The sequence below is a fragment of the Mauremys mutica genome, chromosome 1 (genome assembly GCF_020497125.1).
Source record: "Mauremys mutica isolate MM-2020 ecotype Southern chromosome 1, ASM2049712v1, whole genome shotgun sequence".
Taxonomy (NCBI): Eukaryota; Metazoa; Chordata; order Testudines; family Geoemydidae; genus Mauremys; species Mauremys mutica.
The window spans coordinates 354839089-354910299 of record NC_059072.1 but is presented as its reverse complement, the minus strand read 5'-3'; the positions used below and the strand labels follow the sequence as shown (position 1 = coordinate 354910299).

General features: G+C 51.7%; 1 protein-coding gene across 1 annotated transcript; it reads left to right on the top strand.

Moving 5' to 3' along the window:
* The first annotated feature begins 48167 nt into the window (after positions 1 to 48167).
* Positions 48168 to 53278, top strand: TPBGL (trophoblast glycoprotein like). Its single transcript, XM_045022696.1, has one exon. The coding sequence runs from the start codon at positions 48337 to 48339 to the stop codon at positions 49426 to 49428; it is 1092 nt and encodes a 363-aa protein (XP_044878631.1). The 5' UTR covers positions 48168 to 48336; the 3' UTR covers positions 49429 to 53278.
* Positions 53279 to 71211: the final 17933 nt, after the last annotated feature.

Here is a 71211-nt window from a genome sequence, read left to right as displayed (position 1 = left end):
CACACGCTCCCTGTCACACACTCCCCCCTACACACACTTCAGTTGAAAACGGTTGGCAATCTAGTAGGAGGCCCATGGAACAATGGGATTGAGAAACCTGCCCCATGAGGCATTGCAAATCATTTCCAAAGCTACCCACAGTGCACTGCTCTCTGTCGTTGCAAGAGCTGCTAGTGTGGATGTGCTCCAGTGACACAAGGAGCACGGTGTGGACGTGCAACAGCAGTTTAATTAAAGCGCTTTAATAAAAGCGGTCTAACTTTTGGCAAAAAAAACTTGGCAGTGTAGACACAGCCATAATGTTAACACCACAGTTATAAGGGGGCCCAGAACTTGAAGGCACTGCGATGAGACTCAGGAGATTTCTGGGTCTGCCCTAAAATCCCAACATGACCCTGGCCAAATCAATTAATCTCTTTGTGCCTCAGTTCCCAGGCTGTAAAATGAGGCTAATGCATCTCTCCCACCCTGGGGGTGGAGGGTAAACTCATTGTGAGGGGTTCTGATCGCCAGCGACATACCATGTGTGACAGGATACCTCATAAGGCTTTATGGGGGGTGCTTATAAATGTATGTATGATATAACTGGAATAGGGTTTTGCTACATATGCCATGTAACACATCTATGTAAAGGTTATGGTCTACTCTATCTATTCATCCTATTTGTACACATATATCATTTTGTACTTGAGGTTAAGAATATTGGCTGTATACTTGCTTGATTTCTAAGTAAGCTTTGTGAGGCATTTGGTCAGCTTCTTTAGGAAGGAATTCGCAAGGTTAAGTACCCAATCAGGAAGCACTTGGGGAACAATGCATCTTGGAATGCTCCAATCCACATAAGAAGTCTTCCTGGAGGCATACAAGATACAATGTGGACAATGGCTTCTGCCTGCAAAGACTGTGAGTCATGCATGGACATGTGACTCGCCCAGGTGACTCCAGAACTCCATCTTGGAGCTGGACTTTGCATAGGAGTGAGGAGGGGGGGTCTCCACCCACAAGAGAAAGTCTATTTAAACCCCTGGGAGACGCCTCCATGGTGGTCTTCAGCTGGCTAAAGAGGGAGCCTCTCCACCCCCCAGAATACTTGGAAGAAACTGGAACAAAGGGGTGTGAGTGATTGCTGGACCCAAGCTAAAAGGAGATTAGTCTGTAAAAGGGACCGTTCTGGAACTGGCGAGGATCTTATCTGTATTCGGTTTGATTAGACATAGATTTGCGCATTTTATTTTATTTTTCTTGGTGACTTACTTTGTTCTATCTGTTACTACTTGGAACCACTTAAATCCTACTTTCTGTATTTAATAAAATCACTGTTTACTTATTAATTAACTCAGAGTATGTATTAATACCTGGGGGGAGCAAACAGCCATGCATATCTCTCTATCAGTGTTATAGAGGGCGAACAATTTGAGTTTACCCTGCATAAGCTTTATACAGGGTAAAATGAATTTATTTGGGTTTAGACCCCATTGGGAGTTAGGCGTCTGAGTGCTAAAGACAAGCATGCTTCTGTGAGCTGTTTTCAGATAAACCTGCAGCTTTGGAGCAAGTAATTCAGACTTTGGGTCTTTGTTGGAGCAGACCGGGAGTGTCTGGCTCACCAAAACAGGGTGCTGGAGTCCTGAGCTGGCAGAGAAGACAGGAGCAGAGGTAGTCTTGGCACATCAGTTGGCAGCTCCCAGGGGGGTTTCTGTGATCCAACCCGTCACACCATGTAAGTGCCTACGTATATAACATCAGAGGGGTAGCCGTATTAGTCTGTATCTTCAAAAACAACCAAGAGTCCGGTGGCACCTTAAAGACTAATGGATTTATTTGGGCATAAGCTTTCATGGGTAAAAAGCCCCCACTTCTTCAGATGCATGGAGTGAAAATTACAGATGCAGATTTAAATATACTGACCCATGAAAAGAAGGGAGTTACCTCACAAGTGGAGAACCAGTGTTAACAAGGCCAATTCAGTCAGAGTGGATGCGGTGCACTCCCAATAATTGATGAGGTGTCAATACCAAGAGAGGGAAAATTGCTTTTGTAGTGAGACGTAGATAAGATGGTCTCTTGTGCCAACAGGGGAAATGACTCTTAGCAGAAGATGGCAGCATTTAAATCTCTTTGGTTTGTAAGATTGGCATTTTCCTTGTCTGAATAGCCTGAGAAAAGAAGATGTTTCAAGAGGGTCAGTTTTTCTATGACCAGCTAGTGATTCCCATGTCCAAGACATCACTTGGATTTTTGGTGTCTTTTGGTGTTATGCTGCTATTCATTGTTGCTTTTTTTAGTGATTAGAGTGGATAGATGTACAACTAACAAATAACCATAAACAACTCTGGGTGTTTAGAATGTCATGCTCTGACTCAGTAAAGCACTTAAGCATGTACTTACATTCCATGGATTTCTATGGGATTTAAATATGCACAAAGTTAACGTACTTGAGTGCTATAAACTCCACAGCACATGGGCCTTGGCCTTAACCACTAAGCCATTATGTCCTCTGTGACAGCACTGATTGCTGTAACATTCTTGCAAGTACCATCTTCAGGAAGAGGGAATGCTGGGAATGACTTAGGCAGAACAAGGAAACCTCCATTGGCTCCAGAAGTGGGATCGTGTTTGAACAAGTCCCATGTGGAATGCATTTCCCCAGCTCAGTCTTGGCCCATTGCTAATTCACATTAGGGACATGAAATATGAGTTCATAGCCTAGGTGATTAAATAATTAAGCTTCAGAGGAGATGAGGTATTTCCCAGAGAAGGTGAAGAGATATGAAACAGACACACTCTGGTCTAGACCCAACTCCCACACTAATTGAATCTCTATTTCAATCTCAAGGACTGATGGCACATGTGATGTCCATAATGTTATGATGATACTATTCCATTACCTTTGTACAGTTTATTAAGGGATGAGAATAGGCAGCCTTCCAAAAATGAGCCTAGGATACCAAATGTGCTGCTGACAGCTTGGTGAGGACAACATGATTCCGGGTGTTCTCTTGATCTCATTGTTCGCCCCCAAAAGCCTGCACATATGCTAGCCCCTTCGTGTTCCTCTATGTCAGGCAGAAATGCTCATCGATCCCCTTTTTCCATGAGTCACTGTCACTGCTGTAGCTTCAACTGCTCTGAAATGACACGGGTGCCACATCTCAAATACTGCTCCTTGGTTACACCTGTGCAGCTCTATTATTTGTCTTACCATAGCCACTAGGAGCCCTAATAATGGACCAGGACCAGGGCTGGCTCCAGGGTTTTTGCCGCCCCAAGCTGCGAAAAAAAAAAAGCCGTGATCGCGATTGGCAGCAGCTCCACCGCGCTGCTTTCTTCTTCGGCAGCAATTCGGCAGCAGGTCCTTCCCTCCAAGAAGGACCCGCCACCAAACTGCCGCCAAAGAGCCCAACGTGCCGCCCCAAGCACCTGCTTGCTGAGCTGGTGCCTGGAGCTGGCCCTGACCAGGACTCCATTGAGCTAGGTATTGTACCAGTATAAGTTTCTGCAGTCAATCTCTTTCTGCATGGGGCTGCTGCACAGGTGTAACTGAGGACAGAGTGTGGTCCTGCTACTGAAACATATCAACTCTATTGATAATATGCAAGCCAGTCGAGATTCCATCTCCCTCTCTCAGCCAAGCCGGCTCCGCAGCACTAGCAGGAATGCAATAGTTCTTGTAGTTCAGAAAGAGCAGATCCTGAGCTACCAGCAGATTTGTTCAATCAGAAGGGGCCATTTTTATGTAGTCACTTCTCAGAGCAGACACGCACTAGAATGGAATGAGAAAAGGCATCAAGGGAGGTGCCTATCGCTGAGTGGCTGGAGATGAAGAGGAGAAGGATCACACCATCAGTGGTGAAGTTCTCTGGGCAGAGAGGAAGGTGGTGCTTGGTAGCACCAATGAGAGGAGAGTGGCACAAAGTTGGAGGCAGACTGGAGCAAATCCAGCCCCTGGAGAGCTTTAAAACAAGGAGGGGTGGATTCTGGAGCCAGTGGAGGTGCCTGAGCAGGGAGATGACATGGTCCTGCTGTCGTGTGTAGTCTGTGTGAGAAGCATCCTGCTTGTGCTGGGACTCAGGGAGGCCACAGAGGGTGGAGCTGTGCTTAGGGCTGAGCTAAGCTTCTAGGTTCTGTAGCAATATGAAACTCGAGCCAGACTAATCAGAGGATTCTCTGAGCAAGTCTGGGACCATTCATGACAGAAGCCAAGAGAAACTCGGTGGCTTCTCATGACCTGCCACCCAGCAAAAGGTGTTGGGTTTTGCTTTGAGTTTTGGGATTTGCTCTTTCAAGAAGTTCGAGTGGGGAGGAAACCCTTGTGAGAGGAGCCCTTCTGATAACAGTCGAGGCTCGAGGAGATGAAGTGAGGGATGAGGCTTCCAGCAAGGCTGGAATGAGGGGCAGTGGCCCACATGGGTGATGTTGCAGAGGGGATGAGGGTTCTAGAGTCACAGCTGCTCCTGCAGAGAGAGGCAGTGGAGGCAGTAGAAGAAGGGAAGCTGTGCATAAGAGTCCCCCCCACCCTCCTGCCCAGCAGAGTTATGTGGCCTACAATCTCCTGGTGATGACTGGCTGGTTTTTGCACTCCCCTCTTAACACTCTGCTAGTTGCATTTGCTGTGCTAACGATGGTAGCGTTTATAGTGGCAGATCCAGCCCCAGAGATTATGGATGAGACAGGAGCAGTCAGAGTGAGCAGAAATCCATTTCCCAGCATTTCCACCTGCCCCCATCCTGGGAGGCTGCACACAGGCCGCTAGAGCACAGCTTTACACGTGTGGGGTTGGGTCTGTCACAGACCTGCTAAATTGCAGTTAGTGGCTGATCCCAGGGGGCGCCGGTGAGCCATGCATGCACAGGAGGTTAAATCTCAGTAGGCCATATCAGTCTGTCTAACTCTGGCCCTCCACGCACTGCAAGCAGGCCAACCCTCCTCTTGCCAACAAGAGGGTCTGGTGGGTTTCTGAAGGATTCAGGCCATGGGTTGGGTTTATCCAACCTCAGTACAGAACTGCCTAGTGGGATATACTCTGCTGTGGTCATTAAGAGCCCAGAGCCCTGTTAGGCAGCTGACGTCTCTGCATCCCAGAGGGGATGAATTCACACTGCATGGGCAGACATGCTTTCCATTCGAGTTGCCACCCATCCAAAATCCTGCAGCAGGATGCTGAGTGACAAGCCACTTGGCACGCTCCCATGGGCTGCCCACACCCGATTCCAGACAGTCGTCTTCCAACTTCTCAGAGCAGATCCCCCTGCCTGTGACCCTGCTTCCTGTACAGTTGGGTTTCATCCCTTTTCAAATGGCGCCTGTGGGCTGGTAGCTGTTACGGAGGAGCAGAAATGCGGTGAGCTCTCTCCACCCCCAGTCAGGTGAGTGTTTCTAATCAAACAAAACTGAACATCCCTGCCCGCCCCTTACCCAAGGCCCTGCCCCCGCCCGTGCCCCTTCTCTGAGACCCCACCCCTGCTCGCTCCATCCCCCTCCCTCCGTCACTCGCTCTCCCCTACCCTCACTCACTTTCACTGGGCTGGGGCAGGGGGGCGAGGTGTGGGAGGGGGGTGAGGGCTATGGGTGTGGGTGCAGGCTCTGGGGTGGGGCCGGAGATGAGTTTAGGGTGCACGAGAGAGCTCTGGGGGCAGGGGGTGGTGGAGTGAGGACTCCAGCTGGGGATGCAGGCTCTGGGGTGGGGCTGGGGCCGAGGGGTTCAGCGTGTGGGCTCTGGCTGGTGGTGCAGGCTCTGGGGTGGAGCCAGGGATGAGGGGTCTGGGGTAGGGGTTGGGGTGTGTGGGGGGGGTTGTGGAGTACAGGCTCCAGGAGGGAATTTGGGAGTGGGACGGGACTCCAGACTGGGCAGGGGGTTGGGGTGCAGGAGAGGGTCCCCAGAGCTGTGCCAAGAGAATTATTTGGGTGACTCAGTGTGTTGTATGCGTTTGTGCATGTGCACAATAACTAGGATCAATCTGAGCCAAGGAAATCATAAACCAGCATTTCTCAAATGTGGCCACGGGGGGATTTTTCTGCAGCCACAACAGCCTCCTGGGTGGAGATGGGGGGGAGGGGCAAAGGGCCCCTCCCTGCAGCACCCAGCTCCTGGCTGCCTTGCTGTTTGGGGGCACTGCCAGCCTGCACCACGCAGCCTCCTGGGGGCTCCGGGCAGCACCTCTGCAGACACATGGGGCCAGTCTGTGTGCTCATCAGGCTTCGGACTTCAGGCCCTGGGCTCCGTCTCTGGGCTTCAGCCCCGGGCGGCGGGGCTCGGATTTGGAAACATTTTCAGAGCGGCCAGCAGTGAGGGTTGGTGGCCACTCTCTTAAGCCACCAAAAAATTTGTTCTGCGAACCCCTGCCTTAGACTGACGAGTTTGTTAGCATACAGATACCCACTTCAGTGGCCTCCATCATTGCACTGTGAGAGCTTCACAAGGAGTTTAGCCTCATGTTACCCCTGTGAGGCAGAGGAGTTATTTTAAAGGCCTTAGGCTGCGGAATTGAACCTGAGTTCCAGACCATTGAGCAGATTCCTCCCTTCTGTGCTTGACATGTTTATGTTGCTGGACAGGCGCTGATGAACTTTCACATAGTCCTAGGTACCATCCCCATTTCACAGAAGGGAAAACTGAGGTAGCATAAAGTGCCCTTTGGACAAGGCCCCACAGCAAGTCAGTCGGTGAGATTAGAACTCAGGAGGAATTGCTAAATCCAGCCCTGAAATAATTGCTCCACATTACCTCCTCTGGAGAGAAAAGGAACAGGATAGCATTGTGCACACACAGTTTGAGACGAGGAACACTTTAGGCCTGATTCACCACTGCCTTGTTCCTGTGTAATTACCTATGCCCGTGCAAATTGGATAGCCTTTCACGCTCACCTGACACAGGTGCAAGAGACACAAAGTGCAAGGGCGTGTAGCACCGGGCCCCTGCTCTGACACTTTTTCCTCTCTGGACTCAGGTAAGGGCACTTGATCGGTGCGCCTGGCTTCTCCCCGTATAAAACAGGGATATTGGCCTAGCTGTGAGGATGAGTTAGTGTCTCTAAAATGCTCTGGATGGGATAAATGTTACATAAATACCAAGTATTACTAGCCTGGGGAATAGGTTCTTTAGGGGACTAAGAAAATGTCATGTTCTAAGAGTCCAGCCACAGTTCCGAGAGGAATTCCCCAAGCCATCACTACTTACAGGCCCAGTGCCAGTTAGTGTGAAACCCAACACAACTGGAATAATGCTGCTCCTGCTTGAGCTGTTTCATTTAAATGCACCTGAATAAATTGGAGTTGTTTTTCTCTGGACCCAACACTTGAGTCACTGGATTTTGTTCTCTAGGGCTGGACTGCACCCCTACACTTCTGCCCAGTGCAGGGGAATTCTTGTCGCTTGCCAGTGCCAGGAGTGACTCACTCATAATCTGGTTCCTGCTTCCCCTTCTCTGCTGGCTCTGGTGTGCAGAGCATCATGTTGAGTGAGGTGGCAGAGCCAGAAGTTCACTCCTCACCCACCTGTCTATGTGACCTCTGGCCATGCGACCAACCCTGCAGGGGTGCAAGGAGGCTCATTCCATCTGTTACTCTGCTGCCTGGGTGCTCTGTATTGCCTATGATTTTCACAGAATCATAGATTATTAGAGTTGGAAGGGACCTCAACTCCCTGCTCAAAGCAGGACCAATCCCCAACTAAATCCCCAAATGGCCCACTCAGGGATTGAATTCACAGCTCTGGGTTTAGCAGACCAACGTGCAAACCACTGAGCTATCCCTGCCCCCTCTTTGAACCCATATTGAGCAGAGTCCTTCTTTGCTGCAGCATCGCAGATATCCAAGAGGTGGTATTGATTCCCTGCCGGTCTAGTACTGGGGAAAGTACTACGCAAATCTTTTTTTTCCTCCATTCTTCAAGCAGAGACCCCGTGAATAACTGAGCTGGGGCACTCGCTACTCGGCTTTCCAATGCAGATTGCATAAACTTTTCTAGTGGTTTGGCCTCACAGGGAGGGTCACGTGTTTTCATCCTCTACAGTAAATGGAACCTTAATCTAAGCTTTTAAGTCTGTCTAGATTTCTAAATAATTACATGCAGCCTCTAACTTGAATGAAGTTTGATTTAAACCTTAATTTAATGGTTTCTGCAGAAAACAGGAAGTAAGCCGGGGCGGCCAATTAAGAGCCATCTGTTTTCAACTAATCTTTTGCCGGCTTCTGAATAGTCAACATAGGAACCACTGTACTGGAACAAACCATGGGTACAGCTACCCCCATATTTCCCATCCTACTCCTGTGTCAGCCCAAAGGAGCACTCTGAATTACTCCTGTGCCTTGTCCCAGCTTTGGAGATCCCCTCGGAGTGAAGATTTCCATCGCCAGGGCCTCTCTGGTGAGGCGGTCCGCAAGGGAAGCCAAATATGGTGATGGAGCCGGCTGTCACCCAGTCCGTAGCATAGTCTGGTCTATACTGGAAGCTGCAGAGGGAGGCAAAGAACAATCCAACAGAGCTTAGCGCAGCGGTGAATGGTACAGTCCATTCTGCGGGTGGGGCGGGAGAGGGCATTGCTTCCTGATCGCGCCCGGTGACCAGTTTGTGCCCTGCTGGGCGGGGATTGCAGAGCTTCGTCAGTGACTAACCCTTTATTTAAAAAAAAATTTTTTTTTGCTCTACCTCCTTTGCCTTGGTAACATTCTGGGGCTGGGAGTTCCCCTAGCTTACTGTACTGCACTGTAACAAATCCATAGCCGGCTGGGACTCCGCTTGTCACGGTGCGGCACACCACGGCCGCTTCGGAGCACCACGCTGCCAGTTCAGAGCTTCCTCTCGCAGTTGCTAAGGTCTGTGATACAGCTGAGCCATTCTAGCAGGGTTACACTAGCACCAGCTAAAGCGTTACGGTTCCATTCACCTGAATGGGTTATTGCCCAGCAGGGGATTAGGGCCATGTGCCAGAGTGGGAATTTTCTGTAATATTGTGTGTGACTGTTGTGTGTGCCTCAGTTTCCCCTATATGCTACATTATTAACTAGGTGGTGGGAAAATATTGTTTACTCTCTGCAGGTACCCAGCTGTGACTGATACCTGGGCCCCATGTCCATGGAGAATCAGCAAAGACAATGGCCACTCCAATTGCCTGGACATTTGGTACCTGGCAACTCATGACCATGGATGGCCCACCCCTCCACAGGAAGCCAGCTGGGTGTGACCGGCTGGAGAACAAAGGGCTAAGGAGGAGAGCCAGGTGACAATGTTTGCCAAGGAACAAGAACAAAGGACTGAGGAGGGGCCAGGTTGGGTTTAGTGTGGGGCTGCTGGACGGAGGAGGCTCTCCTGAGTGCTGGGACAAAAGAGAGGCCAGAGCAGAGTGCTCTGGGCTGACCAAGATGGACCCTGCTGTAACCTTCTGTTCTCTGTGCTAACCAAGGACTTTCTATGCTGTGTTCCAGACACCGAATAAACCCAGCTGCTTTTACACCGCTGGCTGAGAGTCTCTGCAGATGCTGAAGGTGGGGGTGTATTGCTCCCTTTAGGGGTACGAGTCTCTCTCAGGAGCCCAGCTCAGGTGGGCTCACTGAGGGGGGGCACTGTGAGAAGCAGGGGTGCTGGAGGCTGCAAGGTTCAGGCCCAAGAGGCGGTGAAGCCAAGAGGCTTCCCCTGGTGAGAATGTAGCCCTGAAGGGGTCTCCCAGGGACTGTTCCAGAGCTGTCCAAGAGCACCAGACCTGTGGGTCGGTGACACAGGGGCGTGGGGGTGGTGAGTCTAGAGCCAGTCTTTCTGCCCTTCCCACGCTGAGCCAGGCTGCATGGGCTGTGGGGAGAGTGCAGCTATCAACCGCCGAGTAATTCTTCCTGCAGTGAGCAAGGGGGCTTGGAGAAACAGAGGGGCGTAGCATAGCTGCTGCTGAAAGCAGTACTGCCCTGCCCCCCAGTCTCCTCCCTTGCCCCCCATTTCTGGATATCAGCAGATGCAGGGCGTGGGGGAAAACAGGACCTGGCCCCGCTTCTACCCAGCTACTCACAACCCCTTGATGGATTAGGAGATCCCCTGCCTAGCACTGAAGAGGTTATCATGTTAACAGCTCAGGACACCAGAATTGTAAGCACTGTGTTAGCGCTCTGCTGCAGCAAGAGTGGGCGATCCTGCTGCTAACCTAAGCTGTGTGCCAGTGCCCTGACGCACCAGCTTGTCTGCCAGGGCAGCAAATGCCTCTGGACTCTGCCAGTCCAAACCTTGCCTTGCAGGTACCAAGCAGTGAACCCCAATTCCCACGTTCCCCAGAGCTGTCTCCCTGCAGTGTCCAGTCTGTCCCACCGGACCTGCCCAGAAGTTAAGTTTGCTGCCCCCAAAGAGACAGGGCAGACAACCACCTCTGTTGGGTTAGCTGAAGACTCGCACTTCACGTCAGTGTAACAGCACAGAGTTGGTTCTGTAATCAAACTAGAATAAGTTTATTAGCAAAGAATAGAGTAAAAGAGAGAGATGACAGGCTATGAGCAAAACATGCTTTCTAGTGACCAAACTTAACTTCAGCATGTTGCAATCTTCGTCTTAGCAGCTTTCTCACCTATAGTCAGTTCCCAGAGATTTCAACCCCGATGGGTGAAGGATCCACCTTTCTCAGACTTCAAGAGCTCTGGCCCCTTGTGGTCCACAGGTGATGGAGGCTAAAATGACTTTCTGCTTCTTCCTGTGCTTCCCAAAGGCCTCAGTTTCAAGAAGCAGGAAGGCTTCCTGGAGATACAGCCTCCAGCCCTCCTGCATTGTGGTCATCTTCCCCATTTTCTAGTTTGATGGCTTTGTTTACCTTCTATGTAAATGTACTTCCATTGTTTCTGGCCTCTCCTTGACTGTGTCGCCACTGCAAACTGAGCAAGTGGGCAAAACAACATTCCTTTGTCTAGGGCAGGCTGGGCTTATGCACGGCTTGCCGAAAACATCTTTCCAGCACACATCTGTAATTCTTTATACAGATGCATCACACAATAATATTAAGGACCAGCATGTTGCCAGTTCACATATGACACCTTTGCTGTCACTGTCAGTCTCTAAAAGGTGTCAAGAGTGAGTTGGGGCAATGATTGTCTCAGGCATGATTGAGTGCCCTCTGCCAGCTGGCACTGAGGGGCTCCCTGGGCTCTACCTCATCCTCAGTACCCAGGGGATTAATTGCAGCTTCCTCTTTCCTTCCTATGTCCGTGTGCTCCAGGGATGGGCTGTAAGAGAGGCTGGTGCTGGCATAACCGGAGGGGAGGATGGCAGGGACATAGCACAACCCCAGGCTCTGGAATCTGTGGGTTCTGATTGCTTTGCTTGGGATAAATAGCTTTGATTTACCTGGATTGTAAGCTGGCGAGTTGGGGCTCAACCCTCCTGCAGACCCGGAGGGGAGCCACACCGACTCGCTCCTTGTCCCCTCTAAATGGTGGGCGACAAGAATCAGGGGTTAGCTCAACCCTACGCCTCGGGCCCTCTGGATCCAGGGGCCGGGTGGCAATCAGTCCCCTGAAGGTTTCAGAGGTTCAGCCCCTCAGGCAGGGGCTGACCTCAAGGCACACAGTCAATAAGTATACGCCCCGGCCGTCAGTCAGGGCGGGCAGCAGGACAGCAGTCCTTCGGCCCAGACCCTTCTAGCAGGAGCTGGGCACCGGCAAAGTCAATTCGGCCCAGGCCCTCCGGAGCAGGGGCTGGGCAACAGCACAGTCAATATAGGCCCAGGCCTCTGGAGCAGGGGCTGGGCAACAGCAAAGGCAACATAAGCCCAGGCCTCTGGAGCAGGGGCTGGGCAACAGCAAAGGCAACATAAGCCCAGGCCTCTGGAGCAGGGGCTGGGCAACAGCAAAGGCAATATAGCAGGCTTCTGTGCCTGAGCGCTGATGTGAGGGGGAAACTGCCACCCCCGAGTAGGGTGGAACTGCCACCCCCGAGTAGGGTGGCAGGGGGAACACAGGCCCGCCCACTCCACTGTGTTCCAGCCCGGGGCCCTATTAGCGGCTCTCATGGCCGCTGGTCAGTGGGGTCCTGACCGCAACACACTGACATGGGGACCTCAGTGTCCGTAGCCTGACAGGGGTCGGCTATCCCCGGGCTACACTCCATATCCCCCTCGGGGCCTACCTGCACACTTGTACCAGGTTCGGGCCAGTCAAAGGTCCTCGGCTCCTCCGGGTCCGGGCTTGGTGGGAGGTCTGGTAGCACCTCCGGGAAGTCCGGCCCGGTCTGCTCCGGGGGCTCCTCCGGGTAGCAGGCCCGGGGAGGCCCCGGTGGCTCCTCTTCGGGGGGGCGCAGGGGCGATCCGGCGGCTCGTCCCAGTACCGGTCCCGGGGTAGTCCTGGTGGTTCCTCCTCGTAGTGGGCGCGGGGAAGCGGGGCCAGTCGGGACAGCTGCCTTGGTTCCTAGGGGGCTCCCAGGCAGGAGCTCCCGCCGGCACGTCTGCTCCCGGCGGCTGCTGGCTCCTGAGTGAGCTCTGGCCTCTTCCTTTTATACTTCCTGTCCCGCCCCTTGACTTCCGGGGGGCGGGAACAGGAAGTGGTGTCTCAGCCCACTTGGGCGTCTGGCAGGGAGCTCCCTCTGCTGGACCGGAGGGAAGCCACACCGACTCGCTACACACACCCCCCCTCAAGTCTGGCTCCCGCTGATCGGGGCCAGGCCCTTCCATTCCCCCAATGCGAGACATGAAGTCGGCGTTCGCATGGTCCTTGCCAGCCCGATGCAGAATAGTAAAAGCATATGGCTGCAAGGCCAAGTACCACCTCATGATGCGGGCATTCTTGTCTTTCATCCGCGTCAGCCAGGTGAGGGGGGCATGGTCTGTGACCAGGGTGAAGGGCGCCCCCAAGAGGTAGAAACGGAGGGCTTCGCAGGCCCATTTTATGGCCAGCGCCTCCTTCTCCACCACTGCGTAATTTCGCTCATGGGGGAACAGCTTACGGCTTAAATACAGCACGGGGTGGTCCTGTCCCTCCACCTCCTGGGACAGGACGGCCCCCAGTCCTACCTCGGAGGCGTCGGTCTGTAGGATGAACCCTCGATCGAAGTCCGGGCTATACAGGACCGGTTCCCGACAGAGGCATTCCTGGAGGCGCCGGAAGGCTGACTCGCATTCGGGGGTCCACTTCAGTTGCCGGGGACTGTCCTTTGTTAGTAGGCCGGTGAGGGGTGCCACTATGGAGGCAAACTGGGGAACAAACCTCCTGTAATACCCGACCAGGCCTAAGAACTGCCGGAGATGCCGTTTGGTGGTTGGGGTCGGGCACTCCATTAGGGCCTGGACCTTTCCCACCAGGGGTTTTACCTGCCCCCTGCCAACAGTGTACCCTAGGTATGTAGTCTCCTGCCAGGCGATCCGGCACTTCTTGGGGTTAGCCGTCAACCCCGCCTGTCTTAGGGACCTCAGGACGGCCGCGACCCAGGGCAGATGGTCTTCCCACCGACGACTATAGACGACCACGTCGTCCAGGTACGCGGCAGCATAGTCGTGATGGGTTTGAAGCAGGCGATCCATCAGCCTCTGGAAGGTCGCGGGGGCCCCGTGGAGACCGAAGGGCATCCTGGTGAACTGGTACAGTCCCGTCGGGGTGGCAAAGGCTGTCTTCTCTTTAGAGGTCTCCTCAAGGGGGATTTGCCAATACCCCTTGCTGAGGTCCAGGGTGGTAATAAATCGGGCCTCTCCCAGTCGGTCCAAAAGCTCGTCCACTCGGGGCATCGGGTAGGCATCGAAACGGGAGATGGCATTCACCCCCCGGAAGTCGATGCAGAACCGACGGGTGCCATCGGGCTTGGGCACCAGGACTATGGGGCTACGCCACTCGCTTAGGGAGGGCTCAATGACCCCCAGAGCCAGCATCGCTTGTACCTCTTCCTCAACGGCCGTCCGCATCCTGTAGGGCAGCGGACGGGTTGTCTCTCGGACCACCTTTCCGGGCTCCGTTTGAATTGAGTGGCAGACCAACGTAGTGTACCCCGGAACGGCGGTAAAGGTCTTTTGGAAGGCCTGTAGGAGACACTTGGCTTGTTTGTGCTGGTCCTCGGAGAGTGACTCCCCAAGCAGGGGGGTCGGGGGGTCGTCTGTTTCGGGCACTCGGGGGCCCAATTCTGGCTCCGGCGGGTACGGGTTGATTAAGAGGCCCTCCCGGTCGTGCCATGGTTTTAGCAGATTTACGTGGTACCGCTGAGTCCCTTTGCGGCTATCGGGCCGGCGTACCTCGTAATTGACCGCTCCCACCTTCCGGACGACCTCATATGGTCCCTGCCAGCGAGCCAATAACTTGGACTCGCTGGACGGTAGGAGGAGTAGGACTCGGTCCCCCGGCTTAAACTCCCGGTCTCGAGCCCCTTGGTTATAGGCCCGCTCTTGTTGTTCCTGGGCCTTTTTCAGGTTCTCCCGCGCTAGGGTCCCGGCTTGGGACAAGTACCCCTGTAACTGTAGGACATATTCCAGGAGGCCCTGGGCTGGGGAGGCCGACTGCTCCCAGGTCTCCCGCATTAGGTCTAGGAGGCCCCGCGGCCGGCGTCCATACAGCAGCTCAAATGGGGAGAATCTCGTCGAAGACTGGGGGACTTCCCGGATGGCCAACAGCAGGGCCGGTAGGAACTGGTCCCAGTAGCGGAGCTCCTCTGGTGGGAACTTTTGCATCATCCCTTTGAGGGTGCGATTGAAACGCTCCACCAGCCCGTCCGTTTGCGGATGGTATACGGACGTGCGGAGCTGTTTTACCCCCAAGATGGTGCACACTTGTCTCAACAGCCGGGAGGTGAAATTAGTTCCTTGGTCTGTCAAGATCTCCCGGGGGAGTCCGACTCTTGCGAATATTTTTACCAGCTCTTTGGCAATAGCCCGGGCGGTCGTACTTCGTAGCGGGACGGCCTCCGGAAACCCGCTCAAAGGGTGTTTCCATGAGTGGCATAGGGACTAGGGGCGCTCGAGGTACCCCTGGTGGAGCGGCGAGTTGGCATTGCGGGCATGAGCTGCAGTACTTCTGGACGTCGGGATGGATCCCTGGCCAGAAGAACCGCCCCAGGATCCTTGCCAAAGTCTTCTCCTGCCCCAGATGCCCGGCAGCCGGCACATCGTGGGCCAACTTCAGTACGGCCCGCCGGTGGCACTGGGGAACTAATAGCTGAACCTGGGGTTCGCGAGTGCGGGAGTCTCGGTCTATCCGATAGAGTCGGTCTTGGCGGAGCTCGAAGTGGGGCCATTGGGCCGCCCGTTGGGGGTCCAGGATGGCCCCATCCACCGCCGCGAGCTGTTTATAACAGTGGCCGAGCGTGGGGTCGGCTCGTTGGTCGCGGCAGAAGTCGGTGTAGAGGCGGGGGTCCCGGGAGGGTCCCGTTGGCCTCTCCGCGTCATCTGCGGCTGCGGGTTCCCCCTCGATGGTGTCCCCGGTGGACTCGGGTAGGGGCTCCCGGGATTCCGCTTCCAGAGTTGGCGTAGCTCGAAGGACTTCTTCGAAGGCGGGCCAGTCCCGACCGAGGACAACAGGATACGCCAAGTGGGGGGCAAGGCCGACGGTTAAGCTCCGGGTGACTCCCGCAACCGTCAGGGAGACTCGGGCGCTGGGATACGGGCGGACATCCCCGTGGATGCACTGCAAGTGTATTGGTTGCAAGCTGGGGTCTGCTCGGGGTCCCAAGCCCTGGCGGACTAGTGTCTGGCCACAGCCGGAGTCGATCAGGGCCTCCACGCTCCGGCCCCCAACGACCGCGGCGACGGTGAGTTTGGGATGCAGGGCCGGCCGGGCCCGGTTGTGTCCAGCCCAAACTTGTCCGTAGCTGCAGTCCATGTCGGGGCAATCCCTCTGGAGGTGCCCCAACTTCCCGCAACGAAAACACGGACCGAGCTCAGGCCGGTTACTCCGAGCGGTCCCTCGGCTTGGGCTTCGGGGCGGGCTTCGCCGGACTCCCGGGGTTCCGGGGCTGGGGCCGGCAGGTCTTGTTCGGGGTTCGGCTTCCCGCGACCGGGTTCGAGACTCTGGGTGCGAGGCAAGCCCGCGGCCGGGACGTCGCACGGCGCTCGCGGGGCTCCCCCTTTTCTCCGGGTGGGCGGCTTCGGGCCTGGTGCTGGGTCGCGGAAGGGTTGGCCCCGTCGCTGTCTCGGCGGCCAGGAAGTCTTCCATAAGCGACACCGCCGCCCCGAGCGTCGCCGGGCGATGGCGAAGCACCCAGGCCCTTCCTCGGGAGGGCAGGATGTTAACAAACTGTTCTAAAATGACTTGTTCGATCACTTGTTCTGCGGTCCGGAGCTCGGGGAGGAGCCAGCGGCGGCCGGCCTCCTTTAACATCTGTGCCACCGCCCGCGGCCGGGCGCCCGGTGGATACGCCTGGCATCTGAATCTTTGCCGGAACGTCTCGGGGCTGATGTCCAGTGCGTCTAGGATAGCCGCTTTTACCTGGTCATAGTCGCGCGCGTCCTCAGTCGCTAGGTCTCGGTAAGCCGTCTGGGCCGCCCCGGTCAGGTACGGGGCCAGCAGTGTGGCCCAATGCTCCCGGGCCCACCCTGCGACTAGGGCCACGCGCTCGAAAGTGACCAGGAAAGCTTCGGGGTCATCATCCGGGCCCATCTTAGTCAAGCGGAGGGGAGCCGCCATCCGGGGGGCTCCTGGCCCCTCGCCAGCCGGTCCTCCCGTGGGGCGAGGGGGGGTAACCAGGAGCTGTTGGAGCTGGGTCCCCAGCTGTTGTAGCAACTGCTGCTGCTGCTCCATCTGGGCCGCGTGTAGCTCCTGGGTGAGCCGGAGGTGGGCGGCATCCCGTTGCTGCTGTTGCTCATGCTGAGCGGCCTGCTGGTGCTGTTGCTGTTGCAGCTGAGCAGCCTGCTGCCGCTCTTGGCTTTCCACAAGGCGCTGAATCAGGCGCTCCATGTCCATTCTTGGTCCTCGGAGGGGTAGGTATACCCCTCCCCTCTGCTTTATTACCCTTACTCACAGGGTAGGAGGTCGTCGGGCCTCAGAGAAGGCACCAGTGTAAGCTGGCGAGTCGGGGCTCAACCCTCCTGCAGACCCGGAGGGGAGCCACACCGACTCGCTCCTTGTCCCCTCTAAATGGTGGGCGACAAGAATCAGGGGTTAGCTCAACCCTACGCCTCGGGCCCTCTGGATCCAGGGGCCGGGTGGCAATCAGTCTCCTGAAGGTTTCAGGGGTTCAGCCCCTCAGGCAGGGGCTGACCTCAAGGCACACAGTCAATAAGTATACGCCCCGGCCGTCAGTCAGGGCGGGCAGCAGGACAGCAGTCCTTGGGCCCAGACCCTTCTAGCAGGAGCTGGGCACCGGCAAAGTCAATTCGGCCCAGGCCCTCCGGAGCAGGGGCTGGGCAACAACAAAGGCAATATAAGCCCAGGCCTCTGGAGCAGGGGCTGGGCAACAGCAAAGTCAATATAGGCCCAGGCCTCTGGAGCAGGGGCTGGGCAACAGAAAAGTCAATATAAGCCCAGGCCTCTGGAGCAGGGGCTGGGCAACAGCACAGTCAATATAAGCCCAGGCCTCTGGAGCAGGGGCTGGGCAACAGCAAAGGCAACATAAGCCCAGGCCTCTGGAGCAGGGGCTGGGCAACAGCAAAGGCAATATAGCAGGCTTCTGTGCCTGAGCGCTGATGTGAGGGGGAAACTGCCACCCCCGAGTAGGGTGGCAGGGGGAACACAGGCCCGCCCACTCCACTGTGTTCCAGCCCGGGGCCCTATTAGCGGCTCTCACGGCCGCTGGTCAGTGGGGTCCTGACCGCAACACACTGACATGGGGACCTCAGTGTCCGTAGCCTGACAGGGGTCGGCTATCCCCGGGCTACACTCCATATCCCCCTCGGGGCCTACCTGCACACTTGTACCAGGTTCGGGCCAGTCAAAGGTCCTCGGCTCCTCCGGGTCCGGGCTTGGTGGGAGGTATGGTAGCACCTCCGGGAAGTCCGGCCCGGTCTGCTCCGGGGGCTCCTCCGGGTAGCAGGCCCGGGGAGGCCCCGGTGGCTCCTCTTCGGGGGGGGCGCAGGGGCGATCCGGCGGCTCGTCCCAGTACCGGTCCCGGGGTAGTCCTGGTGGTTCCTCCTCGTAGTGGGCGCGGGGAAGCGGGGGCCAGTCGGGACAGCTGCCTTGGTTCCTAGGGGGCTCCCAGGCAGGAGCTCCCGCCGGCACGTCTGCTCCCGGCGGCTGCTGGCTCCTGAGTGAGCTCTGGCCTCTTCCTTTTATACTTCCTGTCCCGCCCCTTGACTTCCGGGGGGCGGGAACAGGAAGTGGTGTCTCAGCCCACTTGGGCGTCTGGCAGGGAGCTCCCTCTGCTGGACCGGAGGGAAGCCACACCGACTCGCTACATGGATAAAGATTTGTTCCTGCTGAAAAATCCTGTTGATTTATTTCTGCTGAGTCACCCCAGCACCTTGCACAGCAAAGTCCATTTTCCTGCCCTGCAAGGGTTGGGAATCGCAGGCCGCGGGGGTCATTACTGGGCAGTAACGCGTTCCCCGACTGGAGGGACCATTCTTCCCCCAGGGCATCTAGCCTTTTGCCAGCGGGCTGAGGGTTACAAAAGTGAGATCATGAGCAGAAGGCACGATAATAGTATATGTTCACCCACAGGGTGGTGGGACTAGGATCCTGGACCTCCAGCTCCAAAATACACAGGTCTCTGCCCCTTGAGTCAAAAGGGGGAGCGTGTGAAACTGCTGGTGGAAATATGTCCCTTAACCTCTCAGGCAGGGCGTTCCGTGCCAAGAGTGACATGTCTCTCAGGCAGCTCCTTCAGGGAATGTTTTTCTTTGCGCTGGGACGCTGGCCAGAGGTCAGCGGTGGAAGGCTGAGCCAGACAAAGGCGAGGTGTGAAGATGAAGCCTGCAGGTGTATAGAGTCAGCGAGAAAGGGAGCCACAGGCAGGCCCGGGGCAGACACACAGCCCCTTACAACAGAGGGGAGGGATCAGTCTCGTTTGACAAATGAGGGGAAAAGGTTCAGGGCCCCAGGTCACAGCACCTCTGACTAGAATCCTAAACCACACCCTGTTCTCGCGCCACTAGCCCCGGGTGCTTTGCTGAAAGAGGCCTGTGAGGCCGAGGCGTCTGAACATGATACAAATGTATGGAAGCTAATGGCTGGGCTCAAGGATGCAAATAACAGGCCAAATCCTGAGATCCTTCCTCTGGCAAATTCTTGTTCATTTAAATAGGAGCTTGCCTGAGCCAGTCCCCAGAAGGACCTCAAAAGGTATTGAGGTGCCTAACCCCTATTAAAATCAATGGAAATTAGGAGCCTATATGCTTTGAGTATCCAGGCACTCCAGTGTCTGTCTATGCAGCAGGATGCTCAATAACCACGTAATGTACAACTCTTACCCGCTTGGTTTTTAAGTCAAGGCTGGATGTCTTTCTAAAGCTCTGCTCTAGGAATTACTGTGCTGCAGGTCTCTGGTCTGTGTTATACGGGGGGGCCAGTCTAGATGAGCACAATGGTCCCTTCTGACCATGGAATCTACAGTCTTTCCCCCTAATGCTTTAGCTATATTAACAGGTTTCTTTCCAAGGTAGGAAGCAAATGTAGCCGGAAGTTGGGGGCGAGTCAATTGGAGGGGTTGTTTGGGGATGATTGAGTTGGGATAAATGCCCAGGTGGGCCAGGCCCCTGTTCGAAGTGCAGCTATTGCTTCTCCAAAAATTCATTTGTAAATATTTTATTTTGGTTCACGTAAAAAAAAAAAATCACTTTCTCCCTGTGTTTTTGTTTGGTTGGCTTTTTGCTGGCAACACTAACAAGTCTGGGCATTTAGAGACCTCCCTAATACAATGGTGCCTTCTGCAGCAAGCGAGCTGTGAACATGTCACAGAAGGAAAGGACACCCCCACTGGAAGTTAGTTATATTCCTGCTGTTCTTCGGCCTCTGCTTTCCTGTGGTGCATCTTCCTCCCAAAAGCTGAACTGAGGAGCTTTCATTCGCTTTGGTCTTCATTTCCTTGCTCTGATATTATCCTAAAATCCCCATTGCAAGCACTTGCCTGAAACCTCGCCTGTCAAGCCCAGATTCCTCTCAAATGAATCATTGACAGCAACATGGAAACTGTTCTAAATCCAGGCTACTCAGGACTACATGAACCTTTCCTTGCTCCAGTGATCTGCAGAATAAACCCAGCACTCCTCAATTGCTTGCACCAACGTGGGTTAGCTGTCTAGCCTGGAATTTGCAGGGTCATCGTGGCTCTAAGTGGGAAAGCCAAGCCCTGCTATTGGACCAACCAACAGGAGGTTCATAGACCTGAAAGTCACACTGCTGATGTTGTGGGTGGAGAACATGATGCTGCATCACTGTGATAGGTGGAGATCTGGATAAATTCACAAAAATGTTTCTCCTCCCTTGGTGTTCACACCTCAACTGCTAGAACAGGGCCTCATCCTCCCTGATTGAACTGACCTCGTTATCTCTAGCCTGATTCTTGTGTGCATATTTATACCTGCCTCTGGAAATTTCCACTACGTGCATCCGACGAAGTGGATATTCACCCACGAAAACTCATGCTCCAATACGTCTGTTAGTCTATAAGGTGCCACAGACTCTCTGCGGGTTTTACAGGGTAAGTCTGCAGATAGCTGATTGTAGGACTAACACCTCCTTACTCAGCAGATCTGCTCCACCGATGATGTTCTCATCCTGCAGAGGTCCTGCACAAGACTGCAACCAGTTAGGTCTTCTAAATAGGTGCCAAAGTGATGCTTTGTTAATTTTATTCCCTTTGCTTATGCTGATCATGTTTGCACATTTCCTTTTTGGAGTAGAGACTGGCTGGAACAGCAAGTTAATCAGTTTCACTCTATAAAATCCAGGGTCGGAAAGGGCAGTGGTGGCTTACATTTTGCCCAGGCTTTTTTAATGTCTCGGGATGCCATTTATGGAGGCTAAACAATGTGAAGTCTTTGCACAGTAACTCAATTCCTGGATGGTGGAAATACACAGAGGAGACCCTTAATCCAATCCCATAAATAATTCAGAATTCAACTTCCATTAAAACAAAATAGGCCATGAGGAAAAAAAGCCAAACACATACTAATCCCAGATATTTGTGCTTGTGGTTTATCTGAAAACTGAGCTATTTGGGGTTATTGGGTCTCTTGCAGCGGTGAATGCACAGCTGTAATAAGAACATACCTGGGGGGGGGGTGTCTGATCCAAAGAGACTGTCCGAGTGGCATCGTAGCAAGCATATGTCTCCCAGTCTCCAGGTCCAACGCACTCTGTTCACAACTGCCAAGATCAGATCTGAGAGTCAAGCTGGGTTCTCTCATTGAAACAGATTCTGCAGCTAGACCTCAGTGAGCAATTCTGTTCATGCTTGGGCCAGAATAGCCTTCAGCCTCTTCTAGTGTGGGGGTTCTGCAAAGTTAACAGACACACACAGCTATCTTGGTCAGTGAAGCCAGCAGTTCGGACTCAGGTACACTCAGGCAACAGATCTACTGAGACAGAAGGGAGCCAAAAAATCCCTCCTCATCTTTAAGATGCATTACAGTTAGCTCTCATGACCCGCTCTGTGCAGACTTATCCCTGTTTTACCAATGGGGGACCTGAGGTACAGGCAGGTTAGGTAACTTGCCCAAGACAGCCACAGGGAGTCAGTGTCAGGATTAGAACTCAGGATGTGCTCAGACAGCTCAGCTCTCCCTCACACTGTGCTTCTTGTCATGTGTATTATTCAGTGACACAGCGTAAGAATAGCTCATCATTATGTTATCAGCCCTAGAGGCGTCTTTTGCAAGCGCAGCTGTATATTTCCATTGCATTACAGAGACCTTTCCATAGTTGGGTTTGTTCATGGAGCACCTTCTGTGATAGCTTTGCTGGAGCAGGAGGTGCTGATACAAGCACTCAGATGCCGTATGCAAGGAGCCTAAAGAATGGCTCTCCTACATCCATCACACTTGGGTCGGGCAGCAGCGAAGACTGATCTGAACACAATCTGCTACCAGCTCCCTCTGAGCTAAGCTGAGGGGCTGTGAATCATGTTGCACCCTTTCCAAGGGTACCACTGCCATGTGTGCATCCCAGGTAGGCCCCTGCAGGAATTCCGGCTCTGGCTCCAGCAGCAGAGTTCGCTTTCTGCACCCTTTACGCAGCTGGCAGGGCAGAATTGTCCCTGAGATACAGGGGATTGGGAGGAGAGGGGACAGCAGGAGGTCAGGCAGAGCTGGGAGGGATGGGGAGGGGGACAGTGGAATCTCTTCTTTCCAAGTTATTTTTTAAGTTTACATGAACCGAACTAAATGGATTAGCAGCTGCAGCCAGCCCACGTCACTCATGGCGCTGAGTCTGAATTTAATTGGCCCCAGTCAATCAATCAATCACAATTGTAAACATGCAGATTAATTTAGTGCTTGGTGGGAGGTGCCAATCCAGTGGCACAGGAGACAGGATCATTGATTTACCCAGAGAGCAGGCAGCACAGTCTCTTGTTGACCCGTGCCCACATGCCTCAGCCATACCTGGGGCAAGAGTTTCAGTCATGCTCATTCAGTGCTTAGCCTCTTTAGTGAGATTACCAGGAAGCAGGGCTCCCTGGGCCAACAGCATTGCTGGTTTCTATCCAAGAGATGGGCTGACGCCACCCATGCCCTTCCTCTGCAATGCTGTGACCAAAAGGGCTAATGCGATCCTTGGGTGGATAAATGGGAATCTCAAGTAGGAGTAGAGAGATTTATTTTACTGCTGTTGGAATCCCGTGTCCAGTTCTGGTGACCGCAATTCAAGACGGATGTTGATAAGTTGGAGAGGTTGACAGAAGAGCCATGAGAATGATTAAAGGATTGGAAAATATGCCTTATAGTGATAGACTCAAAGAGCGCAATCTATTGAGTGTAACAAAGAGAAGATTAAGGGGTGACTTGATTACAGTCTATCAGTATCTACATGGGGAACAAATCATAGAATCATAGAATATCACGGTTGGAAGGGACCTCAGGAGGTCATCTAGTCCAACCCCCTGCTCAAAGCAGGACCAACCCCAACTAAATCATCCCAGCCAGGACTTTGTCAAGCCGGGCCTTAAAAACCATAGAATATTTACTAATGGGCTCTCCAATCTAGCAGAGAGAGGTATAACACGGTCTAATGGCTGGAAGCTGAAGCTAGACAAATTAGACTCTTAACTGTGAGGGTAATTACCCACTGGGACAATGTACCAAGTGTCATCATGGATTCTCCATCACTGACAATATTTAAATCAAGACTGGATGTGTTTCTAAAATATCTGCTCTAGGAATTATTGTGGGGAAGTTCTCTGGCCTGCAGGATGCAGCTCCTCCCCCTACCTTCTGCTCCAGACCCAGTGTCATGCTGGAATGGTGCAGAGCCGTGATACCCACCAGGGAATTCCACAGAGAGGCTGGATGCATGGCCGCTTCCTGCCACGGGAGCCAGTTCACAGGGATCAAAGGGCAGCAGTGCCCAGGCCTCAGGACCCAGTCATGTGCTGGTGAAGCTGGGTAAGTTGGAGCACTCTGTTTTCGAGTGATCAGAAATAATGGGAGGGGTGATTTCCCTCAGGCACCATGCAGATGTCCATCTCTGCAGACAGCGTGTACTGCTGACACATTCCCTGATGTAATACTGAGGGATGCCGTGGGACCTCACAGACCACCCTTCTGAAGAGGACGCGTCAGCTTGGCAGGGGTCCCCTGGGACACTCCAGGCTTGCTCCTGTGAGCTGCAATATTTGGACCCTGACTGCTGTGCTGGCAGGGAGATCCTTCTGTGCGACTCTCGGCATGTGCTGGTTTTGTTCAAGGCTCCAGGGGCAGGGGAACAGGGAGGCCCATGTTTTACTTCAGTGGCCAAACAAGCTACTTTGCCTGGGACCAGGTAAGGAACGGATCCAAGGAGGCTGTATCAACAAGGCCTTCAGCCCGCATCTCCCTGTCCACACGCACAGCAGTAACGACAGCCTCTGCTCTCTAGAGAACTAGCCGGCGTGTTGGGCTGAAAGCTAGGAGCACTGAATGCCAGTAGCTCCCATTCAGGTCCATGGGGCCAATCCCCTCCAGCAAAGGAGCTCAGGACCCCTGATTCCTATTGACGTCAATGGGCAGCGTGGGTGCACAGCACCTCTCAAGAGACAGCCCTGCCATTTTACCCCATCCAGTGGAAGAGCAGGGCTGAGAGACTGACTTTAACTGAACTCCACCTCCCAGTAGGCTCCTAAGGGTTTTACTTAGTGACCACACTTCAGATCTAGCTGGGACCCCAGGCTAATGAAACCCCTTCCAGGCCTTTACGCTCATTTGATGTCACCCTCATGTTCCTTTTGCTTAGAGTTTTGTTGGAAGATTTCCTCTGGCAAGTTTCATAGAGTTTAAGGCTAAAAAGAACAATTAGATTGCCAAGGCTGATCTCCTGTATAACACAGGGCATTCAAGTTTCACCCAGATACCCCTGTGCTAAAGTATTTCACTCTTCAAGAGACTAAATTGATCAGTTCCAACTTGATGTCATCCGCAAGGGGAAAAATGAACCCAGCTTTGTAACCATCCTGCCAGCCCCTCCCCGAACACGCAAACAATATTCCCACTGACATCACCAGTGGTAGCCGTTACATCAGACATCAAAGCCAACCTGGTACTTTTTATCGGCATGAAAGTCACTTCAATCCGGGGCCGGGTGGAGACCAGAACTCTGGGCAACCCCTTCTGTCACCCCCTTTTCCCCAAATGAAGACAGCTCCTGTCAAGCATCCTGTCATCAAACATCTGCACCCCAGGCTCACGCAGCTGAGCGAGGGCCAGCAGCACAGCTCATCCTCTGCCAGATGTTTGCATGGAGAAGGTGCGGAGGGTGATTCATTAAAGGGCAAATGGTCATGTGCATTTAGAACAAATTATTTCTACGCAGAAGTTGAGTCCTGACCTCGTGCCCAGGCAGTCAGAGTGTGAGTGCCCAGCCTGGGGTGGTTCTTTTATTGGCTATCTGAAAAAATGCCATTGTACGGGATAAAACCTCCAAGCTGGGGTTTCCCAGCGGGACCTCACTGTGCTGAACCCTAGAATCCTAATGAGCTGCACTCACTTAACTGAATCAGCAATTTCCACGCGGGGGACCCAGCACCTGCTAACAGGGGGAGTCAGCCTGAGTGAAGCCCCTGTCCCAAGTTGTGTGTGTGTGTGTGACTTAGGTGCCTAAATACCTTGGTGGATCAGTGCCTAACTCCCAATGGTAGTTAGGTGCCTAAATATCCTTGAGGACCTGGGTATTACTGCTTAGTTATTTCCTGCTTTCGGTTCCACCACTGACTGACTAAACTCCATGCACTAACCCCACAGATGCACTAGTGTGACGAGTTTGCTGGCCCTTTCAGCAGGGAGCTTTCACAGCATTACCTCTCCCAGTGGCTTGGGGTTCAAGAGGCCCCGGAGCCGCAGATCCAGGTTTTAATTAAACATTCTCCAGGTGCTTTACATTATTCCAGGCGAGAGCGTCATTTGTCATGTGTCCGTTATTAATTGTCAGCTCTGATATGAGTAATCTCAGCCCCCCAGTCCCAGGCGTTGGGAAATTTATAGCTTTTGGTTTGCTTGGTTCAGCAGAAGCAGCTCAGATTGCCCTGGATGAAAAATGTCTAGGGGAGGCGCATGTCAGAGTTATTTAGTGAGCGTGTGTGGCACGCTGTTAGCTGTTTACCTTCTAATTGCACAGCTCACTCTGCTCACGCTTGAGCTGACAATTTGCACTGGGTTGCTACAAGCAGTGCCATAAAGCATATGCCTGGGTGTAGAGCTCAGCGTAAAATTACACATGCAGGGTAGCATGAGAGCAGCTCCAAATCCTCTAGATGCAAATCAGTGTTCAGGGCATTATTTGCCCTCGCTGGGATCATGGCATGAGCTTGTTTTTCAACCCACTTGTTAAATGTAGGACATGGAGTTGCATGAAATATTTTGTTTCCAAACGCAGGTACAAAACAATAAACAGACCCCAAAGGCTAGTTTCTAGAAACAGCAAAACTGCAACATTACAGTGGGGAGATTGTTACAGAACCTAATTACAACTTGCCGGCTGCATTTTAAAAGTATCTAACCCAGGGGTGACCAACCTGAGCCTGAGAAGGAGCCAGAGTTTACCAATGTACATTGCCGAAGAGCCACAGTAATACGTCAGCAACCCCCAATCCTCTCTCCCCTCCCCCTGCTCCCAGCACCTCCCACCCAGGGAGGGGGAAGAAGTGAGGACACAGTAGGCTTAAGGGAGGGGGCAGGAAGGGGTGGAGTGGGGGCAGGGCCTGTGGGAGAGCCGGGGGTTGAGCAGTGAGCACCCCCCGGCACACAGGAAACTTGGTACCTGTAGCTCCAGCCCAAGAGTCGGTGTCTGTACAAGGAGCCGCATATTAACTTCTGAAGAGCCGCATGTGGCTCCGGAGCCACGGGTTGGCCACCCCTGATCTAATCTATAATGAAAAAGAATCACTTGTTGCCCCTTTTAGCTTGAGCCGTTAGCCAGTATTTGGGTCCTTGCTGGGTTGGTTCTGTTAGTGGGAGAACTGAACGATAGGAGTCAGGTATGTTCTTTGGTGCAATCCTGTTGTTTCCAGAGGATGCGCACAAAGCGCCGTTCCCCTGAACACAGTAGGAACAACAACAGGAGGTCGTTTTCTTGTTCAGAAATCCAAGTTAGTCTTTCCAGTAAGTACTGGCCCAAACAGAACTCTGTCTCTTGGCTTTCTCCTAGGGACCACACTCCCTGCTGCTTCTCCCACTGTGCCCCTGCTTTCTCCTTGCTTTCCAGTTCCTCTCTTGCAAAATCAAGCAATGTCCCAGCCCCTGCATTTGCATTCAGTCTCCAGGGAAACCCTTCAGACCACATCACTGAGGCTAGATCTACACTAGCACTTTTGTTGGGATAACTTATGTCGCTCACCCCGGAACGACAAAAGTGACACCGACAGAAGCACTGGTGTGGACAGTGCTATGTTGGCGGGAGAGTGTCTCCCGCCGACATAGCTACTGCTGCTTGTTGGGGTGGCTTAATTATGCTAACAGGAGACCTCTCTCCCAGCATAGCATGGCTACATGGGAGATCTTGCGCAGCACAGCTGCATTGGTACTAGGGTGACCAGACAGCAAGTGTGAAAAATCGTGACAGGGTGGTGGGTTATAGGAGCTTATATAAGAAAAAGACCCAAAAATTGGGACTCTCTCTATAAAATCGGGACATCTGGTCATCCTAATTGGTACAGCTGTGCTGCTGTAAGGTCTCCAGTGTAGACATAGCCTTAGCTTCTTCTCTGGCCTCTCTATGCTGGTCCCTGACCTGGGGTGGTGGCTTCTATTGTTTCTATTGTTTCAGCTATCACTAAACAAAGGGGGATTTAATTGCTCCCTTATTTTCTGAATATACTGTGCTTACCCCCATTGACTTTTACCAAACTTGTGATTGATGGCTGCCTGCCACTAACACTTTTTGGCATAAAACTATCAATTAAATGGGAAGCTGCTCTACAGACAATGTAAAGACAGGACACAAAGAATTCTGCTGTCACTGGAGTGCATGGAAAACGGGGGCTTTCGAGGTAAATGATATTACTGGCATTTAGGTGGAACTTGAGTTAGATCCTCAGCTGGCGTGTATCAGTGGAACTATATTGCTGTACGCTAGCTGGGGATTTAGTGCCTTGTGCATAAGGTGATCTGGGCTTTCTTCCCAGCTTTGCCACAAACATCCTGTGTGGCCTGGGATAAGTCACCACGACCAAGAGGGAGTCTTAAGTTAAGCATCTAAATCCCTATTGAGGCATTAAATAAATGCCCTGATATTCAGAGGTGCTGAGCTCTCACAATGACTTCAGTTAGTGCTCAGCACCTCTGAATATCAGGCTCGCAAGTTGAGCATCTCTAAATCAGAGGACGCTTTTGGAAATCTGGGCCTGAATTTCTCTGTGTCTGCGTCCCCTCCTAGGTAGCGCAGATGCTAATATTGAGCAGTCAAGCGGCTCCACCTTGCAGGAAGTTCCAATGTTCTGAAATTTGTTTGTGTCAGAATTGGGATGAAATGTTACATTTTTCATTTAAGGTGAAGACTGGAAAATTCCAAAAAAATGTCAGTTAGGAAATGTTGAGGCCTTTTGACATTCCCAAATTGAAACATTTTTTTTCCAGCGGGTTCCACATTAATCTGTTCCTTGGTGTGGTTCAGGGACCCGGCCTTCTAAACGGGGGGGTCACGCAGCACCACGGAAGCTAGGAGAACACAGCCTAACGTCGACCCAACCCAAAATGAAATATTCCATTTTGATTTTCTTGATGGCAAAATCCAAAAATGTCACCAGGGCCAAAACTTTTGGGCAGAACGTTTTGATTTTACACCAAGTGCATTTTGCATTTAAAAAGAAAGAAATTTCAATGGAAAATTTCCAACCAACTCTACTGAGGAGCCTTTCTGGGCATACGGTGAAGCAAAATTCATTAACAGCTGTGAGGTCCCCAGTGCAATGCTGAGTGGCACAGAAAGGCCTGTAAATAAAGTGACTTACTACATTACAGGAAGAGCAGCAGTAACCTATACATTAAGCTTGCCTAACACTTTCCATTTAAAAACAACTTCTTGTAACCTTTCTTTGAGGAACTCAAATGCCACCATGGTTTGCACCAGGTCTCTGAAATTTGACAGAGGAAGAGTCCTGGGGTCAGGGAGGTGCCTTTTACTTGTGTGGACAAACTGGGAAAGTGTCTGTATGTGTTATTAATATTATCTGTGACTTGGTTTCCCCGTTCAATTGTGGACTGCTGCCCATCGGAATCCATAGAGTTGAATTAGAGGAAGCTGTGTCGGGGTTGTTAAAGAACCAAGCAGGAAAGTTATGCAGTGACATCCAGAGCCCTAGGTACACAGCTTCAAAGGAACTGTGATAACCATGGCTGGGCCATCAGCTGGGGAGAGAAGTTACCTAGAGGGCTCCATCCAGGCTAGAATGGGGTGCTCTTCCCGAGGCTAAGCCTGGGATCCAAGGAGCTCAATGATCCTTGAAGGAGGGGGGCTAGGTGATCCAGTGTAATCCAGGCCTGCTTGGTGTGGCACTGTCCCCCTCTAGTGGAAGCCAGAGAGCAATGAGCCTGCTATAGCCTTGGCTAAGTGAGCTTTGTCTTTTAGCTCATGTAATAGAGGCTCATGCATTAAGCCGCCGAGGTCCCAGGTTTGATCCCGGCTGCCGACAATCGTGGTCTGTTTGCATTACCCTAGCAGAGGCTGCCAGTGGGAAAAGCTGACTGGCTGGGAAGACTAGGGAGCATGCTCCCAGAAGTGCTCGCAACTCTAAGATGGAGAATAAACTGGCCCCACCTGAGCTACGAAGAGAGAGGGTAAGTATAGGTAAAGATATATGCAGGTCGGACTCTTGTTCTGTACCTTGCCCTGCGCACTTTGTGTCCTTGGGTGAAAGAATAAATCCTGTTTTGTGTTGAAGTAATTGCTTGGCTGACTTTAACCAGCTGCTGCTCTGAAGAGAAGCTCCTGCAGGGTCCAAACCCCAGCTGGACCTGCTGCAGCAGCCATGGTTACTACCCAGGGAGCTGGTTCCCAGGTCTTGGCCTAAGAATTGGCAAACACAGCATTCTATCCCAGGAGAAATGAAGGCCCATGGCCTGTGGGGGGGCTCTCAGTGGGACCCCAAGAAGAGAGAGTGGTGCAGCTAGCCCAGTAACCATGACAACTGGTTTCATGAAAACCCCTTCAGAGGTGGCTAAGCTACAAATTATTAAAAAAAAAAAAATCACCATTGCCCATCTGAGGTTTGAATAGTTCAGTTTGTCTGTGGCCCCCAAACCCCTCAGCATTCTAGCGCCTTCTCGTCATTAATTATTACTATTATTTATTATGTATCTGTATTATCACGAGCACTTGGGATTTCCAGTCATGGACCGGTACCCCATTGTGCTAGGGTGTTGCACAAACAAAACAATGGTTGCCCTGGTGCCTCACTTCAGCATTTCACACAGAGATCGTGTCTGGATAAGACACAGACAAAACAATGGTGATAGCTGCTGCTTTCCCCCATCAAAATACACTCTGACCCAGAGGAATGTGCACTGTGCTGGGAATCAGGAGACCATACATTCTAGACTCACTTCTTCTCTGACTGCTGTAAATAATTCTGTTCCTCTTACAATTAAGCGGTGCTGCATATCACAATGAAATATTCCACAAGCTGGGAACAGAGCCCAGACCTGTAATATAGCAGGCCTAAATCTCATATCTCTCAGAAAGAGCCTGCCATGTCTCTGTGTTTGGCTGCGCTGCCTGTGAAATAGAGCTATTCAAGCATAGGTAACCCTGTGCTTCAGTTTGTTAGGTTCTCCTCTAATAGCAGGTTCACATAACAAATTTCAGCTGCTGCCAGCCCCTGTTTTTAGTCCTGTAGCCCCAGTGGCAGACATCTGTGCTGAAGATTCAGGGTTCAAACCCTGGTGCTATGGAGTTAACAATGAGATGGTGTTATAAATAAGAGAATTTGGGGGGTTTTCCTGGGTTTTTTTGTTTGTTTGTTTTGTTTTGTTTGTTTTTGTTTTAAATCTTAGGAAATTCCTGTCTACAAAACCACCTTAAATTTTTTTACTAAGGTAGCATAGTCAAGTGGTCAAGAGCTAGGAAATGCCAGAATTAAGGCAGAAAGAACACGATTCCTATTGCTGGAATTTGTCCAGGTTCTGCTGTGGTTAGGATGATGCCTCTTTGGCTATGACTACCCAGCCATTAAAAACCCCTGGCTGGCCTGAGTCAGCTGACTCAGGCTTGCAGGGCTTGTGCTCCTGCCTTGGGCTGGAGCCTGAACTCAGGGATCCTGCGAGGGTGGAGGGACTCGGGGCTCAAGCTCCAGCCCAAGTGTCTACACGACAATTGTTAGCCCTGCAAGCCCAAGCCCTGTGAGCCTGAGACAGCTGATCCAAGCCAGCCACGGACATGCTTCAGGTCTTTTACCCCTGTGTAGATATACCCCTTATCCCACAGCACTGATCTAGTACAGGAAACAAAGCAAATGGATCTATCCCACCATGTTCAGCTGCGGGTTTCTGCGCGCCAGCCTGGGTAAGCTCTATGTGAAATTAAATCAGAGCCAGGAATGTGGGTGTGTTTTCTGTCCTTTCTGCAAGTATGAATGATAGCAAATAAAGACAGACAAGATCTGTTGGGACCCGGCTAGTCCATCTCCCTGGGGTCAATACACTATTGTTCCCTGCAGGACACAATCCGTTGATGTGGTAATAAATCCTGAACCATTTCTGCTGAGGAGGTATCCGAACCGTGTGGGTCCCAGCGTGCTCTCTCCAGATATATAGTCCCAGAGGGGTTTTAAAACATGTAAATGAGTGCAGTGCTGATGAAAAGTGATGGCTAAACAGCCAGAGACTGGAGTCCCCACAGCTCGCCCTACTGCCCTGCCTTCCCCCTGACTCTGAATGAATTGCAACCTCCGGGTAATACAAGGTTTCTCTCTTCATTCCTTGACCTCTCTTTGGAGTCTGCCAATGAGGTTGCCGGCTGCAGTGGTGGCATGGCCACCCATCCGCTAAGAAACTGATCCAGGCTAAAAACCTCACTTTATTCTCCGGGGGCTTCCAAACAGCCTTTAGACAGGGAAGACTTTTGCAGACTTTGGCCCAGATCCGCGAAAGGTTTCTAGGCGCCTACTCTCCTTTAACTCAATGGCGGTCAAGCATCCAAGTGCCTTCGAGGATCTGAGCCTCCGTGCACAAACAGGCACCATTCGGATCCACGGCTCTGTAACCTGTCACCCATGCTCCAGCCCCAACCATTCCAGCTGAATACCCAGGAGGGTGCAGAACTCAGGTAAAAACTGCATCGTTCGCCACGTTGATCTCCCCTTGTCTGTTGGAAACACCCAAAACTTTGGCTCGCTCCCTTTCCTTCCTTCTTGCCGCTGCAAGGTGAGGTCCCTGCTCAGTTCTGCAACGGCCACGAAGTGACAGAAGTAAAAACCCATAAAAGGATATTTCCTAGACCTCCTTTTCCATCCCCTGCTATTAAAGGCCACACTGCTTACATTAGCAGGCTATTTCTGGGCCCGAGCCCAGTGTAATTTTTCTGGGCTATCCCTCCTGGCAATGACATCTATGAAGAACCTTTTTCTTCCTCCAGCAAACTTAAATGAAATAGACTTTTATTCTTATTCAGTTTAAAGGCAAAAGAACGGGACAGACTGCAGCAACCAAGAACAGTTTGTGCTTCATTCGCACCTCCGAAAGGGGCCTCCTTTGTTATTTCCTTTGTGCATAGGCAGATGACATATTTTCACCTTATTATGAAGGACTCTTATTTACTGATATACATCAGCTCCTGGCTCGGCAACCTGTGGAAAAGCTCCAGCAGATAAAATGCACATGAAAATTCATGGGGATTTTTTTTCTTCCCATGGCTTCGCCTGCTTGAATACACAAATCAGGTCCATTTTTCTGCTTTAGCAAACCTTTTGGAGGCTTGGAGGCACGGAGGTGGAGTAAGACTAATTGGAGTCCTCTGAACATGCTCACGTATTTCCCATTAGGCTCACAGTGGGAAATGAATTTTCCATCTGTACTAAAACGCAAATAAAAGTGCTTTCATATAGAACATGAAGGCAGTTCCTGCCCCTCCCTATGCCACCTGCTTTGTACCACTGGCAGCACAAAGTGGGAAGAAAAATGGCCCAACCAGCTTGCTAGGGATTCCTCATGCTGTAGGGGAATCCCCCGGGTGGTGCAGAGACAGCATAGCCACTCCACACCTGACACAGTCTGTAATAAGAGCATGTGTGCAGTCCAGTGATCCCTGTCTAGTAACATGGCCGCTTGGGGGTTCTGACCAGCCAGTGCAGCTTAGAGCAGCCTTGGGGCTGCTGTAAATGGCATCAGGGGCCAAAACAGACCCTTGCTGGTGTCACAATCAATTGGGAGGGACATAAAATCACCTTGCCCACCCCACCCCCAAGCAGCACTAAGCATAGCATGGCGGTAGCTGGTGTGCACACTCACACACCCACTACGTACTGCATCAAACCTCCAGTCAAAGTAGGAGTTTTCCTGTGTTTCCTTGTTTTTCTTCTTTCCCTTGTGTTCCTTGAGTGCTGTAGTGATCCCTGTCCCTTCTGCTTCTGATTGCTTCCCTCCTTCTGCATATAACGTTCAGTGCTTCTTATTTTCTCTTGCAACAACTGTTCTTTTACCAATTAACGCTCATCCATCCTCAGGTCGACTTCCTTACCTAGTCTGGATCTCTCTGGTCCCCTCTCGCTCCTTCAGGTTCCTTCTTCCTCTCCTTCCCCTGGGTTTCTGGTCTCACTTCCTTCTACCATTCTCCAGTCATTAAGAGTCTCCGACTGCCTGTGTTGGGGATAATTCCCCCAGCTGTAGATGCTTGAGATATGCTGCTAGGCAAGCGTCCTTTTACCCACCTGTACCCAAGTCCTGATTCAAGGTCTGGCTCAAGAGGGCCTTTGGGCTTCACTACAGCGGCCGTTGGACCTCAGGGGTGTAAACCAGAGCCTGGAGGCATCTCCAAAGCAAGTGTAGAGCACCAGTTAGAAACGAATTCCGTAGGCCCCGAACGTGCAGACACACCTGGGCAGATCTCTGTTGAAGTCACTGTTGGATCGGGGCTCTCAGGAAGAATGGGGTGTTCCCAGGGATTGTTAATGGGACTGTCCCAATGGGACTCAGAGGTGGAGGATGGCTTGGGTTAGGCAGTGAGTTTCCAATCCGCCTGCCCTCGTCACACTGGGCAGCTTGGGGTGTAATCTCGGCTTAGAAACCAAAGATTAAGTGATCGTGAAGACGCAGCTCCTCCCCCCGAGAGAGGATTCCAGTGGGGTCAGGGATCGGGCACCTGGCCACAGACTGGCATAGGGGGAGCTGGTACCATTGTACCCTGTGCTAACCCATATGTATTTTGTGGCTAGGCAGAGAGATTCAGTCCGGCCCGATTTCCCCTTCTCAGGAAAGGTAAAATAATACCGACAACCCAGACGTTGATGCAGAATAACAGTGCCCATCCGATCATCTGGCCAGGTACCCCCACTGCCAGAGGGATGAGGCTTCTAGGTTTGGTATATTACATCACCGAGGCCTTGGATAGATTAACACTTATTTGTGAAGACACTGACATCATTTACTGCCAGGTCACCCCGGTTCGTTCTTTCTCTCTCAGGACTAAAAACTTGGCTGCTGGAGAAATAACGGTGGCATCCCATCCGTCCCTGTATTACCCCACTCACTGTAGTGCGGGCTCAGAGCCCTGCCTGCCTTGGGATGTAATGATAAAAAGAACAGCTGGACTCTATCGACTGTATCAGTGTAGCCTCCTATCGGCGGTATCTCCATCTGCAGCCTCTCTCTGTATGAGCATTTCTCCACCCAAGTGCCTTACAAAGAATGTCACAGCCATGGTAGCCCTGAAGCCTACATTCCTCCCTGCTTCCCCCTGAGACGGCAGCGATTTTTGGACGCCTTTTCCCTCTCCTCCTTTGCTGTTCGGGGGGGAAAGTTGAGCTGAAGGAGCAGGTGTTACTCTGCCCTGAAGGGAATCGTGGCTGTTAGGTAGGACATGATCATGCACATTTCATAGATCCATAAATATTAAGGCCCGAGGGATTATGAGGTCACCGAGTCTGAGCCCCTGTGTATCACAGGCCAGAGAATGTCAGCCAGTGACTGCTATATCGTACCCTACTGCAAAAGCCAGCCAGCTACTGCACCAAAGAGCTCTCTCCAGCCACAGTATTTCTTCCCCTTTGCCTCAGACATGGGTGTTATTTCTTCAGCATAAAGCTGGTTAAACCAAGTTCAACCAATCAATCACGTCCTTTCCGCCCTGGGTGACCCCCTGGTTCTTGTGTTATGTGAAGGGGTAACTAATACTTCCTTGTTCACTTTCTCCTCACCCGTCATGACTGTATAGACCTCTATCATGTCCCCCTCGAGTCGTCTCTCTTCTAAGCTGGACAGCCCCTGTCTTTTAGAACCGCACACAGTATTCAAGATGTGGGAGCACCATGGATTTATATAGAGGGAATATGATATTTTCTGTCATATTATCTATCCCTTTCCTAGTGGTCTTAACGTTCTGTTCGCTTTTTTGATGGCTGCTGCACATTGAGCAGATGTTTTCAGAGAACTTTCCACAATGACTCCAAGAGCTCTTTCTGGAGTGGTAACTGCTAAAAATTGAGACCCCATCATTTTCTACGTAGTCTATGCATCTGAAGACGTGAGCTGTAGCTCACGAAAGCTTATGCTGAAATAAATTTGTTAATCTCTAAGGTGCCACAAGTACTCCTGTTCTTTTTGCGGATACAGACTAACACAGCTTCTACTCCGAAACCTTTCTACGTAGAGTTAGGATTATGTTTTCCAATTTGCATTACTTTGAATTTATCAACATTGAATTTCATCTGCCATTTTGTTGCCCAGTCACCCAGTTTAGTGAGATCCCTTTGTAACTTCGCAGTCTGCACTGGACTTAGCTATCTTGAGTAATTTTGTATTGTCAGCAAACTTTGCCACCTCACTGTTCACCCCTTTTTCCAGCTCATAATTATGAATATGTTGAACAGCACCGGTCCCAGGACAGATCCCTGGTGGACTTTGCTATTTACCTCTCCCTGCTGTGAAAAATTGACTCTTTATTCCTACTTTTTGTTTCCTATCTGTTAACCAGTTGTTGAGCCATGAGAGCACCTTCCCTCTTATCGCATGACAGCTTACTTTGCTTACGAGCCTTTGGTGTGGGACCTTGTCAAAGGCTTTCTGAAAGTCCAGGTGCACTGTTATCAACCGGCACCTTGTCCACATGGTTATGGACCCCCCTCAGGAACAGCTGTATGCATGGCTAGCTCCCCAGGTGTCTAACCATCTTCTACATGGGATTCTGGTAGGGCTAAGCTTCCGCTAGACCCCCTCCCACCATGACCTCTAGGGTCTGGCTGGCATAGCTGGTTCCCTACCTCTCAAAACCGTTTTTCTCAGCCTCAGGGTGAGACTCCTGATCACCCCCTCTTCCTTCCCCCTCTCCCCCAGACCAAGTCGCTTTTTAACTGTTTATAGAATTTTGATCTACTAGTTCCTCTACCTTGGCAGAACAAGGCTTGCAACTTTTTGGCGAAAGGATGTAAGGTCCTCAAAGCTCTGCCCATTAACTTTCAAGTGTGTGCTGGGGCATTCTTATCTGGGGCTCTTGTCATCTTCGTGTTTGCTCATCCCCTCAGCCCCTTATACAGCTAAATCAATGCAGTCATACAGGAAAGTCTTATAACCCAGTATATGACTTCCCCTCACTGATTAGGTCACAGGCAGACAGACACACACCTCATTGTAGGCACTCACCTGGGATGTGGGAGAGCTGAATTCAAAGTCCTGCTTCAAATCCGGCAGGGCAGGGGTTTGAAGTGGGGTCCCCCGCATCCCAGGGGAGTGCTCTAACCACTGGCCTCTTGGCAGGAGCGCCGGCAGCCTTTTTGGCGCCCTATGCAGTGGAAGGTCCCGCCCCCAAACTGGCGCCCCCAACAGAGGCAGCTGAAGGTCCCGCCCTCTAAATACCACCGACGCCCGTGGCGGCTGGATGTTCGGCCGCCGCGGTCGCCACCCCCCAAATGTCAGTGCCCTAGGTGACCACCTAGGTCGCCTAATGGGTTGTGCCAGCCCTGCCTCTTGGGTATTCTGGACACAACCACCCACGTCAAAAAATTCCCATCTTTTGTGCAGGCCCCAGTCCCGTAGGTCTGCTCGGAGCGTGCTTGCAGGACTGGGCCCCACTGGGGAGATGGGCGGGTCAACACCGAGTTTGGGAATCCCCACTGGTGCTCCAGTTTGAGTGAGGGGTATCAGCACTTATCAGCTTTGTGCAGGTCTATTGGTGGAAATGTGGGCGCCCTATGCAGATTTAGGTGCCTGCAGGGGGTATTTAGAATGTCCATGATGCCTAAATATTGGATGTAGGCGTCTGTCTACCTTTGTGACCCTAGCCCTGTCTATCCGGTGTTTTGAAGAGATAAAGCCTTGTACAAAGGCTTATTACTGACAGACCCCTGGTGAGATTCAGACAGGCAAAGGCTGCAAATGACCCTGGACAAAATGTGCTAATGCAGGTGAATGTCAGCATATTGTTGGGTAACGACGACTCTGACCTCGGGACTATTTTTGGAGTGTTTTTCTTAACGATGGAGCCAGTGATCTATGATAATGTTGCTGTAACTAAGGACGCTGCGCTTGCAATGATAGCACGTCAGAGCCAGAAAAGAGGGCTGGGGGTGGGACTGGTAATGGGACCGAGAGCCTTTCCCCTCCGACTTGCCAGTTTAATGCCCATTCAAGTTATTTATAGAGCAGTTCTGCTGCGCACGGTGTTTTACAGACACGCAGGAAGTCAAGGTCCCTTCTCCCAAGAGAATGCACTGTGAATAACACAGATAAACAAAGCAAAACACAACATCTCACTAGCCCTGTCTACTTTAATGCCCCCATCTCCCTATCGGAGCCTGGCCGTGCCTCTCCCCTGGGCCAGAGGGACCCTTCCAGGACCTGAGAGGGTAATTTAATGTCCATGTCCCTTGCAATCTTGTTGAAACCCCCAGCGTAGTTGCCAGTTGTGATATCTGCTCTATGCACAGACAGGACCCAAGCTAATAAGTAGCAGAAGGTAACTGTAGCAACCTGCATGGAACTTGGAGAGAGAAGCTCAGGTTGTAGGGGGAGGAGCTTAGAGGAGGCACCAGGAAGTCAGTCTGTATGCACATGGCTGGAATGCTAGCTGCAGTTGCAGCAGCTCTATAAATAGTTATCTTAATAAAGAGCCAGTTTAGTTTTACAAGCATGGCGCACTCTCATGCTATTACCCAGCACATGAAACAGTAATGGTGTTCAGCTGTTGCAACATGGACTGGATTGGGGGAACCTAGGCGGCGGGGAAGCCCTGGGTTCTGACTCAAGCACCGGGGACAGAGCATTCTGGGCACCAGGCTCCTGTGCATGGAACTCCTGGCTGGGGACTGCGCCCAAGCCTGACAATGTTCGGAGCTTCTTTTCAGTGCAGCTTTCCCCCCTGCAATGAGGATTATTAAACAAAACACCTACACGCGCACAGGGCCCCTGCTCTGCCCTGGAGGAAGAGGAGCTCTTTAATTCTGCACAGCACTTAGACCCCAGGGGATCGGTGCTAAATAACAACCCTGTGCTTAACACACAGCAAAGTCACTAAAATCTCTTGCTCATGTATTTCATTTGAAAAATTGCCTTGAAGCCTCCAAGCTGTGCACACAGCTAATCAAAGTAGCCTGGTGTTCCTGCTACACCTCTCTCCCCCACACACACCACCACCCTCCACTGTGTTCCATTCAGCTGCTGTGTCTTGTCCGTTTAGGACCCGATCTCACAAACACACACATCACATTCAGTACACGAATAGCCCCACTGAGTTCAAAGGGGTCTTTGCAGGCTCAGGACATTTGATTATCAGCTTTTTAGGGCAGGAACTGTCTTTTAATATACATCGCCTAGCCCAATGGGGCTCATTCCAGATTGTTACTGTGATACCAGTCGTTAATAATAATCTGACAGATTGGGATCAGGAATTCCTTAGGTTGCTGGTTCCACTTGCCACCCAGCCCAGTTTACTCATCCAGTTCAGCTGTCCGGCATGTGCTAGCATTGATTGTTCTACTCTGTAACCTGAGCTGGCCAGTAGAGCTAGTGTCATGCAGCATTTACAGCACAGGCTACTGTCCGCTGTTTGCTTGTCTTTATTGACCTTTCGAACGTCCGGGAAATTCTGCCCTCTCGAAAACACACTGTATCTTTGATCAGGGGCTCAGATACAGACGATGGCTTTCAGCAGCCTGAGAGTGATGCATTAGGAGTCTCAGATGATTATTGATTAGGAACAGATGATTATTGATTGTTTCCCATATTTCTCCTTATTCGATCGGAGGGCGAGGATAGGGTAGTACTTTGGAGCAGCCGGACTTCGTGGAACTCTGGGTTCCAACGCCACTGGTATCGACCCAGCCCGTGAGTGATTTCCCCTCATCCCTTTGTGGTTGGGCACCCTCTTGCTGGGACTATTATCCCATTTCCCCTCTTGGCCCCCGACGGACTCCACCACAGGCACTCTTGCCTCAACAACACCCCTCCTCGGGGCCATATTATTACAAAAACATAATGCCAATAATCTGTACGGACAGTCCCAAAACATGGCCCATGTATCACCCCCCAACGGCATATAGTCCTTAAAACCCCACATCTGGTGCATCGAAGTAGCACGTACCACACTCCAGCCTCTTCCACCACATCCTCCTGCTCCCAGCAAAGCCAATGGTGCATTTCCCATTGAATTCACTGGGCGCAGAGTCAGGCCCAGCCGCCAGTTTACAGGAGCAAGCCTGTAACGTGTACAGTGCTTTGGGATCCAGTGGCAGGTGTCAGATAACGCAGGGTGCCGGGCGTATCTTGGGAATCTTAGGCTGTGTCGGCACTAGAGAGCTTACAGCGGCATGGCTGTATCGATGCAGCTGCGCCCCTGTACGATCGCTCTCCCACCAGGGCCTAGAACACTAGATACTGACCAGTGACCAACAGGCCCGTACCAGCAAACAAAACACCCCTGGTGCCGGATCGATAGTTAGGACAATGGAGTGACTGGTTATAATGCATCAGCATTTGTAGCCATGTGTGCTCTCCTTCTGCTGAGCTAATCAGCATTAGCCGCCCTAGGTTAGAAGACACTGAACATCCAGCAATAACAAAAAGCAAAACTCCAGTGGTCTGATAACCTTCAGCTGGTCGTCTGGGGCTCAGCATGTCTGTTTTGTTTTGTCTGGGGCAGGGCCTGTGGTTTGTTTCCTGTTTGAATGTGTATGGGAGGTTCCCTCTGGGCCCTGGTCTGCCGCCCTTGCTCCCACAGAATAGCACCTAGTTCCATGGGCTAAGATGCGGAATAAGATACTATTCAACATGAGTAAGGCAGGGAGGGTTTGGCTCCAGCTGGATAACTAGGTGGTACAGAGTGTTTGTCTATCAGCCCACAGCCTAGAGACCCTGGTTCCGTGCTTGATCTGGGTTGCAAAGGAGTTGACTAAGCTTGGCTACACAAAAGTTACTGTGCTGCACGCCGGGGTGTGAATCTGCAGCGTGCAGTAACCTCCCCTGTGGACACAGCTCCAGTACACTGCGGGTCCGCACTCTGGGACATCCACTGCACGGTAGCAGTGTCCACACAGGTCCTTCCTGAGCACCAGGCTGGTGTGCTGGCAAATCACACGCTGGCTTGCTGCCTGGTAACTTGCTGTGTAGTCAAGCCCTTACTTCACCCCAGTCCCTGTTCTACTGTTTCACAGGAAATCACCACCCATTTTGGCCCAGTGCTGCGTTGAATTATTTTTTAGCTTTATAACAGGTGTTTGCCTCAGCTTTTGAAGTACATATACAACACCGTGACCTTAACTAGACAAGAAACAACCAAGGAACCAATTCAGCGTCAATTGATGCAGGCAACCCAATTTAAATTCCCACATCCCGCCTCCTTGGAGAAGAACCCCACCCACCTTCTCATAGGAAAGTCTGGGCGAACGTAGGCCATCAGACCCTCAAGAGGGGAGCCCATTCCTGGGCTGTGAACTCCCTACTAGTTGTTCAAATCGGGGGCTGTTAGCTTGAGCGTCTTGGCTGATCTCAACGGCATGACTGATGCTCAGTGCTTCCCAAGGGCCCAAGACTGAATGAACAGAGGGGGCTGCAGGACGGGGCTGAGATGCATTAGCAAAGCTGAAACAGAAGGAAGTGCTGCAGATTGTGACTGAGAGGCACTGGCGGAGCTGTGGGAAGGAGCCCAGGATGGGACTAGCAGAGGGTGCTGAAAAGCAGGACAGTGGTACGATGGTAGAACTGTGTGTCCTGAAGTGGAGGGGGGAAGTTGACAGTCCACCATGGAGCTGCTCTGAGAGCTGTGTTTGTGTGTGTGGAAGGGGGCACAGAATGGGACTAGCAGGCGGGTGCAGCAGGTCAAGACTGAGGGGCATTGGCAGAGCAGTGTACGGACATGCAGAACAGGAATAGCAAGGGGTGCTGCAGGTAAGGAGTGAGGGGCACCGGCAGTGCCGTGCGGGGAGCCTAGGTCTGGAATAGCAAAAGGGGGCTGTAGGTCAGGCCCAAGACCTGGAGGGCTGTGGGTTTGGAAGGGCTCTTTCAAAGGACGCCTTTGCGGAACAGCACGGGGCAGTCTTGGCCTGCACCGGGCCTGGGTCCAGCCAGTTCTGTTCTCTAGCTTTCATGACACTAAACTTGTGCATCAATTTAACCAGACACGTAGGGTCTGGAGGAGAAAGTGCCAAGCCTAGAAGCGGTGGGTGGTGAGCGATTGCTTAGGCATCACTTCATGTTTGTATTTTACAATTGGAAGGCAACGTGATGCATACAGCAGGGTCAGCTTGTAAATAGCCAGGAGCAGACAGTAATAGGAAAGTGCTTCCCTTATTCCTTGGGCAGAACAGAAATGGGATCGTGATCACTGATTGCTGCATGTTCTATTAACTCGTCAGTTGCCAGGACCTATTTCCGCATGTCAGCTCTCAGGTGAGCTGAGGAAGAGCTCTGTGTAGCTGGAAAGCTGGTCCCTTCCACCACCAGAAGGTGATCCACTAAAAGATATTACCTCACCTCCCTTGTCTCTCTGTCCTTTTTTCATCTCTCTGATAGGGCAGCTGGTGGTGTTGGGTTTTCTTGTCATAAAACCTTGGGGAGCCAGCTCGCTGGGTATTTGCTGACAGCAAACAAAACAGGGCAAACAGTGAGAGAGCTGCTTCCGTATTCACAGCTCTCTAAAATGCCATCTCCAGGATGTTCCGAATGCAAGAGATCTATCAGTGCACTGCCATCGGTGAGAGGCCACTTCGGGCAGCTGTGTCAGGGACTGCCCCTCGCTGCATGACTGCAACCTACCTCACCAGCTGCATTTGTCAGGGATGCTGCAGTCAGCTGTGCACAGGGTAAGATGCACAGGTGGTGGGGGAGGGAGGGAGGGAGATCAGCTTTTTTTTGGCAGCTGACCCACAGCTGTGGAATTCCCTTCTACCAGAAACCAGGATAACCACCCATCTTACCACCTTCGCAATGCAGTGTAAACCCACAGGGCCAAATCCCTTAGCTCCACTGCAGCCAAAGGAATTTCACTGATTTACACCCGAGGATCCGGCCCTCTCTCTTTACAACAACTTTGCTCCAGTAACTGCCCTTTGATGGCAATTAATAAATAAATTACAAATTCTCCTTGCAGGCTGTCAGAGCATTACAGGGGGAACGTGTGGGAAATACAGACTGAAGGCCATATCCTGCCCACGGTTACACTGGCATCAGTTGGATGTAATAGCACTGAAATCAGTGGCGTTATTCCTGATTTACAACAGGGTAACCAGGAGCAGAACCTGGTAGATCTGTCTATGCTCAAATACCACAGTGACGCAGGTGGGAAAACAGACAGAAAGTTGTGACTGCCATGGTGCGTGGTACTCGCATCTGGATTATTGCTCACCCAGCTACCAGTGAACATGCTCTTTCTCCAGTAATAATATCGGATATGTAAACAGGACAGCGTGTGCACATATCACACTGAAGTTCGTACTGTATTCATTAAACTGCACTTGATCCAGACAATGTCAGCATGGTGACTTGACCTCAGACTTGACCTGCCTGTCCCATTTCACAGTAGCATGCTGAGTCAGTCTCCTTGGCTCTCACCGAATTATCAAGGTAGGCTTCAAATGTTGTGGTTTGAGGGTTGGCTGATTTATTAGCAACAATGGGAAGATGGATCTCAGGCTAGCCAAGTGGAGACACCCTCTCTCTCCTGTTGTGTTCTAATGAAAAAGAGAAACACTATTTGAAAGGCGTTCCAGGGAACATTAAAACAAAACCCAGCTGCAAGAAACTTGGACATATTGTTCACAACAGCATAGAGCAAATCAGCTGAGTTGGAAACAGCCCTAGTACACGCTGATAACATGACCTCATCACCCCATCCTTAGGCAGCTGCACTGGCTTCTCAGTTATTGCCGGATCCATTTCAAAATGTCCCTCTCTGTTTTTAAAACCTTCAGTGGATTTGCTCAAATCTACTTCCTGGGCCTGCTGTCTACTTCCATCCCAGCTCCCTCTGCTTATCCAGCACCACTCTCCTCTCTGACCCTTCACACAACTTCGCCACTGCTGATGCGAGAGACTTCTCCTCTGCAGTTCTTTCCATATTGCAGTATGGATAGGTCTCACAATACTTGGTATTTGCTTAATGCCTCAGCTCTTGGAGTCGTGTGAATATGCAAAAATCTCAGCTTCCTTTTTTTTAAAAAAAGGAACATTTTAACCCCCGTTGTTGCTGAGAAAAGCTTCAACATGGGAGCCCTAAAGGCTCAGAAACAGCAGGCAAATCAAAAGAATCCAGGGTTTATTATATCTTAGACGCTCATGGGTTTTTAGCCAATCTCATTATTTGGGGGGGGGGCTGTTTTGTGATGTTAAGATTTGAGGTTGGTAATACTGCATCTAGCCTCCCTGTATTTCTCTGCTTCATCAGCTCCGCCGCATTTCAAATCTCAGCTGAACACACCTCTGCTCTCCCTTTCCTATCATAGAAGATCAAGACAGAAATTATCTTGCTGCAGCCCTTAGCCACCTGAGTACCCTCTATTCACTGGTTGAGGGGTGCAAATGTTTTCTTCTAGGCAGTCCACAAAGTTCAAAGAAAACCCAGTTGAGGGCTTATTCTTAAAGAGTAAACCCTTCACAAGGCCAGTTCCTCAGTTTGTCTGGTGGCTGTCATGCACTAAGGACCAAGCCGGGGAGATGCTGAGCAGCTGCAAGAGCAACAGGTCTTTGTTTCCCGTGGTGGGGGGAAAGTGCTCACCGTAGAGGGCTCAGGATGGGAGAACTTGCTTCTGTCGCAGAGCATGGCACAAAATGTGGCTGTTTCCCTGTCGGATTAGCAATCACCCCCGCTCCACAGGGAGGCTGACCCTTGAAGTAAAAGGATGTGAAGAAGAGGGCAAGAACTGTGCTCCATTGAGTGGTTTTCCTTGTATGTGAAAATGTGAGGAATAGTGACAATCAATACAGAGCACAAGCTGTACGCTTTGCAACCATAGAACTCTGGATGTGAAGCTGTGGAGGGGAAGTATCATTATCCCCATTTTACAGATGGGGAAACCGAGGCACAAAGTAACTTGTGCTGATGTTATGGAGACGTGCTTTAGTGAGACTCCTTTAGTTGACCATGTGGCTTTCCTTCAGATCTAGCTCATGCTCAGCTTCTCCGTTTATCCATATTTTCTCTGAGACTGTTGTTACCTATCTCACACTCAGGTCTTTGCCCCTGAGCTACAGCAGTGCGTGCAGGACTTGCCAGACAATCAAACCAGGCTGCCAGACCATCTAGCCCAGGAACCTGGTCTCTGTCAGTGGCCCAGTGCCAAGTGCTTGAGAGGAAGGTAGACGAATCCCTGCACTAGGCAGCCAAGGGATTATCTGCCCACAGAGGAAGTATCCTCAAAAGCTGAAGGCTGGCTTGGCCATGAAGCATGAGGGCACATAAGCTTTGGGTCTGTCCACTCTTCAAAGGCAGTGGATTTACATCAGTTTAACTGAGAGTGGAATTCAGCCATTTTTTCTTGCATGACCTTTAAAGTCTCACTCTGCTTAGAAGTGCACGGTTTCAGTTCAGCTCTGTTTTATGATCTTTAGACAACCAGGGAAGTGGTTCTTCCTGCCTTGGTTTCTATGGCAGGTGTCCCTTCTGCCAGGAGATACATAAATGACTAAAAGCTGCCCTGCGGCTTTCAGTCTGATGTCTAAAAGCGTCCCAGGGACTTAATGCAAATAGGTGGTTCTAAGCTACTGGCTCCCTTGTTTTCCAAAGTGATATTGATTTGTTAAATATAATGATTAGGAATGACAAATGGTCCTAATTGTGTCAGAGACTTGGAAAGAAGGCTAAGAAAAGACTACTGGAGCCCGGTCAGCTGGATGCTGCAATGCTGACTTGACATTATATAAACAGCATATGCCTGGCTTTCCCCGGTTCCTCAGTGTTTGAGATTATATTGGTCACCAGCTCCCGCTTGAATAATTCATGAAACATGATTATATTAAATATTTCCAGCTATTTTCTATTTAAAAAGCTCCATTTCTATCTCCGGCTGATAAATTAGTCACTGTCACTTTAAATATAGGTTTTGCATGGCCCTGACTGTCTAGATTTATGATAGATGATTAAACAGAGCAAGTTTTAAGGGTGAGCGGACTCGCTAATCTCAACCAGCGTCCGTGTTCAGAAGTTCAGCTGGGCCACTCGTAATTAGAAAAGAAGTGAAAAAAGAGCCGGTACGGGGAGAGGGGGGGAATCCACAATAGGCAAACCGAATACAAAGGGGCTGTGATCAAACGCGCAAAGGGGCAGTGAGTAGGGTGACCAGATGCCCTGATTTTATAGGGACAGTCCCAATTTTGGGGTCTTTTTCTTATACAGGCTCCTGTTACCCCCCAACCCCTGTCCCGATTTTTCACATTTGCTGTCTAGTCACCCTAGCAGGGAGAACGTCTGATGGGAAAATAAATAGAGCCAGTGGGTAGGAGGCCAGCCGGGGGTTGGGAGGTGCAGTTCTGAGCCACCAGGATGGCTGCCATGCATGCTGCTTTGTTCCCACCCAGGATCCTATAGGTAAACTGAGGCTGGTGGCTCCAGTAGCCCACAGTGCCCATCACATTTCATGAGGCGCTGAGCAGCTGGATGACAGGGAGTTCCCAGCCCCATTCCTGTTCCAGTGTTGACCCAGGACACTCCTCTAGCTGCTATGCCGGCTGCATGGCAGGTGCAGTAAGAGAAAATCCTCTGCTCTCCCTGGACTGTCACTGGGGCACCTATGCTCTGGCCATAGGATGTCCCCCTTCACCAGCGTTCAGTTCAGCACAGGGGGAGAGGCAGCCTTATACTGCTGAACACAGCGGTGCTCGTTTCTCTGGACGCACAGACCAAATCCTGCACGTGGAGGGCTAAGGGACCTTCTCCCTTCTTGCGGCAGCCTGCAGGGTTGCATAAAGCCTGTGCCAGGGTATAGGGCATAACAGTGCCTCCCAGAAATGCTCGCTGCTAATATAAAAATCTCTCCATTGCTGCATGGAGAGGGGTCAGCCACTTGCGTGGCACCTTCCAGCACCCTGCAGAGGACAGGGGAGACTCCCACAATCATGGCATCACTGCAGTGGTAAATCTGTGCGAACATTAATGCAGCCTTAGTCACTGCACAGAGGGCTGCCTACGCACTGGGGAAGCCTGTATGACTTGAGATCCTGGGATAAATGCCAGCAGCACCCAAGGTTTAGAGCTGCGGCCTTAGAGCTAGTAAGCGGCCAAATTCTACAAAGATCCATGGAGCTTGGCAGCCAAACCCCTTCAGTTTCCATGGGGCAGGGGAGGACCCCAAACTCCAGCGGATGTAGCTTTGTACAGCATCAAGCACAACAGAGCCTTAAGTGCTATGATAATTTACGTAATCATCATTTGGAGGAAAACTCTGCAAGAGGAATCTCAGGGAGCTTTTTCTCTGCCCATTTTTCCAAAGAGGGGGTGCATTTTTCCAAAGAGGGGGTGCCTTCATGGCATTTATCCTATGGACTTTATCAGAGGGATCCTACAGAACACCCCATGGGAAAAGATAGAGCTTGAGCTTTTAAAAAGCTCATTCTCGCAGTTGCAGAGAGCTGCTCCCTGTAACTGCCATTCACCTCTTCTCCTGCTGGCATCCGGAGTGCTGCTAGGCACTGCGAATGCAGCTCTGAGGTGAATAGATGGATGGATTCCCCACACCCACCCTGCACTCCACCAAACATTCAGGCAACATACGTATTTACATAAAAGCTGTAGATACAAACTCAAAGCACTAGGAACAAAACCAAGGAAGTCCCCAGCTCGAGGAGCCCCTGTCCTCATCTTTGTCCTCCCACTTAATCCCTCCCCCCCATGCCCATTTCCCTCACTCAGCCCTTGCTGTCTGTTACCTCCCTTTCGCAGTAACTCCTTTGCCTTTCATTGGAACCACCCTGGCTATACCCTGGTGCCTCTGGGAGCAGGATTTAACCCCTGCCTTGGAGTTTAGTATCAGAGGGATAGCCGTGTTAGTCTGGATCTGTAAAAGCAGCAAAGAATCCTGTGGCACCTTATAGACTAACAGACGTTTTGCAGCATGAGCTTTCGTGGGTGAATAAGAAGAAGTGGGTATTCACCCACGAAAGCTCATGCTGCAAAACGTCTGTTAGTCTATAAGGTGCCACAGGATTCTTTGCTGCCTTGGAGTTTATAATCAACTGGGAAGTGCCCTGCACCCCTAATGTGGTTATTGTGATAGGCAGAGCACCAGACGGAGGAGCAGTGGAGTGACTCCAGTCTGATGTGAAAGCAGAATCTGGCCCACAGCTAGGGAAATCCACAGAGGGAAATAAACCATCCAAAGGACCCCGTGCACAAAGACTGGCTAAACGCCTCCGCTCCAACACCCACGCAACTCACCCCTCTCGCCTGCTTCTCCAGAGCCTAACCAGCGGCGTGTTCTCCTCCCTTTCCAGCCCAGACGGGCAGCGCTGACCTGAAAGAAACTCTGAACCGCGGGCACCCCCCCCCCCCCCGCAGCGTGCCAGGGCTAAATCAATAACACCAGGAACCGGCCGCACTTTGAACAGGGCTAAAGAGAAAGGTCTCGCTGTGGGAGCGCAGAAGTGGCCGCTGACCGGGCAGGGATGAAATCTGTATCCCGGTGCCACAAAGCCAGTGGGGGGGGGGCTGAATCCCGGATTTCACCAGCCTTTCACGAGCTGCTGCCGGCTGGCACAGGCAGGACGCCTCGGCTCCCCTCGCCTCCGCCCCCCAGCGACAAGTGCCCCCTGGATCCTGTGCTTTGCCACCGCTAGAGGGGGGAGCGCTGCTGACACGCCCCGGGGGGGGGCAACCAAGAACAGATCGGGACGCCTCGCTGCCTCCTCCCCAGCTGGGGAGGGGGGTTAATCCGCCCCAGAGAAGGGCAGAGGCAGGTCTGGGAGCTTCCCGCCCCCCCGCCAGCTGACCTGCCAGTGCAGGGAGACGCCAGGGGACGGCGAGCGCCAGCGGCGGCAGCTGCCGGGCTGCGGGAGCGCGGACCCCACCCCCGCCCCGCCCCGCGCTCTCACTTCGGGAGCCGCGTCTCTCCCGTTCACACTTAGCAGCGGGCGCTGGGCGCGTGTGAGATGAGGCGGCCCGGGGCCGCCCGGCTCCCGCCTTGCGCTGAGCGGCCGGGGCTGTGAGCGGGATCCCCGGGGGCCGCTTTCGGAGTCCGCCCCCCCCCCCCCGCAGGGACTCGATGCCCAGGCGGGGAGCATGGCAGGGAGGCGGCCGCTGGGCGCCCGCGCCCTCTCCCTGCTCCGGTGGCTGGGGATGCTGCTGCTGCCGCTGCCGCCGCTGCTCCAGGCCGGGCAGGGCTGCCCGGGTCACTGCTACTGCTTCGCCACGCCGGAGCTGGACCAGTGCAGCTACGTGCGCCTGCAGGAGCCGCCGCGGGACCTGCCCCGCGGGGTGCGCAACCTCACCGTCGCGGGCGGCAACCTGACGGTGCTGCGCCGGGCGGCCTTCGCCGGCAACGGGAGCCGGCCGCTGGGCGACCTGAGCCGGCTGCTGCTGCCCCGCGACAACATCCAGGCCATCGAGGATCGCGCCTTCCAGGGGCTGCCCGGGCTGGCGGCGCTGGACCTCAGCCACAACCCGCTGCGCGCCCTGGCCGGCGGCGCCTTCCGCGGCTGCCCGCGGCTGCGCACCCTCAAGCTCAACCAGGCGCTGCTGCTGCTGGGCGAGGAGCCGCTGGCCGGCGCCCTGCGCAACCTGAGCCTGCGGCGGCTGGAGCTGGCGGGCAACGGGCTGAGGGCGCTGCCGGGCGCCGCGCTGCCGGAGGGGCTGGAGGAGCTGGATCTGCGGAACAACTCGCTGCAGGGGCTGAGCCCCGAGGAGCTGGCCCGGTTGGACTCGGCCCCGCTGGGCAGGCTCCAGCTCTACCTGGGCTCCAACCCGCTGCGCTGCGACTGCGCCCTGCGCCCGCTGCTGGGCTGGATGCGCAACGCCAGTTGGAGGGTGGCGGACGCGCGCAGCCTGCGCTGCGCCGCCCCGCGGGAGCTGAGCGGTTCGCCTGTGCTGCGCCTCCGCCTGGAGCAGCTGGGCTGCGGGGCCGGGCGGGAGCCGCGCTCCGAGGAGGCCGGCGAGCAGAAGGAGCTGGAGACCGCCTCCTACGTGTTCTTCGGCATCGTGCTGGCGCTGATCGGGGTCATCTTCCTCATGGTGCTGTACCTCAACCGCAGGGGCATCAAGCGCTGGCTCAACAACCTGCGGGAGGCCTGCCGGGACCAGATGGAGGGCTACCACTACCGCTACGAGCAGGACACCGACCCGCGCCGGGCCAGCGCCAGCCCCTCAGGGCTCTGAGCCAGCGTGCGGGGGCCACCGCCAGGCCAGAGAGCCCTGCCCGCATGCAGGGATCCCATCCGTCCAGACTCTGCCCCTGGCCCCCGGGGATCCCACTCCTCCACCCATAGCCCGTGGGGATCCCACCCCAAGCCCCCGCTCCTGGCCCTTAGGGATCCTTCCCCCAGTCCTTGGGGATCCCACCCCTCCACCCACTACCCACAGCCCATGGGGATCCCACCCCAAGCCCCCACCCCTGGCCCTCGGGGATCCTTCCCCCAGTCCTTGGGGATCCCACCCCTCCACCCACAGCCCTTGGGGGTCCCACCCCTCCACCCACTACCCACAGCCCGTGGGGATCCCACCCCAAGCCCCTACTCCTGGCCCTTAGGGATCCTTCCCCCAGTCCTTGAGGTTCCCATCCATCTGTCTACTACCCACAGCCCTTGGGGGTCCCACCTCATTGCCCAAGGAGTGTGTCCCACACACATGAGTAGGGCTACCACTATCCAGGAAATCCCCACATCCATTCATGGACTAGAGCATACCCCCATGCAGGAGAATATCTATTCACCCACGGATTATCTCATAAAACCTCACTCCACCAATCCCACCCGCTCCCCAGAGGAACACCCTCCCCCCTACTGTTGCCCACCTACCCATGGAACAACCCCCAGGAGAATACACTTCACCAACCCCCATCCTCTACCCAGGAAATGCCTACCTTCCACCCACCCACCCACTACCTGGGAATACTCCCCTCTCCCTTCATGCCTGACGGGGGGCACTTCCAACCAGAGGGTACCCCACTCCCCAGGACAACACCACCTGTCCAGGGAACACCCAGCAAAACACCCCTCCCCCAACCCTCACCCCCAGGAGGACAGCTTTTTGCCAACCCACTCAAGATAGCACAGGATCCATCCTCAAGACAGTAACGCCCCTCCCACAAAACTAAGAAAACTGCACAGGATCCCCTCCACCCCCGCAGATCACTGCACAGCATCCAGTCCCCAGGAGAATACATCCCCCTCAATGGTCCTGGGGATTGTGAATGAGAGAGCTACCTACCTTCAAATGAATAACCGGCATTAGAGACCACACAGGATCCATCACACCCACCCTCCCACCAGTGTTCTAGGAGCACGTGAATGTACAGGACTCTCCGCTCAGAATACACCCACAGTTGGGAATTCACTGCCTGCACCCTGAGAGGCCCTTCTCTCCCCACCCCAATGGTCCAGGAAACACCCAGGTCCATGCAGAATTAACTCCCATCCAGGACTATGCAGGAACCACTCCCGAAGAACCCCTCCAGCCCAGAATGCACGGGCGGGGGGGGAATGAATGTACAGGAACCCTTTTGAATGAACACATCCCTTTCAAAAGAAAGCCCTTCACTCCTCCAGGGTGTGTGACAGCACATGTTCCGCTGCCCTAACAGAAGAATCCTCTCCCCGTGTCCCATAGGATGCTCCTCCAAAACCATTGTCAGTGTCCAGGGAAGAATCCATGGGCCTGACCCCAGCAAAAGACCCTCCCATGCCCTGAAGGAGTTATGAATGCACAGAAGAGCTCCATGCACATGCAACTCCTAGTTACTCCAGGAGATTCTTTTAATTTTTCCTTTGTTTAAAAAAAAAACCTTCTGCAAGAAGCTAGAATACAACTCCCTGTGAATTTACTTTGTGCACATGGACCGTGGGGTGAGTTTTTACTTAGTGAGTTGCTGAAAGCAACGGGCTAGACGGTGTTAAGCTTGTTTCCTGGATTTTATTGGAGCCTAGACTTTTACCCTGTACAGTTGTCTTTCCTAGTATATTTCTAACAAATACAAAACTAACTTGATTTTTTTTTTGCTCCAAACACAGAGGAAAAGAAAACAAAAAACCCACAAGAAGTTACATGATCTGCTGAGCCCATTAATTTATTATGGTTTTGTTCCACAAAAATTATGACTTCTCTCAGGCACAAAATAATGCACCTGCACAACAACAAAAACTTCCCTGCAGGCTGTATGCATGTTGCTAAAGCACATGGAAGCAAGTCATTTCCGACTGCAAAGTATAATCTAGAGTCAACTGTCTCAGCAACCTTCATAACTGTTTAAAAAAAAAGGCTCTCAATATCTTGCACAGGTTTGCTTAGATCTGCGCCTGCTAGTATATACTAGAGCAAATATGCTGAAAGCTGCATCCGGTGTATTGTATGTTTTCTATAAAGCTTATTGCAATAATTTCTGAATACTTCACGGCTGAAGCAATGTTGTTGTTATTATCCATGTTTTGCAGAGCAAGGCCGTTAGGTGCTAAGTAATCTCTGTAAATAGATGGTTCCACATAAACTTCTGTGCTGTTGCTAGTTCTGTGGCTAGAAAAGCAGAATGGGTTTAATGGTTAGTGCACAGCATTTGGGTTCTGATCATTCTGACCCCAAACTTGCTGTGTGACCTAGGACAAATGACTTAGACCAGCGGTTCTCAAACTGGGGGTTGGGACCCCAAAGTGGGTCGGGACCCTGTTTTAATGGGGTCACCAGGGCTGGCGTTAGACTTGCTGGGGCCCAGGGCCAAAGCCGAAGCTCCACCACCTGGGGTCAAAGCCGAAGCCTGAGGGCTTCAGCCCTGGGTGGCGGGGCTCAGGGCAGAAGCCTTTGGCGTCAGTTTTGGCCCCACCAGGCTTTGGAATTGGCCCAGGGCAGTGGGGCTCGGGTGGGTTCAGGCCTCAGTCCCCACTCCTGGGGTCGTGTAGTCATGTTTGTTGTCAGCAAGGGGTCACCATGCAATGAAGTTTGAGAACCCCCAACTTAGACCTTAATTTCCAAAGTGGCCAATCATTCTGGGTTCCTCCCTGCTCCGCTGCCTAAGTACAGCGACGTCTTTAGCCTGCCCCCAGCTCCAGGTGCGGGTATCTCTGAAAATCAAGCTGTAGCTTTCTCTGAAGTGGGGCTCCTTAAAAGGGAGGCACCCAACATTAGCGGACCCAACTGACAATTTTGGCCTTAACTTGGTCTGTGTTTGCCTCTCGGTCATATCAGCATAACAACATTTACATACTTCACTGGAGTGTTGCGAGCCCTAATAAATTAAAGCCTGATCACAACGGAGTCGACAGCAGTACTCCCGCTGACATCCCCGGGCACAGGATCTAGCCCTCGCTGTTTATAGCGTGCTTTGAAATGCTTGGAAGCAAGGCAATATATATTATTATTCTACTCTAAGGCATTAGCACATCCAGGTCCAAAATCTGCAAGCTGCTCCATGCGGGGCACCCCGGTGGCCCCATGAGCCTCACTGAAATCCCAGGGGGAAATCTGCATTGAGCAGCTCTCAGCATAGGGAGCTAAGAGTCTCGCAGTCCTTGCTCAGGCAAATCTCCCGCTGATTGCATTGAGTAAAGAGCCCAGGCTCCGTGTGAAAAGCACCCTGCAGACTTGGGCCGTGGATCCATGCCTATTGAATGCAATGGCAAAATCCCTGCCAGCTTCAAGGGCCTTCATGCTCGTAAATCATACAGACGCTTTTGAAAATTTCACCTGTAGGTGCCTAAATATGAACTTAGAAGCCCAACCTTCAGCTCCCATTTCTAGAAGTGTCAGCCTCTCTCTGTGTTTCATAAATGGGGCTTTCTCACCGAGCAGCTCAGAAGCCTAAGATTAATACTTTGACAAAATATGTCTCCAAGTTTATGCAGCTTCTTCATTGCACGTGGCTTTGTCAGTTTGTGATACGGTTTAATCTAATTATGCCTGACCTGTCTGCCAGTAACTTTTTGAACATATTCAATAAATAAAGAAGGCAGAACGTTCGTGGAGCAAAGGGCTCTTGCTTCATGAAGCCGGAGATCTGAGATGCAAAGTCTCTATTTTCTAAAAAAGGTTTGTTTGTTTTTTCCAAAAATGTGGGAGTCTGTTTTTCCCTGCGCATCAGAGGGAAGGATTTTGTAGCACCAGCAGAGCAAAGCTGAGTGCTGTGCATGCCTCCAGTCACCTTGGTCCTTTCCTGCAGCACCTGCTCCCTACCATTCCTGAGCTAAGCAAACCCTGGCTTATTTTCAGCTGCAGGCCCAAGGGGCCGGATTCTGTAGCACAAATCCCATTGGCTTCCAAAGAAGCCAGAGCTGGTGTCATACATAAATGGAGAGTAGGATGAGGCCCGTAGACTCACTTTTACACGTTTATGGGAACTGCAAATTGAATGCCCCTTTGCTGCACTAACCCGCTGCACCACTGAGCTCCCCTGCTCCTAAAGGAATTAAATGCACAGTGTAAACCAGAAGGAATTTTGCTATAAACTCCCTAAAACAAATTAAAGGTGCCTGCTACTTTATCATCTTGAGAAACAAGGAATAGGCGGGTTTGTGATCCAGCTGGCAGTTGTAATAATAACACCGTATCTATGTTTTCCTGTGGAAGGGTGAACAAATATGCAGCCTCAAAATACATCTCATATCCCTGTAAATTTCATCGTCTCTAACTCTCCCTCTTCCCCATGTTGTTTTCCTGTCCTTGGTGTGCTGTGTAAGAGCCTGATCCCACAAACCCTCATTCACATGTGTAGCTCCAGTGGGCTCTGCGAGATCTGCATACAGAGGGGCTCAGATCCGCAAAGGTAGGCTCCTCACTTCCAGATACCTTTGTGCATGTGGGCCCAGGTCCCTGTACGTGTCGAGTGGGATTTCCAGTGACAACAGGAAAGTTGCCGTGTAGGCCTGCCCAGTGAGCCTAGGTACAGGCCCTGGCCTGGGACTGGCCTGGGGGTGAACCCCCTGCCCACCCTCAGTTTAAAGAAAACTCCAGAGGGCCTGCATCCCCCCTTCCTGCAGGATGGTGATCAGGCCCCTTGGCTTCAGTGGTTCTCCCCATGTGAGTACGGGTGTGCAGGGCTGGGCCCTGTTCTGTGGATGCCAGTAAAGCACAATGCTCCTTTTGGATTCTCTCAGTTCCTTGCTCTGTTTCCCACAGAGCTTCGCTTGCTGGGGATCCCCAGACACTCACCGGCGAGCTGCCGTGGTTCTAGAGCTGACAGAAAGTGGGTTGCAATGATCTGTATTGCAGGGTGTCATTTGCTTGCATGGATAGATTTCAGCTTATTTTGAATGATGGTTTCACTGTAATTTCTTTCGTTCCTTAATGCTCTGGGATTTGATTCTTCTCCCACTGAAGTGAATGGGAGCTCTGCTTTCACTGGGAGCAGGACTGGGCAGCTGGTGTGCAGATTCATGGTGTCTGTTTGCCCTTCAAGCCATAGCTTTGCTGTCCAGGCAAAGCACTCTGGGTAAATTAGCGCTCCCATGGCCTGATTCTCCTCTGACGTGGCTGGTGTAAACCAGGAGTCGTCACTGAAATCCAGGGAGTGACAGCGGTGGAAAAACTACAATAAGCAAAAGCAGAATCAAGCCACTCCCCTTTTGAGGACAGACTCGAACAATCCAAATGCTGCATCTCTCTGTGGCATTCCAAAAACTCCCCGAAAGGAAAACGCACCCACAGAGCTCAGTGCACAACAGCAGCTGCGGGAAGCCAGCCCAGCTGCCACAAGGCAGAATGTGTAGTCTGTGAGATTGACAGTGGGTTATTGTCAGCTTAGTTTTTCGTTTGCTAAAAAGAAACCAGCCACGGAGTTTTCATATGAAAACAGGTTTGGGGGAAACTGTGTGTATTTAAATATCTGTAACCCTCTGTATGTGGGTGTGGCCGGCTCCTCAGCTGGTGTGAATTGGCACAGCACCAATGAAATCGGGTGCTATTCCAGCTAACACGGTTATTGTATTGCAGTAGTGGCTGGAGGTCTTAGTCAAGAGTGGGGCCCCATGATCCTAGGTGAGCATACACCTAATGAGACAGTCCCTCCCCTAAAGGGCTTACAGTCTAAATTGACGAGACCAACAATGAATAGGAGGGGAAACTGAGGCATAGATCGCGGGGCGGTGACTTGCTGAACGTCATACAGAAAGTCAGCAGTATTAAGATTAAGAACCCAGGTCTTCAGATTTCCCGTCCAGTGCCCTGTCACTGGAATACGTGAAGATGCTATGCCACCTAACACCAGCTGAGGATCTGGCCCGTAACATTTCAGCCATAACACGCAAAAGAGTTCCTCATCTTCGGTATCTGCTTTCTATTAGGGAAAAGTCCTTCAGAATTGAACAGGCCGTGGTACGTCTTCTATCGTTCTTTTGGCCCAGCCTAGAGAATGTAATGGTGTCACAGCCCTGCGCTGTAGAGTTCTGTAGCAGGCTGCAAGCTCTGACAGAAAGGAGCTCATTTGCCAACACATTTCACAGAGGGATTCCCACAGGTCTGATTTCTCCATGGTGTTGCACCAGTTTTACATCTCTATGACTCTGCTGATCTGAATGGTGCTGAAGTGGCCTAAATCGGATGCAACTGTGGAGAATTAGATTCAATCTCTGTTAAATTCTATTGGACTTTTCCATAGGGGTTTTCATAGCCACCCATCCAATTGCCAACACTTCCTATGCAATAATATCACAAGTTGGGGGTAGGCAACGGGCCAGCCATTCCCCACTAATTGTCCCACGGCTGCTGGAGGCCCAGAGGTTCTCCGATGCAGCAGAACAGGGTGCCCCATCCCCGGGCAATGGAATTGCAGGCTCTTGGGAAGCCCATGCAGAGGACTGTGTCTATGGAGATTCGATGCACCCTGTAAAGGGGCAGCTGCAGGTCACAGCTGTTCACGGAGCCACAACGGGTCACATCTTGCTCTCAGTTACGCATTGAAGTGCACTGGCCACTAACAGCTGTAGCCTGCATTCCGCTCCTTTATTGGGCTGGGAGCTTTTAAAACAAATCCATGGGCTGGGGGCGAAGCCCCCTTTCAGCTGAGGTGTTAGAGAAGGCAGAGGCTTGGGTGATTTGTGCCTGCCTGACTAGGCTTTCCCAAAGGCAGTGCTCTGGGTCGGTGACTAACAGGAGGCAACATCACAAGGACAGTGCATTTCTCTGTCTTGTGTCTGCACCACTCCTGGTTTCACTTTTCCTCTCCTATTGTCTCTAACCTGCAACCCCCCACAAAACCTCTTGCCTCTACGCCTGCTTGTTCGCACACACACACCCCGGCTCTCGGCCACTGCCCCACCTTTCCCCCTCCACCTCTAGCAGTCAGCATTTGCAGCCTCCCCACTGCTTGCTGGTACCATTAGCAATAGACAGAGGACTTGACTCGCTCCTGCATTTTAGAACCACTCCATACATGGTGGTGGGGAGGAGAAGAGGCTGTCAGGCAGCCGGTTCCAGCCCCAATACTGAAGGACAATCTGCATGAGTGTCAGAGTGAGTTAGAGCAGCCATGGGGCTGCTCTCACTTACGCCAGTTGGGGAGCTCCATCCTGCCCTTCTCCCGGTACACTTCCTGCCCTGCAGAATTTTCGGCTGGCCATTTACAGCCAGAATCTGGCCCTTCTGCACAGCCTGAGTAGCACAAAGAGCCAGAGTGGACTAGAGAATCTGGCCTTATAAATAGCAGCAGCAAACATGGCTATAGCAGCAGCAGTTCTAGTGTCTCAGGCCAGATGTGTTAGCAGCAGTAGGCATTAGATACAGAGAGTATGTCTATACTGCCAAAAAACCCAAAAAGTGACAGTCTCAGAGCCCAATCTACAGACTCCGGCTCGCGCTACGGGGCTAAACATAACAGTGAAGATGTTCCCACTCGGGCTGGCACTTGGGCTCTAAAACCCAGCCAGGGCGGTGGGTCTCCAGCCCAAGTGAGAACGTCTGTACTGCTAGTCTGAGTGTCACAGCATGAGCTGCTGTGGGGATTATTTTGCAGTATAGACACCCTAGGGGAGGGTAAAAGCCCTTCACATCTAATGCAATTAGCATCGCTATGGTCTGAGGGCACTTCATGCCATACGGTTGCACAAGGGCAAATGGTTCGTGACACCGGAATGGCATCGTGCACTTACAGGGCAAAGCTTCAGCCTGAGCTGCCTACGGCTCCTCCCTGACCCTTCCCACCGATTGATTTGTTGCTCTCCATTTGGGCCCCAGATTTAGGATTTGTAAACACAAGGGTCCATATCTTCCTGGATTTGCCCACAGTGAAGATCCTCCATGCCTGGATCTCCCCACTTCTGTGTGCACGTAGGGTGTAAACCACCTCTGGGCACTTCCCCTTTCCCTGTCGCAGACATGCCATCGGGTCCAGGATCCATGCATCAATAGACAGCAGAAATGTGCATTGCACCAGAGGCGAATCTGCAAAAAGTTAATGCAGCCTAAGGTTGCCTTGACTTTCGCATGGGGGCCCCGTGGCCTGTGTGTGGGTCCCAGATACAGGAGTAGCTGAGGGAAAACTTGCTAATGCTGCTCCATTGCACCACTCTGCCAGGTAGCCAAGATGGGGAACTAAAGAGCCCTTACACAGATAGCCATCTGGGGGAACCAGAGATCTTTGGGGGTCAAACCCCAGATTGTTCCTTAAGGGGACAATCCAGCCCCTTGCTCCCATGACAGAGCCAGTTGGGGAAAATTCCATGTAGGGAACCTTTCAGAATTTCCCTCCCATGAGATATTTATTGGTGGAGGTGGGAAATCTAGTTATACAGCCCATGAGCAAAAGAGGCGTTTCCATGGACTTGTGCATGTAAAACATCAATAAAAATAATGCAGCATTTTGGCTGAAACGTTTCCCCTGCAGGGTTGGCTACTGGAATTTTGCAGCCTGGTGTTGCTGCAGGAGAACCCGGGGAGAGAGACAATCTGGAGAGAAAGTAGGAGCAAAAAAGAAACTGACTGGACTATTTTAATACCCAATGCAAATCAATAACGTAATTTAAAAAATAGCCAGCATCAGTGATAAGGAATAATGTACAAATTAAAAACCCAGTGTTTACCTTCAGGCGTCACAGGCTAGAGGATATTTTTAAAGTACAATCCCAACAATAACCCTTTCATTTGGAATTGTAACTGGCTCGGCTAGTTTTCATATTGAGATTGTAAGGCAGCCCTCAGATTTCCACGGTGCCATCGTCATCGCAGATTCAGATACGGGACTGAGAGTCAGCAGACACTGTCCTTGCTCTACCGCTGAATTTCTGTATGATGGCCCTTACCACCTTTGTGAAGTGCTTTGATATCTGTCTGCAGATAAGTGTTTGTTGAGTGGCAGAGTTTGTAGCCTCGGTCTTTAGTTAATGCCTGTTGCTGGACTGTTTATATATTACACCTACATGGACAGTACATGAATCATCCTGTTTACATAGGTGTGCATTGCATGACATAGTCAGCACACTGAAAAGATTGTGAGATGTGGCAGTTCATTTAAATAATTTTTATAATGGATGGTGCCCCTGAAACAGATAGCTACAAAAATCAGACATACGAGCCAATCCTGTTCCCAGTGAAGTCAGTGGCCTGGGAGACAGCGTTCCTTGTGCTATGTTCCCAGTTCCACTGTTGACTTAGGGGCTGATGGTGCAGTCATGGCCATGTGTTGCACCCCTCAGTGCCTCGGTTTACTTACCTGTAATGTGGGCATACGAACATTTAACCGCCGCACAAGGGGGGGTGTTCTGAGTCTCAGATAAACAATGCTTGAAAAGGGCTTCGAGAGCCATGGCCAAATGGCGTGATTTCATTTTAATGTGCAGATGATTAGTCAATGTTTGTACGGTACTTTGAGGATACAATGTGCCACCCGATAACAAGGTTTGGAAGTGCTTTGAGCTCTTTGCATAACAATTGATTACTGTTTATTAAATGAAGCACGTGGCATCTACTCACTTATCGACCCGTCATGTCAACAATAAGTCAGTCCCAGGGCGGGAGCTGATCACACCTAACGTGGGTTGGCTGCCAAGCTTCAAAGGAAACCAAGTCTCTAAATGGCCACAAGTCCCTGCCTACTCAGCCAGAGGGGAGTGCACCCTCCTGCTAAAATACCAGCACAAGGCAGCAGTGGGTCCAAGGAATCCTGGGAGGTAAATCAAATGGGAGTTTCTTTTCAAGGGTGGAGCGATGGGGCAGTGGGGGTAGTCTCTCAACCCCACAGATATTGGAGATCTCTGAAGAGAGCTCCCCACCCACGAAGGGTTGAGCCCTCCGTTGTGCTGCTCTGTCCCGTCAGCGTCAGGCTGTAGCTAGTCAGCCTGCTCCCAGGAATGGTGCAGGCAGGGAGCATACGTTAAAATAATGCTGTTCCTGTACCACATTTCTTGTTATGGAGGGGTGTGAGGCACAATGGCCAGGTGGTAGGGAAAGGAAAAAAAACTTGTGTTGCTCCCTTCGATATTCAGGAGAAACCAGAGACTCAGATCTCTGTGACTGTCTGTTTTGGCATCATGCACATGTACCGCACACACTCCCTGGGTGTGGGGTTCTGTCCCATCTAGTGGCACCGAGACCACTTAGAGAGAGAGATAAATGTATTTGCTCTACTGCCTTAGCTAACAGTCAGGTGGCTTTTAGCTCATGCGGTAGAGGCTCGCACTAAGCTGCAGAGGTCCCCGGTTCGGTCTCACCCACCGACAACCAGGGCCTGTCGGTGTTACACACACACTAAAATTTCCCCTAACACCCCCCCTTAGTATCACTGCAGGATATGTGCGTTGTGCAACACTGTACTGTACATCCTGCACAGGGTATAAAGTCAGGGTGAAGCTAAGCCGGGCAAAATGGAGGTGCTGCCATTTAGTGAATGGAGCACAAGGCTGAGTCAGGACAAAGTTCAATTCCCAGCACTGCCATTGCCACACTGTGCAACTTTGGGGCAGTCATTTCAGCGCTCTGTGCCTCGGTTTCCCTATCTGTAAAATGGGGATATTCATGCTTCCCTGCTTTGGTAAAGAGCTTGGAGATGGTGGTGTTGTTTTTTAATTGCCATGCAGGTCCAGAGTCATCTTATTAAGTGGTGGTGTTAGGTCAGCAATTGGAACTTGCAAGCGGTACAATGTGACTTGCTTGGTTAATTAACCAGACTCGTGCACTGTGAATCCTTCTGGCTTGGTAATATCATTTTGCAAAATATGAACCCCAAGTGTGGCAAATCAGCATTTTTAATAGCATTAAACGGTTCCTGGTCCTCATGTGTGAATCTTTACATTAGTTAGAGCAGTGTTAGGTCAATGCTGGGCATGCTTTTGAAAATCTCTCCCTAAATACACTCTGATGGAATATTCAGGCTTGAAATTATCTGATGGCATAAACTTGATCATACTTCATGAAGATTCTGGAACCAAGCTACCTTTCAAATGGAAACCAGCCTCTTCTAATGTTCAGCGACTCTAATCCTGCCTGCAGAGCAATATTCACATCTTTTGTGCACCCAAAACTCCAATCAACTTCAGCAGGTGTTTTGGATGCACAAGATTCGCACGGCTGGGCCCAACAACGTAAGTGAAGGCTCTAGAGTTTGATGTAATCGCTGAATTAATATTTACATGAAATATTGTCATTGTAGCATCTTCTGTGCCAATGTAACACATTAGTTTAATGCTGTGTCCATCTCTCCCTCTCTCTACTGGCTGGCCCCAGTGACTATACCAGCCAACTACAAATGTGCACCGAAAGGAATTGCTCATTTACTTATTCCTTTTGCTCAAGTGGCAAAAGCTCATGCTTTAGATGCTGAAAATCTCAGGTTAGATCACCGTGGACATTCATAAGGTTGGTATGTATAGGCAGCATGAACCTAATTCTGCAAGGTCTCCTTATGCAGAAATCCTATTAGAGCATGTCTACACTGGATTTCTGTGCCTTGAGTCACTGGATTGCTAATTAATCCAAAGGTACAAAAGTCTAGTAAAGACAAGGCCTTGGAGCCGGTGGTCATACATGCCAGTCCATTTTACTTTTACATCAGCGTAAGCCATGTGAACTGAAACCAAATACAGGAGACAGTGCCTGGTGCTCCTAGGGATCCACAGAGATTTAGCAAAAACAACGAGGAGTCCTTGTGGCACCTTAGAGACTAACACATTTATTTGGGCATAAGCTTTCGTGGGCTAGAGCCCACTTCATCAGATGCGTGCAGTGGAAGATACAGTAGGAAGATATATAGATATATAAACAGTACATGAAAAGATGGGAGTTGCCTTACCAAGTGGGGGATCAGTTCAGATTTAAGTGTCTGAAAAGCATTTAGTTTACACTGACTAGGGAAACTGTTGTTTACTGAACAGATCCCTCTTGAATGCTCAAGAAGTATTTATGGAAGCTTTTGTAGGCAAAGGTACAGTAGGGCCAATTTGGGGCTTGGGACACTTCACCGTATTTTTCGGTGGAAATCATCCCTTACACAGATCAAGGCCCCATCAATAGCTTGGAGCTGGAGTTGCCTGTGGCTAGAAACACCCGTTTTAGATATTTGAAACCTGTGGACGGTACATCGGGGAAGGTGCAGGACTCTGTGCTACATGCAACGGAATCTGCAGCAGGGTGCAGCGTATGGAAATGTGAAATGTGAGGCCCACACACTCTGTGCCTACTCCCCTTCCTGCACCTGCCTGGAGCAGATTGATGTTGGAGACGATATGCATGTTTTTTAAAAACACATTTTCCCCAACACTAAGACAGCACCTCACAGGGACACTAAGACATCCTCCTCACTCCATTTCTCCCTCGCCCCATGTTGCGGCACCTTGCGTGTTATTTGTCCAAATCAGATTAAAAACGCTGCAAGGCTGGGACCTTGGCTGAGCAGCTCACGAACGCCTCCCACAAATTGGGGCTTGGACATGGGTGCACTGGCTGCGACTCAGCCAAGACAAGGCTGAGGGAATTCTTAGAGGTTGCAGAAGCAATCAGAAGAACTGGCAAAGGTTATTTCTAGTGCTAGCAGCAGGGGGTAGGCCTGCCCTTTGCCCCATATATTGCCAACCTAAGCGGACTTACCAGTGCGGCCAGGGATGCAGTAACAACACTGACCAATCAGCCCTTGGCGAGAAGGTTCTAACTTTTTCTTTCAGATACAGACCTCAGCAGTTACCAGGGCCTTCGTTACTCCAAGGCAGGGTCACTGCCATGCATCTGCAAGGCGATCTTCATGGGCTATGCTTAAACCATTCAGAAGTTTCAGTCCATGCAGGTTGATGGTCTATTTGTTTAGTGGCACTTCATGCAAGGACCACGTTACACATGTGCTCCGTGATCTGCCCAGGCTTCCAATCTTTTCCTTATATAGGCTCCTGTTACCCCCCACGCCCATCCCGATTTTTCACATTTGCTGTCTAGTCACCCTAGAGCCAAGAAGGCTATTGCTGGGTGTCACTGGAGCCAGGGGAGAGACTGTTGCTGTGCCAAGAACTGACTGAGGTTTGCGTGCAGTGAAGGCAGTGGGAGCAGCCACCACCTTTGTTGTTTGTGACAGTGCTATCAGGGGAACCATAGACTCATAGAATCGTAGGCCTGGAAGGGACCTCGAGAGGTCGTCTAGTCCATCCCCTGCACTCAAGGCAGGACTAAGTATAATCTAGACCATTCCTGACAGGTGTTTGTCTAACCTGGATACTCGGGATCTCCTTTGCTGTCAGCAGCATCAGCTGCCCCGACACACAAGGGCATGTTGCCTGTGCCTGAGTAACGCGGGCAGGAAAGGGGGGTTACAGCTGTAAGACCAGCCCTCTCTGCCCACACTCTGCACTCCCACAAAAGGGCCAAGTTGTTACAGCCTCCCCTTTGGAGACCTGTGATGCTGTTGCCTCAGGACTTGTGACAAATCACTGCAGATTTCGGTTGGGTCAAGCCAACTGAGGTGTAGCGAGGGCAGACGTCCTCTTGAGGGGCTGGGGGTGGCTGACTCCCATTCAGATAATAGGGAACACAATACCCCTCCTCAGAAGGGAACGCACCAGGCCCGCACCTGACCAGCCTTCCCTCAGGGCGGCTCTGGCATTTAGCCGTCTCTGGGTGGGTTCTGGCCACAGCCAGGCCTGTCTTCAGGGGGCTAGCACAAGAGGTCCACTTTCCTGCCCAGCCTCCCCTCAGCTGAGCTGGCCACCTCCTTTGAGCAGCCCCCTCCAAGCCTGACCGCTGCTGCCGGTGAAGTGCAGCAGGGCTGAGCCCACAGCAGCTCATTAACCCCTCCCTGGCCAGTGTGAGGTTTGTACGCCCCATTTTAAACATCCCAGGGCTGCCTGCCACCCACGCACAGGGACTTGCGGGATGAAGGCTTGGAGGTAACAGCTTCCATTCGCTCCCACCCATAGCTGGATTTGAGCTGTGGGGCAAAGGCTCTGCACCCCGTTAGCAATTCCACCCAGCTCCTGGCCCGTCAAGCATTTCCTAGCTATACCTCGCCTTCCCGCCGCCAAAGCACAGAGCAGCCCTTGCGCCCGTTTCCCTGCAACTGACCTGGGGAAGCCTTTGCTTTCCTAAGCAAGCCTTGGAGCCCAAGCTCTCTGCTGGGTGAGCGATGCGTCATGGAGGCTGGAGCTGGCAGAGGATGCCATGGAGATTTCTGCCTATTGTGTGGGCTGGGCACCTGTGATAAATGAAGGGGGGGTAGCCCCCATTTATGAACACCCAGCCAGCCAGTTAGCTGTAAAATCCCTCTTGGTGTCTGTTCTCTGCTTGCTTTACCTGTAAAGGGTTAACAAGCCCACAGGTAAAAGGAAAGGAAGTGGGCACCTACCAAAAGAGCCAATGGGAAGGCTAGAACGTTTAAATTTGGGAAATAAACTTTCCCTTTGTCCATTGTTCTCTGGAGAAGGAGACGGGGAGCAGCAGTGCTGTGTAAGGCTTGAACCAGGTATGAAAATTCATCTTCCACACCTAGAAGAAATTATTTGGATAGGGAATGTTTAGTTAGACACAATCAGGGTTTTTTTTTAATTTTATGTTGGCTTGTGGATCTCCTCTGTGCTAACCCCAGATGTTTTTGTTTGTTTGTAACCTTTAAGCTGGACCCCCAAGAAAGCTATTTTGGGTGCTTGATTTTTGGAATTGCTCTTTTAAAATCTAGCAAAAGCCTAAGTTCCAAATGTATTTCTTTCTTTTTGTTTTTAATAAAATTTACCTTTTTTTTTAAGAACAGGATTGGATTTTTGGTGTCCTAGGAGGTTTGTGCATATGCTGTTTGATTAGCTGGTGCCACCAGCTAATTTCTTTTGTTTTCTTTCTCAGCTTTTCCCTGGAGGGGGGTGAAAGGACTTGAGAGTACCCCACGGGGAGGAATTCTCAAGTGCTCCTTCCTGGGTTCAAGGGTGTGTGTGTGTGAGGGGGAGAGATGTGTGGTTTTTTGCATTTGGTTGGTGGCAGCATTTGCCAAACCAAGGTCAGAGAAAAGCTGTAACCTTGGGAGTTTAATACAAGCCTGGAGTGGCCAGTATTAATTTTTAGAATCCTTGCAGGTCCCCAGCTTCTGCACTCGGAGTGACAGATTGGGCATTCAGCCTTGACAGCACCCCATTTCGGAGCCTTCAGCAAGCGGTAGGGCAGGGCGTGAAACAGAGAGCAGGGGGACAGAGAAGAGACCAGCCCTCCCTAGAAGCCAGAATGGGGCCAGAGAGAAAGCCGAGGCAGGGTTGTGTTTAGTACTATTGAATAGTCCTGAGACACATTAGAACATCAGCAGTTTATCAGTATCTCAGTATAACCAAGCCCAGAACTCCACTCTGCTGGGCCCTTGTACTGACACCCGGTAAGGGACAGACTCTGCTCCAAGGAGTTTAGCATCCAAATAGCCAGGACGAAGGAAGGGTCCTTTTACAAAGGGGGAGCCAAGGCAGAGAGCCGTGAAGTGACTTGCCACGGTCGCACTGAGGAGTCTACGGCTGAGTTGGGAGTTGAGTTCAGCTCGCCCTAGTCCCATGCAGTGTCTTACCCACAGGACCATCTTTTCTCTGCTCAGTAAGAGCTGGCATATTCCAGAGTCTTTGCCCCAACCACCCAGTGCCCCTGGGGTGACAGATTGGACCTTTGAAACAATACAGAAGCCAAATATACCTACTGCACCAGCAGCTTTCCCTGGATACTGTCCAGCGCACAGCTCCCACCACCCCTCCAATCAGAAATGGGGACACAGGGGTGCCTGGCAGCCCGAGGAAAGAGATTTCACGGCTCCAGCCTTATGCCCAGCCATCTCACTGTTATACACATTCACTCTTAGGCTTTGCAGGATAAATATGTCACGACACAAACCCCCAGGGGACACCACTGGGTGTTCAGTTCTGCCAGGCCCCGAGCTTCAGGAAAGGTGCCCCAGTCCCCTTCTGTTCTCTCACTGTAAGTCACCCGATACATGACATTCTGCACTCTCCATCCTTCACGCTAATGAGGCCAATCGGCATTCGAGCCTTCTGGCAGCTCCCGGGACCCCTTTTCTGTTGCGGTGTTTCCCCACTGGTAACATCTCCTTTGCCTAATCTCTCTGGGGATCTTCAAGCATCTGTGTCACTCCCCTCTTTTTCCACCATGCATTCAGTGCTTGTAAAAGGTGCCGTTGTAGCAGCTCTGTTTATCCTCTGAACAGGTGGGTAATGGCAATGCAAGCTTCTCCCATCACCAGGCCATGTGCCTCCACTTGGACCTGATCTAGGGGAGAAAGGGTGTTACATTTACTTGGCATCCATTAAATCTTGGCTTCACCACTGAGATAAGAAAATCAAGCCTGCCAGTTATGCGAGGGCTGTGGCCACCCATTCATGAGAAAGCAGAATGAGACCAGCCCATTTCAGACAGGCTCACACACAAGCCATTGCTTGTCAGGTAGAGTTTTCTGAGCTTCTTCAGTTCCAGTAGTTAGGAACATATGGTCCATGCCAGGACTGTCTTTATTAGCCAGTTCCTCCGCGCACAGATTGATGTCACTTCGGGCACAAACAAGGTTCCACCAGCCCTGTCTATCCTGGACCACACTTTGCATGCCCTCTGTGTGGTTAAGTCCCATTATTTCCCTCTCTGAGTAGCATTTGACAGAGGGATTCTTTTGGTTGGCCCCCCTGAGAGGTTCTAGGAGTAATGATTCCATAGTGAAGGTGTAACCAGCTTTCTACTTTCAGGTGGATTTACACCACATGCTTCACAGCCACCTTTAACCTCCTCAAACAAGCTGCTTTTCACCTAAATGTTCTCATGCGTGTTCTTTTCCCATGGGAGAATGGTTTTGTAAAGTTTGAAACATCTTAGGCATCTTGGAGCTAGACGGGTATGGAAAATGAGAGCTTGCTTTCACTTTTGGAAAATAAATGCTCAAGTTTTTGGGAATTCTATCTTGACGGTCTAGGAACTTCATCCTCCTTGATTCAGCCATGCTCAATGAGAACTAGCGCCTTAGAATACTTTTAGGAAAATTGGCTCATTCGTGTTGAGTTCTTTGAATCTTTGAGAGCTCTATCACGTCTGGGCAGAGCTTACATATTTGCGTAGGTCTCCCTTGAGATGAACTATACTGAGGCTACCACACAGCATTTTAGAAGACACTATTAGATTCTTAAAGCCACCTAGGAAACTTGGATACTCAAATCCAATTGAATCTGGTTGGAACTGGGCATCCAAATCCCTTAGATAGCTCTATAACTCTCAACCTTAAAGTACGGATAACGTTGTTTTTAAACTAGAATGATTAGTGCAGAGAACACAGGACTGAGCATAGAGTTTAAGGCCGGAAAGGACACATTCGATTTGGTCTGTCCATCACAGGCTACCAACACCACCCAGCAATCACACATTAAACCCAACAAATGAAATTAGACCAAAGTATTAGTGCACACTTGGCTGCTAGGTTGGCCCATGACAAGTGATGGACCGTGAAGGTACTTTGCTCTCCTCTGGCACCTTCCACCTGAGGATCTCAAAGTACTCTACAAACACTAATGAATAAAGCTGCCCAACTGCCCTGGGAGATGGGGAAGGATTAGCCCCATCAAATATTCAGCACTCTGGCTGAAGCCAAGTGGAGCAGCAGATGCCCAGTGCCTCTGAATATCAGGCCCACGGGGTCTCAAGCGAGGCACTCCAATTTTGACAGGTGAAAACTTTGGCCTGAGTGATTTGCCCAAGCTCTCCCAGGATGTCTAGGGTGGACCCAGGGTCAGATTCAGGCTGTCTGCCTCCTACTCCTTTGCATTAACAAGAATATCCTTCCTTCTACCAATTCAGAGACAGGAAGAGGAATCGGGTTCGTCCTTAGGTGAGACTCATATACCTGCTGCCTCTAGCATTCCTCATCAAACGCAGAGGTATAACAAACAAACACAATAACGTAGCGTCTTGATCTTCTACAGCGTGACATTTTTATTTCCACTTAAGCAATACACAAGACAGATGATCTCAGCGGATACACTTGGCAGGGCTTTAAAATGAAATAACTGCACTATCAAATGAAAACTATTAGGTCCACAGGTTGGCGCGGCACCATCTCTCTGGGAGAATGGGACTTTTTCTGCCAGAGGGAATACCGGCAAATAATGCTTCAGCAAAGCCGTTTATTACACAATAACACTCACTAATCACAGCCCGAGGCACGCGGGTAAATAACCGGCGTTGGGACAAACGTGGCTGAGAAGCACCAGGGTTCCAGCGAGGGCTCTGCACTTTCTGATCCAGCTTATGGGTCAGGGCAAGGGCTCCTGAGTTCACGCTGAGTGTGCTGGAAGGACAGACGGCAGTGAGAGAGTAATGGGCCACAGACTGCTACAATACCCTGCACAAAGAGCCTCACTCTTTGGAAGGGGGCTCAAGTGGGCCAGGGATCAAGAGCCCTGGGTTCTATTCCAAGCTCTGTCACTGGCTCACTGGCCTTGTCTACAAGAGCATTTTTCTTCAGCTGTCCCACTGCTACACCACCACTGGCACAGAGCACTATCCTACACAAGCTGCCGGTGGGTCAGCCCCGGTGCTCTGCACAGGATTACATGAAGCTGGGGTTAAGATGCTGAGGGCCGATCCATTCTAGCATCCACGGCTGTTATCCCGCTTGGAGCTTGCGATGGGGCGTCCACCCCCTGCAAGGCTTGAGGGGGTTAAGGCGGCCAGGTGGGCCAATTAACTTCCTGGGTTGCACATGGCGGAGGAGCCAGGGAGAAGGGGTTGATTAAATGAGGCTTAGCTGACCAGGAACAGAGGGGCCCGGATCACGCCCAGGAGCTGAGAGCAGACGGGGTGGCAGGGGAGGAGAAGGGAGGTGTGCCTGGGGCTGTCGAGCTAGGTAGCCTACAGTCACTCCCTGGGAGGAGGGAGTTTGGGCCGGCAAACCCAGCGCAGGGGGAGAGCCAGAGAGGGAGGGAAGGCAGCAGAGTGTGGGGTAGGGCAGAGCTTGGCTGCTGCTTAGTGTGTTCCTGAGCTGGAACCTGGAGCAGAGGGTGGGCCTGGGCCCCCCTACCAGCCCCTGGGGAAGTGGCGCAGACCAGACAGTGGAGAGTGGACTGCCGGGGACAGTTCACTCCGGAGGACTTGGATACCCTGGAAGGGGAGAACCATAGTGACCTGGCCGTGGGGGCCAAGTCACGAACAGGAAGTGGCAGCTCCGAGAGCGAGAGGGTGCAGGGTAAGAGAGAATGACGGGTGGTGAGATGGCCAGAGGAGGGCCCAGCAAAGAGCTAATCCTCAGAGCGGCCAGCAGGGGGCGCCCTAGGGGTGAGTGGACCCCATGACAGAGCTGTGCAGGTGGCGGTACGGTTGGGAACCCTCAAGAAAATAGTGTGATCCTGGACAATTCAGCTGGGGCTCAGTTGTGTGCAGCGCCAGCTAGGGAGTGCTGTGGGGACACGGACACACACACACACACACACAGTGAGAGCAGTGGGAGGTGCAATCCCTCCTGGAGTCCCCCAGGGAAGGATGGGGAGCATGTCTGCTTCTACACCAACGCTGGACACTTCCTCCTGCACATCTGGCCAGCTCCAGCATGTGAGGGTCTGCGAGTCCTTCCCCCCTCCCGCTTTGCAGCGACGAGCATCTCCGGGGCCCTCAGAAGAAGCGGTCGCTGCATTAGTTCCTGGCTCCACTGCAGGGGGACAATGAAGGTATCTAGGCAGCTACTTCCCACTGATTTCAATGGAAGTGAGAAGCCTAAATACCCACGAGGAGCTGGGCCCTTGTGCCTTACCTTCTTGTACACGTGGAGTCTGCCTGAGCACAATCCAACCCTTAGCTTCTCTGTGTCCTAGCTGACATGGGCCCACTTTGTTGCACTGGCAGAACTCCAATGAAATCAATGGGATTGCAGCGGGTCACTAAGTGATCAGACATGACAGAGGTGGCCACAAGGTAAGCACAGAGAGATCAGCTCAAGGGGTAGATACAATCCTATGTACTTTCCTCTCAGCAGTGCTGAGAAGCTTCAGGAATGCTGGTAAAGTACAGAAAGAGTCTCAGAAAGGACATGACAACTTTAGTAAGTGCAAAATGTCCATCTCCCTCTCGATTAAATCTATCACTGGAAAATCCACGCTGGTACATTGCGTTAAAATACTGCAAACGGCCAACACATTGAATTTAAAAAAGGAATACGCATTAATAAAATCCTGGCCTTAACAGTCTCTCGCAGTCAAGTTCAATTGGGTTCCACAAATGTATTTCCCTTCTCAGACTAATAGATCATATCTGACAAGGAAGCAGCCACTCGCTGAGGTTCTGCCAAGGGAAATTCATGTACGTCAGCTCCATCTTTCTGTTAAAAAGCAAAAACACTGTCAATTTGGAAAGTGATCCCTCACCGGCAGAGCAGATGTCAACGTCCTTGGCCAGGCCATCTTGGGCTGCGATGACAGTTGCCAACTTTCACGCGGTAAATAAGCACCGACTTTCGCAATAAGCCAAATCTCAAGCTAGTCCCATTTTAAAACAAGGCCAAAACAAGCCAGTCCCTAAGAACCTCACACTCTATGGGTATGTCTACACTACGAAATTAGGTCGATTTTATAGAAGTCTGGGGCTCTGACCCGGAGCAGTCATTTGCCTCTCTGGTTCTTTGGTAGGCTTGCCTGAGCTCCTTAAGTTTCATGCGGCACTGCTGCGGGTCCCTGTTATAGCCTCTGTCCTTCATGCCCTTGGAGATTTTTTCAAATATTCTGGCATTTCGTCTTTTGAAATGGAGTTCTGATAGCACAGACTCATCTCCCCATAAAGCGATCAGATCCAGTACCTCCTGTTCAGTCCATGCTGGAGCTCTTTTGTGATTCTGGGACTCCATGGTCACCTGTGCTGATGAGCTCTGCATGGTCACCTCTGCTGATCAGCTCGCCACGCTGGCCAACCAGGAAATGAAATTCAAAAGTTTGTGAGGCTTTTCTTGTCTACCTGGCCAGTGCATCTGAGTTGAGAGTGCTGTCCAGAGCGGTCACAATGGAGCACTCTGGGATAGCTCTTGGAGGCCAATACCATCTAATTGTGTCCACACTACCCCAAATTCGACCCAGCAGGGTCGATTTCAGCGCTAATCCCCTCGTCGGGGAGGAGTACAGAAATCGATTTTAAGAGCCCTTTAAGTCGACAAAAATGGCTTTGTCGTGTGGACGGGTGCAGGGTTAAATTGATCTAATGCTGCTAAATTCGACCTAAACTCGTAGTGTAGACCAGGGCTATGTGACTAGATCCCCCGGTGTGCAGCCTGGACTGTGGTGGGCCCACTGTGCACCCATGACTCTCTCCCTCCCTTCCCCCTGCTTGCCCCTTGCCCCTGCTTGCCCCCCCTTGCTGGGAGCCAATCAAAAAACAGAAGCAACAAGCTACAACCAGCAACATGCTACAAGCCAAACTACAAGCCAAAAACTAGCCAACAAGCAACTCACAAGCCAATTAAGCCAAAAACAAGCCCAATTTCTGCATTTTTTTGGTGGGTTTGGCATATCTGGCTGCAATCTCCTCAGCTCTTGGAAATTCATTTGGGACAGTGCTTTGAGG

What these genes read in the sequence shown, in the direction of transcription:
- TPBGL (XM_045022696.1), top strand. Translation starts at nt 48,337, where the DNA reads ATGGCAGGGAGGCGGCCGCTGGGCGCCCGCGCCCTCTCCCTGCTCCGG.